We start from the raw sequence: 72089 nt of genomic DNA on the forward strand, positions 1-72089 counted from the left end.
GAAGAATGCCAGAGGATTGGATTATGCTGGGATATGAGGAGAGAATCCAGTCTATTTAAAACCCAGTGCTACATCCATTGACACAAATGCACGGTACAGTATATATATATATATATATATAAGAGAGGGAGAGAGAGAGAGAGAGAGAGAGAGATCTTTTGAATAAAATGGTCTTTTAGTTTAACCCTTTGGCCAAAGTGTCGTAAGCCCTTGAACCCCTCCAAGGCAGACCACGTCTCAAGGGTCCTAACACCAATATAAATTCTTAATAACCTGTACATTACCAGGAAGAATGTTTATAATAAATCTGTCAAAATTAGTTGCATAGTTCTAAGTCTGATTGAAGCTCTTAGGCCTTGCCCCCGCTGCCTACTGCAGCGCTCGCTGTGGTGGACGTTGCACGGACGAGAGCCCTCCCCTCAATGGCGCCGGGCCCGCTGCGAGGGGGGGCCACAGCGCTGGGTCGAGAGTTGCTCCTGCTCTCAATAGAATTGAGAGCAGGACTCGCGACGAGCGATACGGCACGCCCCCCGGCGGTTCAGCCAATGAGGGCGAACCTGCCAGGTGACGTCATGTCCGCACCCCCGACACTCCCCCCGGTCTCTCTTCCTGCAGTGAGCTGCAGACCAGGTAATCGGCTGCACGCGCCGCCAATCTCGCGGGCGCGCGTTGCAGCGGAGTTACCGAGGCCTTAGCCTAATTAACCTGTATAATACCAGGAAAAGCACTCTGTATTAGATTTATCGCAATCAAACTGCATGCAAGTTCCCATGAGTGTGGAAGGTGAAATGGAGTGAGCTTTAACCATTTAAAAGTGGGAGGGGGTGAGCTTCAAACCTGGGAAGGAGGAGCCACCCTCCAAATCAGCTGGGAACAATAGGAACAAATGTGTAAAATGTTAAAATGCCCCTGTAAGGGGAGCGGCTGGGAGGTGGGTAGCAACAAAAAGGAAAAGGATAATCACTGTTTGCTTTTGCAATAGTAGCATATGTATAGTGATATCACTAATTGTGGCTACCAAACAGCATATTAGCTCTGTGGGTTTGAGTCAATAGGTGAGCATACCAAAATAGAGTGAGCACAGGTAAGTGAGTATGTATATGTCTAATGATCAGATGGTATTTGGTAAGTGGAATAGTATGATTAATGATCTACCATTCAATAGCATAGATGGCCACAAACCCCAACTTATATCTCATGATGTGCCCAGATGGATTAGCAACATCAATAGTAGGCAAACAAATATTGCATATACAACCATGCTCCTATGCTCGACCGGGATGTAGTTGATCCCAACAGAGGCTGCCCAGCTCCATGAGGAGACCCGCTCATGGACGTTCACAAGTGACGTCACACCCCAACGCGCGTTTCGTGTGATGCTTCACACTTCATCAGGGGAGAAGGAGCTAATGCAATGGATGTCTACTTCACAGTTATACCTGTGACAAGAGAAAGGCAGGACTAGAGTGCCCAATTGGTATACACGCTGCTGCTGTGAGATAATCCGCCAGCTGGCGTGTAGACCATAGTAATTAAATATTTAAATAAACACATGATAAGGGGTGCATAAGAGATGTGTGCAGCCATGTCCATATGCACGCAAAACGCAACACAAAATTGCAGCGCTTATAGAATGTATACATACACACAGAATGTCATATCCATGGCCTATGGGATTATATACACATATATATATATAGCTAGCAACTGTAAATATTCCTGTATATTCATTTGCATGTCTTAGACAGGTCTGCAACCCTGTCTTTCACCATTATCGCCCAGCACACAGCACTTCCACTGCAGCAAGGGATTCTGGGAAATGACATGCAAATGAGGACACACAGTGCCACCTTTTATCTCAAGCTCACATTACATGAACAACCCTTAGTCAATGCATGCTGTTTTAAACACAGCTTTTAAGCAAGGACATATATATATATATATATATATACACACACACACACATATACACACACACACACAGAGAGGGAAGCAGGTTAGTTTGTATATAGCCAAACGAAGAAGCGGTGCTCTGAGGTAAGTAGAGAACCACACGCAGCTCTAACAACAACAAAAAAAAATTATTGAAAAAAAGGGAACAAACATCATGAAGCTAGGAACCTAGTTTGTATATAGCTCACCATGGGTACAGTATATTATATTTTATATTCCAAAATATTGCAAAATATTGGCTGCAAATGTGATGTCCGCTGATGAAATAGTGTGGTGTAGGTGTAGGACTGTACTATACTGTGTGGCCCGCCCCGAAGGACAAAACGGGTCTCTAAATTTATACTGTATCCCCATAGAGCCCTTGTGATGTAGGAGTGTACTAACCTAGGCGACACGCCCCGCAGGACAAAACGGGTCTCTAAGATTAAACTATATCCCTGGATCCCACGAATCAAACTGAGAACCCACATCACAAAGCAGCCAAACAATAGGATGGAATAACAAACTATGGTGAATTCAAATGAATGAAGTGTAAATAAAACCCTCGTTCTAGCAAGGACTGGTTCAGGTTTGTCCGTGTGGGTTGGGAAATGGGTTGTGATAGGTTAAGTGACTTGAGTTGTATCTGGATTTTGTGGTTTTTAGGGTCGAGCCAATTGAAGTTGAAATCCCCAAGAACTAGCAGCTCACTCTTCTCATTCAGAGAGGAAATGGAGCCAAGAAACTGGGTGATATCAGTCAGGGATTGTAGAGGGGCTTTAGGGGGGCGGTAGATGCCAGCGAGCAAAATGGGCTTAGAAAAGGGGAGGCAAATTGCCAACTAGGATTTCAAAAAAAGGTGAGCATGGGGGGGATTTTAACAGTGCAAATTGTAAGTTGTCTGCAATATAAAATAACACCCCTCCTCGTCCTCTCTTTGACCTATCTCTCCTAGATATGAAGTATCCCTGAATGGCGATATTTGCATTGAGAATTTTAGTGGTTAACCATGTTCCTGTGAGAATGATGGCTTTTGGTTTATGCAGAAGGCACCATGCCCTTAGTTCATCCAGTTTGGGCAGCAGGCTCCGGATGTTTATATGAGCGACAGATAGACCTTTATGGAATTTGAAGGGGTTATGTTTCAATCGGGAAAAACGTAAATAAAGCTTAGCAAGGGTTTATGAAAATCAGATTTCAACAGAGGTGTATTTGGATCAAACACGCGAGTCTCACTTCTGCGCTAGTGACCTCTGTGGGAGGAAACCTTTGGCATTGTAATGTAGAGCGTTTTCAGTTTTGTTTTAACCTTTTATTTTGAAAAACTGTCGTGCTTCTATTACAATTGTATGTTCTTGTAATCCCTTTTCTGTAACCTAAGCACTGTATTTTCATATATATTAAAACGTAAGGCTTTGGGCTCTGTATGAACGGTTGCACGCTCTGGAGAGTATTTACATTTTTGGACACATTTTACTACAACAGATGTGTGTGTTAAGTGTACAGGCAGTCCTCGTTTTACAACGAATGGCTTATCCAACGCTATGCAATGCATACCTATGTTCATTTTTACAACGCCAAAACGGCTTATCCAACGCTCTTTCAACGCTTTGCAAAGTTGTTTATGTGTATATAATATATATATTATATAATATTATACTATATAATATATTATATTTTTATATTATATTACATATTATGTTATATTATATATATATATATATATATATATATATATATATAATACAGTATATACACTATATAATTTATGTGTGTGCTGTATATCTTATTGCCTGCGTAAAATATTTGGTGTATTTTAGTGTTAAAAATGCCCTCAGGAACGGAACCTTTCATTTAAACAGTGTTCCTATGGGAAAGTGTGTTTCGCTTTACAACGTTTCGCTTTGCAACGCCATTTTGAGTAACGCATTGTGTCGGATAACCGAGGACTGCCTGTATAGTTTTTTCTGTCAAACAGGGATCTGAGACCCTGGCAAATATTAATAATCTATCTTTTATTTACACATTATCTCGGGTGGTGGAAGCGTGTAGATATGATTGCAATTGAGTAAGGGGTTAAGAGTAACTCATCGTAGGTACCGTGGGCAGGTTAAAGGTGAGTTGGCTAAAGTAGCCATGTATATAAACCCTGGTTGCATATCTAAGTCACGTGCTCACTTGAGTGCTGTCCGTGACGATGGTATTTGGGGAACGATTTAGGGGACATGTTACTCATTTGATGGACCTTTGCGGAGGTGGAAAGTGGGACCACTTGTGAACTGTGTATTAACCCTTGTCCCGTATGCAGATCACGTGCTCACGGGTGGGCCGTACATGACAGGGGGGGAGAAGAGAGAGGCGGGTAAAGAGAGAGAGAGAGGTGGAGGGGGGGGGGGAGAGGGTGGAAAATAGTGAGAGGGGGAGGAGAAAGAGGGGGAAGAGAGAGAGATGGAGGAGAGAGGGGGAAGAGGGAGAGAGATGGAGGAGAGAGGGAGGGGGAAGAGAGAGAAAGAGGGGGAAGAAAGAGAGAGGGAGAAGAGAGAGATAGAGGGGGAAGAGAGAAGAGAGTGTGTGTGGGGGAGAGAGAGGGGGAGAGAGAAGGCATGAGGAGTGAAAGGGGAGATGTGCGTAGGCAGAAGGGGAGGTAGGGGAAGGGTTAAAGAGAGAGCGAACATTGGAAGAGGGAGCGGAAAGAGAGAACGAAGACAGCGCGAGTGAGAGATGGGAGAGAGAGGGAATATATAATATAGGGGGTGAAGCATGGTTGCCTATAATCCCTGTCAGTGTACACTGCACATAGTGGCTAATGAGAGCAGGAATGTCCGCTTCAGTTTGAGAGCTAGCAGGATAATACAACTGCTAGTACGCAGTGATACTCAGGATTGATGTAATCTGCAGCATGTTAACATTCACACACCATGATGCTCTCTTACCAGCTGTTTCCCCACGGGTCTACATTAGTGCGAGGTTAAATGGGACTTCTAGCCAGTTGGAGGAGGGGGGGGGGGGGGAGAAAGGATAAGCCACGTGATGTATAATTCTACATTATAAAGCCATATCGAGTATACCTAGAATGCTTACCTGTAGATGGGATCTTGCATTACCAGCACCCTGCTCTGGTCCCAGGTCCAATCCTTCTTCTGCAACAAGAGAGTCTACAACTTACTTCCAGAATCTTCCACACTCCCGCCACACTCTCCACATCCCCCCTCCAACCCCCCACACTCCCGCCACACTCTCCACATCCCCCCTCCAACCCCCCACACTCTCCACATACCCCCTGCACCCCCCCACACTCCCGCCACACTCTCCACATCCCCCACACTCCCGCCACACTCTCCACATCCCCCCTCCAACCCCCCACACTCCCACAACACTCTCCACATCCCCCCTCCAACCCCCACACTCCCGCCACACTCTCCACATCCCCCCTCCAACCCCCCACACTCCCGCAACACTCTCCACATCCCCCCTCCAACCCCCCACACTCCCACAACACTCTCCACATCCCCCCTCCAACCCCCACACTCCCGCCACACTCTCCACATCCCCCCCTCCAACCCCCCACACTCCCGCAACACTCTCCACATCCCCCCTCCAACCCCCCACACTCCCACAACACTCTCCACATCCCCCCTCCAACCCCCACACTCCCGCCACACTCTCCACATCCCCCCTCCAACCCCCCACACTCCCGCAACACACTCCACATCCCCCCTCCAACCCCCACACTCCCGCCACACTCTCCACATCCCCCCTGCAACCCCCCACTCTCCACATCCCGCCTCCAACCCCCCACACTCCCGCCACACTCTCCACATTCCCCCTCCAACCCGCCACTCTCCACATCCCCCCTCCAACCCCCCACACTCCTGCCACACTCTCCACATCCCCCCTCCAACCCCCACACTCCCGCCACACTCTCCACATCCCCCCTCCAACCCCCCACACTCTCCACATCCTCCCTCCAACCCCCCACACTCTCCACATCCCCCCTCCAACCCCCCACACTCTCCACATCCCCCCTCCACCCCCCCACACTAGCCACATCTCACCTCCAACCCCCCCCCACACTCTCACCACACTCTCCACATCCCCCCTCCAACCAGCCACACACTCCACATCCCCCCTCCAACCCCCCACACTAGCCACATCTCACCTCCAACCCCCCCCCCACACTCTCACCACACTCTCCACATCCCCCCTCCAACCAGCCACACTCTCCACATCCCCCCTCCAACCCCCCCACACTCCCACCACACTCTCCACATCCCCCCCGCCACTCTCTCCACATCCCCCCCGCCACTCTCCACATCCCCCCCGCCACACTCTCCACATCCCCCCCGCCACACTCTCCACATCCCTCCCGCCACACTCTCCACATTCCCCCCGCCACACTCTCCACACACACCCCCGCCACTCTCCACACCCCCTCCAGCCACCCCCCCCCCCACACTCCCGCCACACTATTTCCATCCCCACCACACTCCCCACATCCCTCCTCCCACACACTCCCTCCACTTCCCCCCTCCCACACACTCTTCCCATCCCCCCCACACACTGCTTCCGCATCCACCCTCCCACACACTCCCACCCTCCACCCCCCCCACATACACTCCCTTCACACCCCACACCCCCTCAAATTCACCACATGCCTCCCCACACTCTTCATGTCCCCCCACCCTCCTCCATCGCTATGCCTGATGGCCGGTCTTAGCCGCCAGCCACCTTGTTGCAGGGACATCTCTTAGCCGCCAAGGTAAACCCCTAACCTTACCCCCTAAAACACGCTAATACGAACGCTACCCCCTACCCTAAAAACCTTAACTCCTTACCCTAAAACCGTAACCCTAACGCCCCCAAAATCTTAACCCTTTACCCTAATCCAGTACCCTAAAAACCTGAACCTCTTACCCCAAGGTGGATAATCGAATGGCTTGAGACCACGAGGGCAGGAGGTAAACATAAGCAGGGGATGGAAGGGGAGCGCCAGCTCCATGGTAACAATTCCCAGAGGAGAGGAGTGGGGAGGCCATTCCCCTCAGGGGTAACCATAACACGCGGAGAAGAACGCCCACCCAGTTGGGAACACGTCATTGGAAAATGGGGATAGAGGACAGGAGCTGCCCCCCGACATAAATGTTAAATATTACCGTGGGGTAACCATTACTTGAGAGGGCAGAGGAACTCCCACACCAACTGGGGTAATAATAGCCCAAGTAGATCAACCTCCCCCCCCTCCAGCCCTACTTTGGGTAACCATAAGATAGAAGAGGCGCTCCCCTTCTGCAAGGTAACCTGAGGAGAGGGGGGAGAGAAGCACCCACCAAGGGTACCCATAACGAAGGATAGGAGTACCCCCCTCTGTTGGGATACTCACCCTGAGAGAGAGTTAAGAGTTCCCCCCCCCCCCCCATGCCCCAACCTGGAGTAAGGGGGTCTCGCCCCCACTCCCTCACACACACTATTTTAAATACTCCGCAAATATTATTTGTAATCTTGTTCTCCAAAACTCTGACCTGGAAACAATGGAATTGTAGCAAAGTATGTCCCAACAAGAACAGGTGCAACTCAGCAGCTACAATGTATTCTTATATTACTACGGTAACATTCTCTATTGTTGCAGTTTGCAGCTCAAACTGCTGGGAACATTGGCAACAAATGATCAAAAAAAGGAAACTGTTGAAAAGATCTTGCACTGCTGGGGAGGTGGCTAAAGCCTGATCTATAAATCAAAGGATGCTCAGTGTGTTAAAACTCATTCAAAATGGCATTAAGTTGAATAAAAACAAACAAACAAAAAAAAAAACAGTATTATCTAACACTACAGGACTGATTTATTCACAGAAAACACGTACAATGTTGCTGGGATTGCTCAGACATGCTGATTGCCCAATAATAATGTAAGTATTGGGTCCTTCAGATGCCCTCTGAAGAATGAAACAGGAGTACAGGGCGCTCAGCGTCCCCGGGACAAAGAGGGTCTGTGCTTTATGCCGGGATCCCTGATCTAAAAGATCTAATCGCGGAGTCAACATCAGTTCACCAACGGCAACACGGATTAGCCGAGCCGTGGGGGTGACCGGAATAACGGCAGAGCCGCGGGGGTGACCGGAATAACGGCAGAGCCGCGGGGTGTGACCGGAATAACGGCAGAGCCGCGGGGGTGACCGGAATAACGGCAGAGCCGCGGGGGTGACCGGAATAACGGCAGAGCCGGGGGGATGACCGGAATAACGGCAGAGCCGGGGGGTGACCGGAACAACGGCAGAGCCACGGGGGTGACCAGAATAACGGCAGAGCCACGGGGGTGACCAGAATAACGGCAGAGCCGGGGGGTGACCGGAATAACGGCAGAGCCGCGGGGATGACCGGAATAACGGCAGAGCCGCGGGGGTGACCGGAATAACAGCAGAGCCACGGGGGTGACCGGAATAACAGCAGAGCCACGGGGGTGACCGGAATAACGGCAGAGCCGGGGGGATGACCGGAATAACGGCAGAGCCGCGGGGGTGACCGGAATAATGGCAGAGCCGTGGGGGTGACCGGAATAACGGCAGAGCCGGGGGGATGACCGGAATAACGGCAGAGCCGCGGGGGTGACCGGAATAATGGCAGAGCCGTGGGGGTGACCGGAATAACGGCAGAGCCGCGGGGATAACCGGAATAACGGCAGAGCCGTGGGGTGACCGGAACAACGGCAGAGCCACGGGGGTGACCGGAATAACGGCAGAGCCGGGGGGATGACCGGAATAACGGCAGAGCCGCGGGGGTGACCGGAATAATGGCAGAGCCGTGGGGGTGACCGGAATAACGGCAGAGCCGCGGGGATGACCGGAATAACGGCAGAGCCGGGGGGTGACCGGAACAACGGCAGAGCCACGGGGGTGACCAGAATAACGGCAGAGCCACGGGGGTGACCAGAATAACGGCAGAGCCGCGGGGGTGACCGGAATAACGGCAGAGCCGCGGGGGTGACCGGAATAACGGCAGAGCCGCGGGGGTGACCGGAATAACGGCAGAGCCGTGGGGGTGACCGGAATAACGGCAGAGCCGCGGGGGTGACCTGAATAACGGCAGAGCCACGGGGGTGACCAGAATAACGGCAGAGCCACGGGGGTGACCAGAATAACGGCAGAGCCGGGGGGTGACCGGAATAACGGCAGAGCCGCGGGGATGACCGGAATAACGGCAGAGCCGCGGGGGTGACCGGAATAACAGCAGAGCCACGGGGGTGACCGGAATAACAGCAGAGCCTCGGGGGTGACCGGAATAACGGCAGAGCCGGGGGGATGACCGGAATAACGGCAGAGCCGCGGGGGTGACCGGAATAATGGCAGAGCCGTGGGGGTGACCGGAATAACGGCAGAGCCGGGGGGATGACCGGAATAACGGCAGAGCCGCGGGGGTGACCGGAATAATGGCAGAGCCGTGGGGGTGACCGGAATAACGGCAGAGCCGCGGGGATAACCGGAATAACGGCAGAGCCGTGGGGTGACCGGAACAACGGCAGAGCCACGGGGGTGACCGGAATAACGGCAGAGCCGGGGGGATGACCGGAATAACGGCAGAGCCGCGGGGGTGACCGGAATAATGGCAGAGCCGTGGGGGTGACCGGAATAACGGCAGAGCCGCGGGGATGACCGGAATAACGGCAGAGCCGGGGGGTGACCGGAACAACGGCAGAGCCACGGGGGTGACCAGAATAACGGCAGAGCCACGGGGGTGACCAGAATAACGGCAGAGCCGCGGGGGTGACCGGAATAACGGCAGAGCCGCGGGGGTGACCGGAATAACGGCAGAGCCGCGGGGGTGACCGGAATAACGGCAGAGCCGTGGGGGTGACCGGAATAACGGCAGAGCCGCGGGGGTGACCTGAATAACGGCAGAGCCACGGGGGTGACCGGAATAACGGCAGAGCCGGGGGGTGACCGGAATAACGGCAGAGCCGCGGGGGTGACCGGAATAACGGCAGAGCCACGGGGGTGACCAGAATAACGGCAGAGCCGCGGGGGTGACCGGAATAACGGCAGAGCCGGGGGGTGACCGGAATAACGGCAGAGCCGCGGGGGTGACCGGAATAACGGCAGAGCCGCGGGGGTGACCGGAATAACGGCAGAGCCGCGGGGGTGACCGGAATAACGGCAGAGCCGCGGGGGTGACCGGAATAACGGCAGAGCCGCGGGGGTGACCGGAATAACGGCAGAGCCGGGGGGATGACCGGAATAACGGCAGAGCCGGGGGGTGACCGGAACAACGGCAGAGCCACGGGGGTGACCAGAATAACGGCAGAGCCACGGGGGTGACCAGAATAACGGCAGAGCCGCGGGGGTGACCGGAATAACGGCAGAGCCGCGGGGGTGACCGGAATAACGGCAGAGCCGCGGGGGTGACCGGAATAACGGCAGAGCCGTGGGGGTGACCGGAATAACGGCAGAGCCGCGGGGGTGACCTGAATAACGGCAGAGCCACGGGGGTGACCGGAATAACGGCAGAGCCGGGGGGTGACCGGAATAACGGCAGAGCCGCGGGGGTGACCGGAATAACGGCAGAGCCGCGGGGGTGACCAGAATAACGGCAGAGCCGCGGGGGTGACCGGAATAACGGCAGAGCCGGGGGGTGACCGGAATAACGGCAGAGCCGCGGGGGTGACCGGAATAACGGCAGAGCCGCGGGGGTGACCGGAATAACGGCAGAGCCGCGGGGGTGACCGGAATAACGGCAGAGCCGCGGGGGTGACCGGAATAACGGCAGAGCCGCGGGGGTGACCGGAATAACGGCAGAGCCGCGGGGGTGACCGGAATAACGGCAGAGCCGTGGGGGAGCCGTGGGGATGACCGGGATAACGGTAGAGCCGCGGGGGTGACCGGAATAACGGCAGAGCCGCGGGGGTGACCGGAATAATGGCAGAGCCGCGGGGATGACCGGAATAACTGCAGAGCCGCGGGGGTGACCGGAATAACGGCAGAGCCGCGGGGGTGACCGGAATAACGGCAGAGCCGTGGGGGAGCCGCGGGGGTGACCGGAATAACGGCAGAGCCGCGGGGATGACCGGAATAACGGCAGAGCCGCGGGGATGACCGGAATAACGGCAGAGCCGCGGGGATGACCGGAATAACGGCAGAGCCGCGGGGGTGACCGGAATAACGGCAGAGCCGCGGGGGTGACCGGAATAACGGCAGAGCCGCGGGGGTGACCGGAATAACGGCAGAGCCGCGGGGGTGACCGGAATAACGGCAGAGCCGTGGGGGTGACCGGGATAACGGCAGAGCCGTGGGGATGACCGGAATAACGGCAGAGCCGTGGGGGTGACCGGGATAACGGCAGAGCCGTGGGGGTGACCGGAAACAAATGTGTTCCATTCCTTTACACGCATTAGAAAACGGACATAAAATCACCATTTGTTCCCCCGGTTCGGCTGGTCGGAGGATGCACTCGGGGAACAGAGAATTCGGGTTTCCGGGTCACAATATCCTGGGGTAATTGTATATTTTTTGGGGTCATTATTAAATAGAACTAGGGAAAGGGTCTGTATCCCGCTGACGTGTGACAATTCATGTAATGTATCTCCTGCTGAGTGTGACAGAGCCTGTAATGTATCCCCCGCTGAGTGTGACAGAGCCTGTAATGTATCCCCCCGCTGAGTGTGACAGAGCCTGTAATGTATCCCCCCGCTGAGTGTGACAGACCCTGTAATGTATCCCCCGCTGAATGTGACAGAGCCTGTAATGTATCCCCTGCTGAGTGTGACAGACCCTGTAATGTATCCCCCGCTGAGTGTGACAGAGCCTGTAATGTATCCCCCCGCTGAGTGTGACAGACCCTGTAATGTATCCCCTGCTGAGTGTGACAGACCCTGTAATGTATCCCCCGCTGAGTGTGACAGAGCCTGTAATGTATCCCCCCGCTGAGTGTGACAGACCCTGTAATGTATCCCCCGCTGAATGTGACAGAGCCTGTAATGTATCCCCTGCTGAGTGTGACAGACCCTGTAATGTATCCCCCGCTGAGTGTGACAGAGCCTGTAATGTATCCCCCCGCTGAGTGTGACAGACCCTGTAATGTATCCCCTGCTGAGTGTGACAGACCCTGTAATGTATCCCCCGCTGAGTGTGACAGAGCCTGTAATGTATCCCCCCGCTGAGTGTGACAGACCCTGTAATGTATCCCCCGCTGAATGTGACAGAGCCTGTAATGTATCCCCTGCTGAGTGTGACAGAGCCTGTAATGTATCCCCTGCTGAGTGTGACAGAGCCTGTAATGTATCCCCTGCTGAGTGTGACAGAGCCTGTAATGTATCCCCTGCTGAGTGTGACAGACCCTGTAATGTATCCCCTGCTGAATGTGACAGACCCTGTAATGTATCCCCCCGCTGAGTGTGACAGACCCTGTAATGTATCCCCCGCTGAATGTGACAGAGCCTGTAATGTATCCCTCGCTGAGTGTGACAGAGCCTGTAATGTATCCCCTGCTGAGTGTGACAGAGCCTGTAATGTATCCCCTGCTGAGTGTGACAGAGCCTGTAATGTATCCCCTGCTGAGTGTGACAGAGCCTGTAATGTATCCCCCGCTGAATGTGACAGACCCTGTAATGTATCCCCCGCTGAATGTGACAGAGCCTGTAATGTATCCCCTGCTGAATGTGACAGAGCCTGTAATGTATCCCCTGCTGAATGTGACAGAGCCTGTAATGTATCCCCTGCTGAATGTGACAGAGCCTGTAATGTATCCCCTGCTGAATGTGACAGAGCCTGTAATGTATCCCCCTGCTGAGTGTGAACCCAAGTGATTTGTGTCGGCGCTAAGAACACCCACAATAAAGGTTAAAGTGACAGAAATATATAAACACTGTGAGGTGATATGTGGCCAAAAAAACTTCTCAACCTTCCAAGGAATATGTAAGGATTCCTTACAGAAACAGTCTTGGTCCAGGGTGGGAAGGGAGCGGTAATTTCGGGAACACACCAAAAATAAAAAGATATAAACAGTAATGGTGCAGTATATTAACACAACATGGAAAGCAATGAGTTCTTGGCTCTGTAGAAATTCCTACTTACAGTACAACAAGTGGAATAATAAAGGGCAATGGTCTGACACTGTCAGTATATGTGAAACTGGATCTTCAGCAGAGAAGGAGATTCTGGGTGAGAAGTAACTCCATCGAATTCTCTCCTGAGGAAGCGGTCTACGTACAGCGAAACGCGTAGAGCTTTGTCGTCAGTCTGCTGCAGCTGCCCCCTGAGTGAAGACGTCTGAGCTGTTGCTGATCCGCTGCTGATCCGCTGCTATCTATCTTCCGCGCTCCCAACCGGATGTCGTCACCCGTGTACCGGAAGTGACGTCAGACGCCATCCATCGGCGGCGAGGTGGGAGCCAAAGGAAGACGGTACAGCAAGCTTTTCCACACGGGACCAGCTCTACTGTCTCACGATACCTTTATGTGTACATATTTTATGTACTTATTGTAAGTACATTTTTTACTTTGCTTGATGTGATAAATTGTGTCTATTGCGATCTACACTATGGTCCGTTTCTGTTTTACATGAACATAATACGCTATTTGGATCTGAGTTCCCGCCATCTGTATGATCTCCGTTTGGAGTTACTTCTCACCCAGAATCTCCTTCTCTGCTGAAGATCCAGTTTCACATATACTGACAGTGTCAGACCATTGCCCTTTATTATTCCACTTGTTGTACTGTAAGTAGGAATTTCTACAGAGCCAAGAACTCATTGCTTTCCATGTTGTGTTAATATACTGCACCATTACTGTGTATATCTTTTTATTTTTGGTGTGTTCCCAAAATTACCGCTCCCTTCCCCTGCTGAGTGTGACAGAGCCTGTAATGTATCCCCCGCTGAGCGTGACAGAGCCTGTAATGTATCCCCTGCTGAATGTGACAGAGCCTGTAATGTATCCCCCCGCTGTGTGTGACAGAGCCTGTAATGTATCCCCCCGCTGAGTGTGACAGAGCCTGTAATGTATCCCCCCGCTGTGTGTGACAGAGCCTGTAATGTATCCCCCCGCTGTGTGTGACAGAGCCTGTAATGTATCCCCCTGCTGTGTGTGACAGAGCCTGTAATGTATCCCCCGCTGAGTGTGACAGACCCTGTAATGTACCCCCCCGCTGAGTGTGACAGAGCCTGTAATGTACCCCCCGCTGAGTGTGACAGAGCCTGTAATGTATCCCCTGCTGAGTGTGACAGAGCCTGTAATGTATCCCCCTGCTGAGTGTGACAGACCATGTAACGTATCCCCCGCTGAGTGTGACAGAGCCTGTAATGTATCCCCCCGCTGAGTGTGACAGACCCTGTAATGTACCCCCCCGCTGAGTGTGACAGAGCCTGTAATGTACCCCCCGCTGAGTGTGACAGAGCCTGTAATGTATCCCCTGCTGTGTGTGACAGAGCCTGTAATGTATCCCCCGCTGTGTGTGACAGAGCCTGTAATTTATCCCCCGCTGAGTGTGACAGAGCCTGTAATGTATCCCCTGCTGTGTGTGACAGAGCCTGTAATGTATCCCCCGCTGAGTGTGACAGAGCCTGTAATGTATCCCCCGCTGAGTGTGACAGAGCCTGTAATGTATCTCCTGCTGAGTGTGACAGAGCCTGTAATGTATCCCCCGCTGAGTGTGACAGAGCCTGTAATGTATCCCCCCGCTGAGTGTGACAGACCCTGTAATGTATCCCCCGCTGAATGTGACAGAGCCTGTAATGTATCCCCTGCTGAGTGTGACAGACCCTGTAATGTATCCCCCGCTGAGTGTGACAGAGCCTGTAATGTATCCCCCCGCTGAGTGTGACAGACCCTGTAATGTATCCCCTGCTGAGTGTGACAGACCCTGTAATGTATCCCCCGCTGAGTGTGACAGAGCCTGTAATGTATCCCCCCGCTGAGTGTGACAGACCCTGTAATGTATCCCCCGCTGAATGTGACAGAGCCTGTAATGTATCCCCTGCTGAGTGTGACAGACCATGTAATGTATCCCCCGCTGAGTGTGACAGAGCCTGTAATGTATCCCCCCGCTGAGTGTGACAGACCCTGTAATGTATCCCCCGCTGAATGTGACAGAGCCTGTAATGTATCCCCTGCTGAGTGTGACAGAGCCTGTAATGTATCCCCTGCTGAGTGTGACAGAGCCTGTAATGTATCCCCTGCTGAGTGTGACAGAGCCTGTAATGTATCCCCTGCTGAGTGTGACAGAGCCTGTAATGTATCCCCTGCTGAGTGTGACAGACCCTGTAATGTATCCCCTGCTGAATGTGACAGACCCTGTAATGTATCCCCCCGCTGAGTGTGACAGACCCTGTAATGTATCCCCCGCTGAATGTGACAGAGCCTGTAAAGAATCCCCTGCTGAGTGTGACAGAGCCTGTAATGTATCCCCTGCTGAGTGTGACAGAGCCTGTAATGTATCCCCCGCTGAATGTGACAGACCCTGTAATGTATCCCCTGCTGAATGTGACAGAGCCTGTAATGTATCCCCTGCTGAATGTGACAGAGCCTGTAATGTATCCCCTGCTGAATGTGACAGAGCCTGTAATGTATCCCCCTGCTGAGTGTGAACCCAAGTGATTTGTGTCGGCGCTAAGAACACCCACAATAAAGGTTAAAGTGACAGAAATATATAAACACTGTGAGGTGATATGTGGCCAAAAAAACTTCTCAACCTTCCAAGGAATATGTAAGGATTCCTTACAGAAACAGTCTTGGTCCAGGGTGGGAAGGGAGCGGTAATTTCGGGAACACACCAAAAATAAAAAGATATAAACAGTAATGGTGCAGTATATTAACACAACATGGAAAGCAATGAGTTCTTGGCTCTGTAGAAATTCCTACTTACAGTACAACAAGTGGAATAATAAAGGGCAATGGTCTGACACTGTCAGTATATGTGAAACTGGATCTTCAGCAGAGAAGGAGATTCTGGGTGAGAAGTAACTCCATCGAATTCTCTCCTGAGGAAGCGGTCTACGTACAGCGAAACGCGTAGAGCTTTGTCGTCAGTCTGCTGCAGCTGCCCCCTGAGTGAAGACGTCTGAGCTGTTGCTGATCCGCTGCTGATCCGCTGCTATCTATCTTCCGCGCTCCCAACCGGATGTCGTCACCCGTGTACCGGAAGTGACGTCAGACGCCATCCATCGGCGGCGAGGTGGGAGCCAAAGGAAGACGGTACAGCAAGCTTTTCCACACGGGACCAGCTCTACTGTCTCACGATACCTTTATGTGTACATATTTTATGTACTTATTGTAAGTACATTTTTTACTTTGCTTGATGTGATAAATTGTGTCTATTGCGATCTACACTATGGTCCGTTTCTGTTTTACATGAACATAATACGCTATTTGGATCTGAGTTCCCGCCATCTGTATGATCTCCGTTTGGAGTTACTTCTCACCCAGAATCTCCTTCTCTGCTGAAGATCCAGTTTCACATATACTGACAGTGTCAGACCATTGCCCTTTATTATTCCACTTGTTGTACTGTAAGTAGGAATTTCTACAGAGCCAAGAACTCATTGCTTTCCATGTTGTGTTAATATACTGCACCATTACTGTGTATATCTTTTTATTTTTGGTGTGTTCCCAAAATTACCGCTCCCTTCCCCTGCTGAGTGTGACAGAGCCTGTAATGTATCCCCCGCTGAGCGTGACAGAGCCTGTAATGTATCCCCTGCTGAATGTGACAGAGCCTGTAATGTATCCCCCCGCTGTGTGTGACAGAGCCTGTAATGTATCCCCCCGCTGAGTGTGACAGAGCCTGTAATGTATCCCCCCGCTGTGTGTGACAGAGCCTGTAATGTATCCCCCTGCTGTGTGTGACAGAGCCTGTAATGTATCCCCCGCTGAGTGTGACAGACCCTGTAATGTACCCCCCCGCTGAGTGTGACAGAGCCTGTAATGTATCCCCCGCTGAGTGTGACAGAGCCTGTAATGTATCCCCCGCTGTGTGTGACAGACCCTGTAATGTACCCCCCGCTGAGTGTGACAGAGCCTGTAATGTATCCCCTGCTGAGTGTGACAGAGCCTGTAATGTATCCCCCTGCTGAGTGTGACAGACCATGTAACGTATCCCCCGCTGAGTGTGACAGAGCCTGTAATGTATCCCCCCGCTGAGTGTGACAGACCCTGTAATGTACCCCCCGCTGAGTGTGACAGAGCCTGTAATGTATCCCCTGCTGTGTGTGACAGAGCCTGTAATGTATCCCCTGCTGAATGTGACAGAGCCTGTAATGTATCCCCCGCTGAGTGTGACAGACCCTGTAATGTATCCCCCGCTGAGTGTGACAGAGCCTGTAATGTATCCCCTGCTGTGTGTGACAGAGCCTGTAATGTATCCCCCGCTGTGTGTGACAGAGCCTGTAATTTATCCCCCGCTGAGTGTGACAGAGCCTGTAATGTATCCCCTGCTGTGTGTGACAGAGCCTGTAATGTATCCCCCGCTGAGTGTGACAGAGCCTGTAATGTATCCCCTGCTGTGTGTGACAGAGCCTGTAATGTATCCCCTGCTGAATGTGACAGAGCCTGTAATGTATCCCCCGCTGAGTGTGACAGACCCTGTAATGTATCCCCCGCTGAGTGTGACAGAGCCTGTAATGTATCCCCTGCTGTGTGTGACAGAGCCTGTAATGTATCCCCCGCTGTGTGTGACAGAGCCTGTAATTTATCCCCCGCTGAGTGTGACAGAGCCTGTAATGTATCCCCTGCTGTGTGTGACAGAGCCTGTAATGTATCCCCCGCTGAGTGTGACAGAGTGTAGAGGGAGAGGGGGGTTGGCCCGGTATGAAAGGGGTTGCACCCCATATGGCCACCCCCTGACCTCATCAGGGAGGCAAGGGGTTAACTGGACAGCGGTCCAGGAATGTGGTTTACACCTTGTCATGTCATGAAAATGTATGTTCCCCTGTTCTCATGTTTCATTATAATCCTGTATTTTAAAGATGTTTTAAAGTGCATTTCTGTATCTCCAGTTCTGGAGGTCGCAGAGAGTTGATATTTGGCCAATATGTGGAGTCACTGTAGGCATTAAAAACAGGCAAATTTCGACCCACTGAGCCCACCAGAATGGAACTTATTAATATGTGTAGATATTAAAGTGTATATGTATGGTATTTTGGATCTGCCCTGAAAATGCAGACTCCATCTGCTATGCTAATAGGTCATGAAGGGCAGCTGGCTGATTGAGCCTAAGCACTGTGATCAAAAGTTAACTGCCTGATTGTTTACACTAAGTACTAATCAACAGATCAAGTACTAAACAGACTCTGCCACTCTAATTGTTACCTGAGGGTGGAGAATCATCAAACTGGTGTGGTTTGTAAGTGTTATGTCTACACCTACAAACAATGCAGATACTTCATTTGATAAACTGGTCGTCGCCCCTGATTTAATTATGGGGCTACCCATAGAGTCCCAGTACACATGGGCTAATTAGCTGGGGGACATGGGTTAATCTGTGTCTCCACGTTAGGGATTGGATACAGATAATTGTTCACCAATAGTCTGTATTCAATGTTAAGAATAGGGTTACACAGGTATATAAACTGTGTCCACCCTACAGTTTTTAGTTCTTCTTCTGATACCATCTTGAATGTCACCGGATTGCTGGAGAATTGCTAGCTGATACTTCTCCATCCCCCAACCCTAAGTAAGTGTTACCTTCTTGTCTGTTAATTGTACTATATTGCTGTGTTCACCTTTTTTAAGGAATAAATTATATTTTATTATATCCAGGCCTCGTTCAGTTCAACCCAGATATTTGGTGTTCATTATATCTTGTCATAAGTTACCCTGACACAGAGCCTGTGATGTATCCCCCGCTGAGTGTGACAGAGCCTGTAATGTATCCCCCGCTGAGTGTGACAGAGCCTGTGATGTATCCCCCGCTGAGTGTGACAGAGCCTGTAATGTATCCCCTGCTGAGTGTGAAAAACTCCCTTGAGATTGAGGTATTGGGGGATAAGGGAAAGGAGATTAAGGGAAAGGAGATTTAGGGATAATGGAGAGGAAGGGGAGGAGGGAGAGAGGAGGAGGGAGAGGAAGGGGAGGAGGGAGAAGAGGATCGCAAGCTCACCTTTTTCTTTTTCAAAATCACTTTCACTCCATCCACAGACACCAAGATGTTCACTTTCTTCTTTTTTATGTTCTTGGCTTTGAATTCATACTGTAAGAGAGAGGGGGGAGGGGGCGGGAGATTCAGTGACAGAAGAAAGTATCCTGAGTCGGAGATGCACTATACAGCCTCAGGTGTGAAACTCCACTGCCATCATTATTCCTCTCTTCCAATTAATGTAACAGACTTGTATCTCGTGGAATCCCATCCAAACCTAACCAAGCCAAACCACAACTCCCTTCCCACCCAGCCAAGACACCCCACAATTCCAACCAAGCCCCAACTCCCCTCCCACCCAACCAAGACACCCCACCATCCCAAAACTCTCCTCCCACACAGCAAAGACACCCTACCATCCAAACCACAGCTCCCCCCCCCCCATTCCCATGGGAGATAAGATAGAGCCCCGTGGCAATCCACACGACAGTCATGGTGCACAGGAGTACACTCTTGAAGATGCTCTGTGACCTGCCAGTGAGGACATTTTTAAACTAGCTGAAAACGGTGCCACCCAATCCACTTAAATCCTTCAGGTGCTCCATTAAGATACCATGGTACACAGTACCAAATGCAGAGAGGACAAGGAGGACTGAGCTCAAACAGTCACCTCTGTCTCTCGCCACCAGGAGATCATTAAGCACACTAACCAGACATGTTTCAGTACTACTGTATGTCTGTGCCGGGAGGGGTAATACGGCACATACTAATAAAGGTTATGCCCAGCCAATGCCCCTACCCTCCCATCTGCCTGTGGCTCATCTGACCAAATACCTATATGTTCACAGGGCATGCTAGGCTGGTAACACACTTGGTCGGCCTGCACACTCAGGGTTCCGGGTTTAGCCGCTTCCACGAGGCGGTTGAGGACAACGGGGAGCAGGGATGGGACGTTCTCCTTTGAGAGACGTTGATCCGATAAGCAGAGAGAGCTAGTGAGATGCACTGAGCAGCGCTGGGTAGGAGTTCTGTAGGCACTGTTCTCATTGGTCATTTTGAAATTCCCGCTCGCCTTGCCTCAGCCTCCCCGTCCCGCCCCCAACCCAGATTGGCTAACACAGGCGAGCCCTTGCGCTGTGATTGGTCCCACACACCGCATCTGCGCTGTGATTGCTCGCGGCCCCATTCTCCAAGCTTTCCTTTGGAGACGGGGAAACTATGAAAGGAAGCCCTGATCTGGGACTTCTTCAGAGCTGGCAAGCAGACAGACTAAGTGGTGTGCTCCGAGGCTGTGCCGGAGACAGAGTGGAAGCTGTGCCGGGTAAGCCATTTCGGTGGCGCCGGGCACCTAGGACTGCTAGGATGCCCCCTGTATCTCCTGGTTTTACCAGTATAGTTGAGTAATTCATGTTGCGTGTGGTGGCCCCGGCCAGAATACTCTTTATTTAATCTCTGTGTCTTGTCTGATGCTCGATCCCTGTGAATCGTCTTGGTCTCCCATGACAATGCCGTCTTCTGAATCCTGACTGGAATGGGTCAGAAACATAATGGGTTGAAGGCGAGACTCCAGTTGGGTTGATACCACTTTCTCAATAACCTTTAATCGCCGAAAAACAGCAGTTACTGGAGGACAGATTCAGATTATTTCATGCATAACAAATGGTATGCAATGCTTCAGGGTAACATCCCTTCTCCCACCGCGGCACGTGAAGCGCAAGAGGCTTCCCTTTGGTACATGTTCCGATCCTTGACCCGTTTTGGAAACGAGAGTTTAGCCAGGATTATAAAAAGTATGTTTCTTGGTTTTCAGCGTTCTCAAGCGTTGATTATCTGGAAAAAGAATTTCACCAATACCTGGCAGAACCAATACCAGAAAACCACACACTTGTTGGAAGGACACATGAAACGGCCTAATTGTTAGGATTCGGCGTCCCCTGCGTCCCCCACACAGAACATCCTCTACCTTCAGGGAGACCCTGGACGCACGGCGCAACCCTGCCTTACCGGCCTCCGCGTCCCTGCCGCACACGCGGGATCACCCCCCTCGGCGATTCCGCCGCTATTCCCTCTCCTCGGCGCCGGGCGCGTTCCCTTCTCCCCGCACGCACGCTTGCAGTTTCCTCCGGCGCGGGTCGCACACACACGCGCCTTACGGAGCGCGCGCACAGTGCACACTCTTCTTCCTGCCCCCCCAGACCTCAGGCTCCGCCCCCGCATGCCACACGGCCGTACTCACTGCAGTACTAAGATTCACCTGGCTTGTAATGGCTGCACCAATCAGGAGAGTCTCCCTGCAGTTCCTCCTGACCTGCCCCCGTTCCTGATTGGACCTCCCTGCTTTATCTAGCTTCTCTGTCCTCTCTGTCCTCGCTCGACATAGTCTCTGCATGGATGATACTCTGTCTACTCTTGGTGATTTCACAGGTTCTGACACGGCTCGTACGACTACCCTCTTTGGCTCTCGACCTCGGCACTCCTCGGATTACGCACTCTCTGGCTCCTCTCGAACACGGCTTGGACTTCGACCTTCCTCCACTCTCCGCTCCCTGACCTTGGCGTGACAATCACAATTCTGCTTCTACACCCGGTACCAGCAAGTATTGTCTACCCTACTACATCTGGCCTGGCAACGCTTCGTACCACACTCCGGACACGCTCCCTTTGCTGCGGGTGCGTGTATTACCACTTCCCCCTTCAGCTCAGGGGACGGGTCTGGTCTGCGGGCAGCACCGGCGTAACACTAATATGGCCAAATGTGCATTGAATATTCTTGGTCTTCCAGCGTCCAGTGCTAATGTGGAACGTGCCTACTCAGAAATAAAAGTATTTACAGCAACTAAAGAGAGCTAAAATGTCTAAGGAATCACTCAAAATGACTGCCTGGTGTACTACAACAAAGGTGTTCATTAGATTCAGCTGTTATTTAAATCTTGTGCGTGACACGGGGCATCCCTTAAGGTTGGAGGAAAGGAGATTTCACCAGTAACAAAGGACAGGGATCTTTACAGTAAGGGCAGTTACAGTGTGGGGTTCATTACCCATGGAGACTGTGATGGCAGATACAATAGATCTGTTAAAAAACAAACAATAAAAAAACAAGGTTGGACGTCTTTTTAGAACGGAAAGGTATACAGGGATATACCAAATAAGTATACATGGAACAATGTTGATCCAGGGATTAATCTGATTGCCAATATTTGGGGTCAGGAAGGAATTTATTTTTCCCCTTATGAGATATCATTGAATGATGCGACACTGGGGTTTGTGTTTGCCTTCCTCTGGATCAATATACTGTAAGTACGGATATAGTAGAAGTATTTGTTGCCTATATTTAGCATAAGTTGAACTTGATAGACGTATGTCTTTTTTCAACCTCATCTACTAAGTAACTAACTGTGTAACTTAGGCCAGGTCCATAGTGCTGCAGACCGCGCTGAGGTGTCCGCGCAGGGCGCGATCACATTGCCTAAAGGCATTGATTGCGCCCAAAGACAGCGCGGACGCAGGCAGGAGGGGGCGCGCATTGCGCAAGAAATCAGTTCAAACTGATTTCTTAGCGTGACAGGCAGGTCACGTGAGCAGTTCGCCAATGAGGGGGACCCAGCTCCGTGACGCCCCTAGGCACGCCCCCCGCCCCCATGGTGCATTGATGCAAAACACGCCCGCTTCAAGCAGGTGACGTCACAGCCTCCGCGCGGGCGAAGGCTGTATGGCCTTGGCCTAACTGTGCAGCATATGATGACAGATCTATGAAAAATGAGTTACTCATTTAGAATGAGCACAGTTATATGTGGATAGTGAAGGATACACGGCTCATTTAGCAGAGCAGAGCTTGTAATTGCACTAAAGCTTAAATGCACGCGGCTTTCTCTCTGAATACGGGGAAATTAGCGTCTCATTTAGAATTTCTGCAACTGCCTCTAAGGCCTCGTCCAGGTAGGGAACGGGCGCTCCGACGCTGGGTGCTCTCAGACAGTCTCTGCCACGGGTCCTCCGATCCGCCCTGCCACGGGTCCCCCCATCCGCCCTGCCACGGATCCCCCCATCCGCCCTGCCACGGGTCCCCCCATCCGCCCTGCCACGGGTCCCCCCATCCGCCCTGCCACGGGTCCCCCCATCCGCCCTGCCACGGGTCCCCCCATCCGCCCTGCCACGGGTCCTCCCATCCGCCCTGCCACGGGTCCTCCCATCCGCCCTGCCACGGGTCCTCCCATCCGCCCTGCCACGGGTCCTCCCATCCGCCCTGCCACGGGTCCCCCCATCCGCCCTGCCACGGGTCCCCCCATCCGCCCTGCCACGGGTCCTCCCATCCGCCCTGCCACGGGTCCTCCCATCCGCACTGCCACGGGTCCTCCCATCCGCCCTGCCACGGGTCCTCCCATCCGCCCTGCCACGGGTCCCCCCCATCCGCCCTGCCACGGGTCCTCCCATCCTCCCTGCCACAGAGAACTAGTACATGAAGCAAAGCAAGCATCCCCCCACGGCCCCGGAGAGAAGCTTTATCGCTGTGTGGTCACTGTTCCGCGCACGTTTGCAGCACAAATGGCCTTTCCTGGTGCTGAGTAAGCCGGGGATAAAGGTTTAGCTGCTGTGAGAGCTCTCACATTAATACTTCTACATGCGGCGTATGATGATAATTTGGCCTAAATTGAACGACGTAGTGAGCGCTCTCTCTCACTGCAGTTATATGAAAGTATACGCTGCGCATTTAACAGAGCAGCCGTTCTTTACACTTAGAGGCAATCCAAGCGGGTGCTTTTTTTGGCCGAAATGTTGTATTTTTTTAACATAGTGTTGAAGTAGAACCCCATTAATTTCAGCTCAGGGCCCCCCGCTTCAACCCAAAATATTGGAATAGTCACCCACATCTGTGTGTGTGTGTTTGTGTGGTGTGTGTAAATATGTACACACATCTCTGTGCATGTGTGTTACTGTGTGTAACAGATACACACAGCCACCAACGGGAGGATGTCGTTACAGCCACCCCCACCTTTTCCCCTTCAAATTTTGGCTCCCAAAAATTCTGAGTGTACACACACACACACACACACACACATCCCATGTATGTATATTGTACACACATCCCATGTATGTATACTGTATACACACATCCCATGTATGTATACTGTACACACACACACGTATGTATACACACATCCCATGTATGTATACTGTACACACACACACACACACACACACACACACACACACACACACACACACACACACGGTATAAAAACCTCCCTGCAGTGAGGAGAATAAACTCGCTCTGCTGATAAATCTGCACTTACAGACCAGGGTCACATTATTTCTCTTTGTACAGAAGGACAGTGACGGATCGATCACGCTTAGCTCCAGGTTACAGTGCCCTATATCAGGAGGGCGCAAACTTTATTCCCTGCGACCCCCTGCCGGCGGTTCCCTCACTCCCGCGCCTCCCCTAACCCCCACTCCGGCGTCATGAAGTCACGTTGCCATAGCAACGTGACATCACATGACCGCGCGGCATCATTTTGATGCCGCGTTGCCATGCCGACGCAGGAAGGAAGCCGCCGGAGCCTAGGTAAGTAAATGTTTACAGAGGCCCTGCAGCTCCCCCGGCACTTAATTTAAGTGCCTTCGGAAAGCGCGCGGGGCCTCTGTAAACCCCGCACCCCCCCCCCCTCCGCCGGCAGTCTCGCGCCCCCCAGTTTGTGCACCGCTGCCCTATATCACAATGCAATCGCCCTACAGCTGCAGCGGCCATTATTCAAACAAATCACGGCGCCGATTTCGTGTGCGCTGCTGTACTCCACGCAGCATGAACGCGGCCAATCGCCCCAGACACACGCGCTTATCGCGATTGCTTTGTTGAATTTCATGGATTCTGTTTCTTTGTGTGCAATGAAATGAATGAATTGCAATGTGTACAGCACTGTGCTACTGTGTCTATGTCAGGTGTTTAAAAGCCAGAACACTAAAATGCCATTTTCTGCACTCGCCGCACTCGCGTCTTAAGGCGGTACGGTTGGAAGACACCCTGCGTCATGACATGGGTATTCCTCTGTACACAACGCGTGAAGTGTTCGAATAACGGCCGCTGCATCTGTATATCACACTGCAATCGCCCTATATGAAACTATAAGATGTGCATCATGTCACTGTTATTTCTGCATCGCACAACCTGACAGAACTTTCTATCGCAGGATGTCCCCGCTACTGGTTTCAAAATATATCCCAGGAGAAGGTCATGTCTGGGGGATACCGCACTGCCTCCCACCCACGGTGGTTTCCGACTGCGGTGCGCGTTCTGCGGGAGGCGATTTCAGGTCCTCAGTCACACTTGGTATTGGTGGCCATTTTTCATGTTGTTTGCAGCAGAGCCGGGTACGTTTGGCGCAACGCAAACTCCAAAATGAATGGGCTTTCTCGCGGCACACAGTGCGCCTGAGCCAGGCAACTGTGACGTAATCGATGGGAGTCGGGGGCACTTTTAAATGAAAAACTGACAAACGATCTCTCTCTTTAGTATAATAACGGAGCCCCAGACAGAGCCGGAGGTGAGAGGCAGACCAGCAAAAAAAATGCCAAGACTGCACTCCACCTCAATATCCCGGAAGGTGGAACATGCACAGCGGATTTATAACGCACTCGAAGAAGTGGAACCCCCTATGTCCACAATAATGTGTGGAAGAAATGTCTACTAGAGAAGTGGTGCCCAACTGCCGGTCATCAAGGACTCCTAAAGTCCTAAGGATATCCACCCATTAGCAGCCGGTGGCTCAATCACTTTGGCCGAACCACCTGTGCTCAAGCAGGGTCATCCATAAAACCTGGACTGTTAGGGGTCCTTGAGGGTTAGAGGTGGGAACCACTGATCTAGAACACGTGTATGGAGGGCAATGAAGGGATGAATGCTGTATGCAGAACTTCATCAACAAAGATTTATACACTTCCAGCAGAATACCATCATATACACAAAGACAAATCATCACATAGCCATAACTTGGGTATGCACCGTATGGACGGAAAATTAGGGTGGGTGTTGAATAACTAGTAGACACATTTTGGGCACAGTGTTCTTGCCCTTTGTCAAGTCTTATTACGAGACTCTGCCGCTCCAAGCGGCTCCTGAAGTAGAGTGGAGGTGGGGGTGTGGGCATGGATTGGTGCATCTCTAGAGCCACAGTGTGTGTGTGTGTGTGTGACATATCTACCACCACTTCAAAACATGCAGTGCACAATGCCAGACAGTTGTGCTTCTAAATTACGGAGGGCATACAAGGACAGCACGGCGGTGGTGACAGACCTAATTATTGCCCCAGACAGAGGTCTTCTGGATTAGACGACTGAACACATCGTGCCATATGGAAGAACCAAAGACCTAGGTCCGGGTTATTTCCTGTCAGGGTATATATGCCTCCATTGGGGGGCGGTGATATAATACTTTCATAGGAACTCCCTTTGGTCGGTGACCTCGACGGTAACGTAGGCCAGAGCAGGCCTTTCTGACTTGGTCGATATACTAGTTTTTTGTGTCCTTAGATCAAGGGGGGCTAACTCCAGGCCTCAAGGGCCGCCAACAGGTTAAGCTTTTAGGATATACCTGCTTCAGCAAAGGTGGTTCAATCAGTGGCTCAGTCTTTGAGCCAGCCTGTTGGTGGCCCTTGAGGACTGGAGTTGGATTATTGAAAACAATATATATATATATACACAGGGTAACCAGGGACATCCAGGTAACAAAGAGACAGCACACCGCAATATAATGAAGTAAATAAAGAGTATTAACAACACAGGGCAGCCAACGTTTCGGTCCTCAGGAAGTGCCCTGCCCTGAGGAAGGTCCCACTCTGAGGACCGAAACGTTGGCTGCCCTGTGTTGTTAATAAACTTTATTACTTCATTATATTGCGGTGTGCTGTCTCTTTGTTACCTGGATTTCCCTGGTTACCCTGTACATGTTTCTATATGGGACGAGCATCTGCCTTCATTTGAGAAACCGTGAGTGCAAACTATTTTTTCATTGACATACATACATATATATATATATACATACACACACACACACACACATTATATATATATATATATATATATATATATATATATATATATATATATATATATATATAACACAAAAAGAAAAAAGAAGGGTCAAAATAAAGGAGCACTCAAAGAAGCCTTTCTGGCGAAACGGCCGTCGGAGCGAAGCAGAGACAACCCTCTTACTACCCCTAGACTCCCAGACCCGTGTGGAACGAGTGGACTACACTGATGCTATTTTCTTTATGCTGGGACTCCCGCAGCTGGTCTATACTGTGCTGCTTTGTCTGTCTTACGCTTGCAGCGCTTACTGATGCTGGGCTGCTAGCCCATGGGGACTTGCTGCTTTACGTGCCTTACTTGTCCTACGTTTTAGTGCTCACTGCTACTGGGCTGTCAGCTTTAGGGGACTTCGTCACTGCCTGATCTGCCCTATGCTTAAGGCTGCGTCCATAGAAGGACAAGCAGCGCTGAGGCGTGCGGATGCTCCGCGCTGAGCCCCTGCATCCTCAATGAGGATGCCTTGAGAGGGGGCTCACGCGAGCGTCCGCAGGCTTTGGAGTTTTCAGCCGAGCGCCAAGCTGTTGTTCAGCGCGCTGTCGGCTGAAAAAATCCAATCAGCCTTAAGCAGCGTCAACGTGACGTTGGCGCCGTGACATTGACGTCAGTGCGTCGCGGGCAATTGGCCCAGCGACGTCACTGCCCCGCCTCCAACCACCTCCCCCCGGCTCCCTTCGCGCACGCTGGCTCGCCTGCAAGTCCGTGGAATCGCGCTGGCTTAAGCAGGCGAGCCTCAGCGTTAGCGCGCATCCGCTCTCCTCCCCCCTCTATGGCCCGGGCCTTAGTGTCCACTGTTGCTGGGCTGTCAGCTCACATCTCACCACTGTCTGCTACTTACCATCAGCATCGTGTTGTTCCAGCATCTTTCACAGGGTCCTTTGTAAACTTACCCTTGTGGCTTTACCCTCATTATTTATTATTATTTTTTAAGCCATTTGGGTATTTTCTGCTGCATGTTACACATATCTCCCCCAGCAATTATTATTCTGTGACTTATGTTATTGTGTTATTCTATGCTAAATTTGTAATGTCCTTGATATCTGATTCACAGTTTTTTGATTAATTTTTCTGCGCTCTGGTTTGTCCATTTATATTATCTTTTGAGTTCTCACTTTGATCGGCCGATCTTTGTTACATTACTAGGGGAATTTTCTTTCCCCTGGTTCTGTTATGTTCCGTTGGAAATCTTACTATTTGGTCTTTCCAGGTTAGGGGTTGATTTGTGTTAAGTTATTATTAATTATATTTTGCAGCAGTTTTTCATGTGGTATGTGTTTGAGGTTGTCTCTTGTGTTTTTATGATGCATTGCTAATAAAGTCCATTTTTCAATTTTTCTATTACATACTATTTGAGTGTTCCCTTATTTTGACCCTTCTTTTTTCTTTTTGTGTTTATTAATTTATTTGGGTCGGTAGCACCGCCAGAAGGTTAGGCCCGGGCCATAGAGGTGTGGGGAGAGCGGAGGCGCGCTTAGGCCTTGGTCCCGCTGCGCTCGTTGGCGCGGGTGGCCACACGCGAGTTCCCCACCAGCAGGGGAATCCTGCTGAGCCGGTCCCGGTCCCCCCTGGCGGCACAGCGCACTACACGCTGTGGTGCGTCAGCCGCTATGGGACACAAGAAAATGGTGATCCCTAGCATTGACGCGTCACGTGGTGTGGCTGTGAGCCAATGGGGAGGGGAGGCTTCAGGAGGAGGAGAGGCTTCGGGGAGCGGGGAGGAGTGTGGAGTGAAAGCAGCGTGAGTGCCTGTCTGTCTGTGTGTCTGAGTGCGTGCGTGCCTGTCTGTGTGTGTCGTTGTCTGAGTGCGTGCGTGCCTGTCTGTGTGTGTGTGTGTGTGTGTGTGTGTGTGAGAGTGCGTGAGTGCCTGCCTCTGTGTGTGCGTGTGCGTGTGTGTGTATATGAGTGTGTGTGTGTTTTACTTACCATCAGCAGCTCCAGCCCGAGCCCGTGGAGGGAGGGGGGGGAGAGTAGCGGGTCCCTCCGCTCAAGCCACGCGCCCCTCCCTGTCAATCCTCCCACTCCCGCCCACCTCCCGCTCCGGTTCCCTACAGACCGCATATCGCGGTCTGTGTATGTCAGCGCCCCGCCTGTCTGCAGTGCGGGCGCGCTGACTCTGGGAGCGGGGCCTTAGCCTAACGCTGAGGCTCGCCTGCTTCAGTCAGCGCGATTGCACGGACTTGCAGGCGAGCCAGCGTGCGCGAAGGGAGCCGGGAGGAGGTGGTTGAAGGCGGGGCAGTGACGTCGCTGGGCCAATCGCCCGCGACGCACTGACGTCAATGTCACGGCGCCGACGTCATGGCGCCTTAACGTTGACGCTGCTGTGCTGTGATTGGAGGTTTTCAGCCGACAGCGCGCTGAAAAACAGCTTGGCGCTCGGCTGAAACCTCCATCTCGTCAGCCCGCCTGAGTACGCTCGCGTGAGCCCCCTCTCAAGGCATCCTCATTGAGGATGCAGGGGCTCAGCGCGGAGCGTCCGCACACCTCAGCACGGCCTGTCCGTCTATGGACTCGGCCTTACTTTTACCTTGATATCTGGTTTTGTGTACTATTAGGTCTCTCAGAATTGATTTGACTGCGGCACCATTTCTGTGTGTATGTGTATATATGTATATATATATATATATATATATATATATATATATATATATATATATATATATATATATATATATATATATACATACATATATATATATACACACACACACACGTCTATATATCTATATATATCTATACTGTATATAGATATATCTATATCTATATATAGAGATGTATGTATGTATGTCTTTGTTTGTATAGCGCCATAAAATGTACATAGCGCTTCACAGTAGTAATACATGTCATATAAATAACAAATATAAATAACACATCATGGGAATAAGTGCTTCAGACATACTGTAAAAGTAACATTAAGGAAGGAGTCCCTGCTCCGAGGAGCTTACAATCTAATTGGTAGGTAGGGAGAACGTACAGAGACAGTAGGAGGGAATACTAGTAAGTGCGTCTGCAGGAGGCCAAGCTTTGTGTCATGTGTCCATGATTATCCAGTGCTACTCATATGCTTCTTTAAGCAGATGTGTCTTAAGGTGGGTCTTAAAGGTGGATAGCGAGGGGGCTAGTCGGGTATTGAGGGGAAGAGCATTCCAGAGGTGTGGGGCAGAAAGTGAGAAAGGTTTAAGGCGGGAGAGAGCTTTAGATACAAAGGGGGTAGAAAGAAGACATCCTTGAGAAGAACGCAAGAGTCGTGATGGTGCATAGCGAGAAATTAGGGCTGAGATGTAATGAGGGGCAGAAGAATGTAAAGCTTTAAAAGTGAGCAGTAGAATTGAGTGTGAGATACGCGATTTAATCGGAAGCCAGGAGAGGGATTTCAGCAGGGGAGACGCTGAGACAGATTTAGGAAAGAGTAGAGTGATTCTGGCAGCAGTGTTTAGGATAGATTGTAGGGGAGACAGGTGAGAGGTAGGAAGGCCGGACAGCAGGAGGTTGCAGTAATCGAGACGTGAGAGAATGAGGGCCTGAGTCAGAGTTTTGGCAGTTGAGTAACAGAGGAAAAGGCGTATCTTTGTGATATTGCAGAGGAAAAAGCGACAAGTTTTAGAAACGTTTTGAATATGAGAGGAGAATGAGAGAGAGGAATCAAGTGTGACCCCTAGGCAGCGTGCTTGGGCTACTGGGTGAATGATCGTATTTCCAATAGCAATGTGGAAGGATGTAGTAGGGCCAGGTTTGGGAGGTAGTATAAGGAGCTCTGTTTTTGCCATGTTAAGTTTCAGTCGGCGGATGGCCATCCAGGATGATATTCCAGAGAGGCATTCAGAAACTTTGGTCTGTATAGCAGGTGTAAGGTCAGGGGTTGAAAGGTAAATTTGTGTGTCGTCAGCATAGAGGTGATATTTAAACCCAAAAGATGTGATTAGGTCACCTAGAGAGAGTGTGTAGAGAGAAAAGAGAAGGGGTCCCAGGACAGAGCCCTGGGGTACCCCCACAGAGAGATCAATAGAGGAGGAGGAGGTGTTAGCAAAAGAGACACTGAAGGTACGATGGGAGAGGTAAGAGGAGATCCAGGATAAAGCTTTGTTCCGAATACCAAGAGTATGGAGAATGTGAAGGAGAAGAGGGTGGTCCACGGTGTCGAATGCTGCAGAGAGGTCGAGTAATAATATGAGCAGAGTGTAATGACCTCTGTCTTTGGCAGCGTGGAGGTCGTCAGTTATTTTAGTGAGGGCTGTTTCAGTAGAGTGAGCAGTGCGGAAGCCAGATTGTAGAGGGTCTAGTACAGAATAGGTGTTGAGAAAGTGTAGCAATCGAGAGAATACAAGACGTTCAAGGAGTTTGGAGGCAAAAGGCAGGAGGGAGACAGGTCGATAGTTAGAAGGACAGGTAGGGTCAAGCTTGCTGTTTTTGAGTAATGGTATAACGGTTGCATGCTTGAAGGATGAAGGAAAGGTACCAGAGTAGAGGGAAGAGTTAAAGATCTGTGTGAGCATAGGGATTATAGAAGGAGCAAGAGGTTTTAGGAGATGGGAGGGAATGGGATCAAGAGGGCAAGTGGTAGAGGGAGAAGAGGAGATCAGCAGTGATACATCCTCCTCCGAGATAGCAGAAAAAGAGTCAAGAAAGACAGGAGGAGAGTTGGGAAGCATTGTGGGATGGGAGGAGGCAACAGATGGGATGTTCTGCCGTATGGACTCCACCTTATTCTTAAAAAAGTCAGCAAAGTCCTGAGGTGAGATGGAGGAAGAAGAGGAGGCAGCTGAGGGTGGTCTGAGTAGAGAGTCAAAGACAGAAAAGAGACGGCGTGGGTTAGACTTGTGTGTGTTGATTAGTGATGAAAAGTAGGTTTGTTTAGCCTGAAAGAGGGCAGAGTTGAAACAGGATAGCATAAATTTGTAGTGAATGAAGTCTGCGAGCGTATGAGATTTCCTCCAGAGGCGTTCAGAGGAACGAGTGGAGGAACGCAGCATGCGTGTGTGGGAGTTTAGCCAGGGTCTGGGGTTAGAAGGGCGAGGACGGCAGAGAGAAAGTGGGGCATGAAGATCAAGAGAGGAAGATAAGGCAGAGTTGTAGTTCCTGACCAGGTTGTCAGGGTCTGAAGCGGAACTGAGAGAAGAGAGGGAGGAGCGTAAAGTGGAATCAAGAGCTGGTAGGTTAATAGAGTAGATATCTGTATCTATATATATATATACACACACACACACACACGCACGCACACTATTTAAGTTATGGTGGGTGAAAAGGTGACTAAAAGGTGGCACTGTGTGCTCATTTGCATGTCATTTCCCAGAATCCCTTGCTGCAGTGGGAGCACTGTATGCGCGGTGATAATGGGCGAAAGGCAGGGATGCAGACCTGTCTAAGACATGTGAATGTGCTCACAAGTAATATTTTTATATGCTATATACATATACTGTATACATATATATACACACACACACACACACACACACACACACACACACACACACACACACACACACACACACACACACACACACACACACACACACACACACACACACCTTGTTCTACCCGCTTATTCACTCCCAGCCTGCACCTACTTAGCACCCTGCACAGGTGAGAGACGGAGCCCAGCCTGCACCTACTTAGCACCCAGCACAGGTGTGAGACGGAGCACAGCCTGCACCTACTTAGCACCCAGCACAGGTGTGAGACGGAGCCCGGCCTGCACCTACTTAGCACCCAGCACGTGTGAGACGGAGCACAGCCTGCACCTACTTAGCACCCAGCACAGGTGTGAGACGGAGCCCAGCCTGCACCTACTTAGCACCCAGCACAGGTGTGAGAGATTGAGCACAGCTTGCACCTACTTAGCACCCAGCACAGGTGTGAGAGATTGAGCACAGCCTGCACCTACTTAGCACCCAGCACAGGTGTGAGAGATTGAGCACAGCTATGTATATAGTTACCCTGATGTGACATCCTTTGGAGCCGGATTAGGGAAAAACACGAGGGGGGACGCGGGTGCGAAACACATGGGGGGTTTGGGGTTAGCAGTGATGAAGGGGGGTATAGCAGGATGAAGGGGGGTATAGCAGGATGAAGGGGGGTATAGCAGGATGAAGGGGGGTATAGCAGGATGAAGGGGGGTATAGCAGGATGAAGGGGGGTATAGCAGGATGAAGGGGGGTATAGCAGGATGAAGGGGGGTATAGCAGGATGAAGGGGGGGTATTGTGGGATGTAGAGGGGTTTTGTAGAGGGGAGGCAGAGGGTAGCTTGGTGTAGAGGGGTATTGGAGGGGGGATAGGGGGTGTAGATGGTATTGAGTGGGGGGAGGGGGTAGAGGGGTATTGGAGGGGGGATGGGGGTGTAGATGGGTATATGTATAGTGGAGGGAGGGGGGTAGAGGGGTATTGTGGAGGGGGGGTAGAGGGTAGCATGGTGTAAAGGGGTTTTGTGGGGGGTAGAGGGGAATTGTGGCTTATGCTGCACATTATATTCACAGGTAATACAACCTGATAACCCATTCAGTACAGAGCAATGCGTCACACGTCCCTTTTCTCTGTCAATGTCACCCTGAGGTGGGTGACGTGTGTCCTCTTTACTCTATTACTAAGCATATTATATCAACCCCAGGGATAGACCTATCTCCAGGGGTGCCTTATTGCCAGAAAGCTTTATACATCAAGCCATCTCCAGGTTATATGTCGTCCTTAGGCAAGAACAATTAAGGCCACCCAAAAAAACAACGTCCTTTTCCCGTCTCCGGAGATTTTAGTGACCTTTCTTATTCCCCATTATCTGTTAACACAGGGTGTACAAGCCTTTGGAGCTGCGACCCCTGCCTGCTCCCCCTAGTGCTCCCCCCCCTCACCTTTTTGCTGGCGCAGGGTCATGTGATGTCCCATGATGCCGCGTTGCCATGGCGACGCGTCACACCAAGCCTCTGAATCTCGGTAAGTTGAGGTTGCAGGGGCTTCACACGCCCCCCGGCATTTCATTTAAATGTCTTGGGGAAGAGCGTGGGGGCCTCTGCAACACCGTGCCACTCCACAAAAATCTCGCGCCCCCAGTTTGCGCACCCGTGTTAGCATATAATGCTTGCACTGCAACCAAGGATTCTGGGTAATGACATGCAAATGAGCAAACAGTGTCACCTTGGTATTACATACCAATATTTTGGAATCGCAAACAGGAACTCTGACAAGAACCCCCAAGCAAGCGCCACCTTCCCAAACACAACACATTGTCTATATCGCTTTTCAACAACACGTGGATTTACAGACAATGCTCAACACACAGCGACCCAACGCACAGCGCCCCAACGTGCAGTGACCCAATGCGCAGCGCACAGCGCCCCAACGCGCAGCGCACAGCGACCCAACGCGCAGCGCACAGCGACCCAACCAGGCAGCGACCCAACACACAGCGACCCATTCGTGAACCTTGCTGAGTGGAGCAGCTACCCGGCACCCCCTAAAGAGCTCTGTATCTCCGGAAGCAGGGGGTCCCCGGAACTGGAATTAATGGGTTCAGCCCCAGAGGACCCCCAGCTATGTTACAGGGGATTGCTGGGATTGCTCCTTTAGCTAGATCGTTTCCTGTACACACATTGGGGTAACAACACATTGTGCAAGTGCAGTGGGCCGTGAAAGGGTTAAGTAACGCAAAGCAAACCGCAGGAAGAAGAAATCACGGCTCTTAATGTGGACAAGGAGTGTGGGACTCGGGAACCACGTGAGGTCACAAGCGCAGGTTACCATGGAAACTAGGGCCGGTCTGCTGAGTCCCCAATCCTATGTATGTTACCAGATCTGTACATAGCATCCCAGCATCCCCTTACCTGCATATACAGCACCCGGCAAACGAGATAGAGAGAGAGAGAGAAAGGGGGGGGGGGGGGGGGGGGGGGGAGGGGGGGGAGAGAGGGAGTGGGGGGAGGGGGAGGAGAGAGAGAGAAAGTGGGGAGAGAGAGAGAGAGAGAGAAGAGAGGGAGAAGTGGGAGAGAGAGAGAGAAAGTGGGGGAGAGAGAGAGAGAAAGTGGGGGAGAGAAAGTGGGGGAGAGAGAGAAAGTGGGGGAGAGAGAGAAAGTGGGGGAGAGAAAGGGGGGGGAGAGAGAGAGAAAGGGGGAGAAGAGAGAAAGGGGGGGGAAGAGAGAACAGAGAGAGAGAGAGAGAGAGAGAGAGAGAGAGAGAGAGAGAGAGAGAGAGAGAGAAAGAAAGGGGGGGAGAGAGAGAGGAGAGAAAGGGGGGGAGAGAGAAAAGGGGGGAGAGAGGAGAGAGGGGGGGGGTAAACTTTGTCCTCCTCACAGATTCAGTGCAGCAGTGAGAGCTTGCACAACATTTCGGAGATTAACCCTTCGTCAGATGAATAATGTGGCGCCTTTCCCACGCTCCGTGACATCACTATCCTCATTAGTATGCATTACCTCCTGAAAAGTGCCACTTATTACATGACGTTTCGATCCCTATTAGTGCGCATTCTCCGCCAGCTTTTACAACCTGCGGGGGGGGGCATCAGGGGAGGGGAGGGGGATCAGGGGCGGAGGGAAAAGGGGGATCAGAGGCGGGGGGGGGGGGAGATCAGAGGCGGGGAGGGGAGGGGATCAGGGGCGGGGGGAGGGGATCAGGGGCGGGGGGAGGGGGATCAGGGGCGGGGGGAGGGGGATCAGGGGCAGGGGGGGATCAGGGGCAGGGGGGGATCAGGGGCGGGGGGGGATCAGGGGCGGGGGATCAGGGGCGGGGGGAGGGGGATCAGGGGTGGGGGTATGTATAGGGTATGTGGGTGGGAAGGGGGAGGGTTTGTGGGTGGGAAGAGGGGTGTGGGTGGGAAGAGGGGGGAGGGTGTGTGGGTGGGAAGGGGGGGGGGGTGGGTGGGAAGGGGGGGGGGTGTGGGTGGGAAGGGGGGGAGGGTGTGTGGGTGGGAAGGGGGGGGAGGGTGTGTGGGTGGGAAGGGGGGGGAGGTATGTGGGTGAGAAGGGGGGAGGGTATGTGAGCGGGAAGGGGGGGGAGGGTATGTGGGTGGGAAGGGGGGAGGGTATGTGGGTGGGAAGGGTATGTGGGTGGGAAGGGTATGTGGGTGGGAAGGGTATGTGGGTGGGAAGGGGGGGAGGGTATGTGGGTGGGAAGGGTATGTGGGTGGGAAGGGGGGGGGTATGTGGGTGGGAAGGGGGGGGAGGGTATGTGGGTGGGAAGGGGGGGGGAGGGTGTGTGGGTGGTAAGGGGGGGGAGGGTGTGTGTGCGCTCGCTCTTACCTACTCCGCAGCGGGCCGCCTCCTGCAGCGACGCCTTCCTATGACGCTGCCGGAGCAGGGCTGCTGGTCTAGGTAACCACACATTGTATAAAAGTTATGGTGGGTAAAACAAGTGACAAAACTCCTCCACCGTATGGCATACAGTAAATAAAAATTCCACGTGTGAGCACATTCACACGTCTCAGACAGGTCTGCCACCCTGCTCTTCCCCATTATCTCTTCGCATACAGTGCTTCCACTGCAGCAAGGGATTCTGGGTAATGTGTTTTATCATCTGGTAATGAGAGTGATCTTTACAGGCCGTCAAGGAGACAAGTTTATTCCCATGGATTCCCGGTAATTTGTTCAATCAGTTCCTCCCTTCCTGGCAAACAGTCCCTCCCCCCCAGCCCATAATACCCCAACGCCAACAAGGAATGAGTCAGATCCAGCCCTAAACCAACTCTGACACTTCATCTCCCCTCTGACCCGCTCACCCTAAGCCTCCCCCAGTGAATGTCTCCTCTCACCCCCACACACATACATACTTCACATTCCTCTGCAATAAGGCAGCTGGAGCCTGGTACCGATCTCCGACCTCTCCCCCCTGTCTGTAACCTCTCATTTACACACACACATCTGTCTCTCTCAGCTCTCCCCCCCCCCCTAACCTCTCATTTACACACACACATCTGTCTCTCTCATCTCTCCCCCCCCTGTAACCTCTCATTTACATACACATCTGTCTCTCTCAGCTCTCCCCCCCCTCTGTAACCTCTCATTTACACACACATCTGTCTCTCTCCGCTCCCCCGTAACCTCTCATTTACACACACATCTGTCTCTCTCAGCTCCCCCCCCCTCTGTAACCTCTCATACACACACACACACACACACACACACACACACACACACACACACACACACACACACACACACACACACACACACACACACACACACACACACACACACAACCTGTCTCTCTCAGCTCTCCCCCCCCTCTGTAACCTCTCATTTACACACACACACACACACACATCTGTCTCTCTCAGCTCTCCCCCCTCCTCTGTAACCTCTCATTTACACACACACACACACACACACATCTGTCTCTCTCAGCTCCCCCCCCCCCCTTATCTCTCCCCCTCTCCTCTCTGAATTAAATAGAAATAGCCGTGTTACTCTAGTTCCTCAAAATGATAATACTCTTGGGACACTTCATTTGTGAGAAGCAGGGGGTCTCCAGAGCAGAACCCCGTTAATTTCAGCCCCGGGGACCCCCTGCTGCCCCAAGATACGTACCTCCGCAGGTGATGCCGGTATCTCTTAAATGTCCCAGGTCGCGTGGGCCAATAGGAAGCCAGAAAGGATGGCGTCACGGCTTCCTATTGGCCTGTGGGATATTTAACACCGCCATTTCGATAGCCCTGTCTGGGCTGCTACCGGCACCCCCTCCCGAGGTAAATATCTCCAGAAGCAGGGGGCCCGCGGAGCGGAAATTAATGGGGTTCAGCCCCAGAGACCCCCAACTTCAAACCTGTTTAAAAAAAAAAATCGCCTGTTTAATGCCAATATGGGGTTCCTAACACACCATCATTTTTGATACATACACACTCTAGATTTCTGTTTCTCCCTGCCCACCACCCCGTCACCCTGCTCAACATCCCTCCCCATCACATATTGACCCCCCACCCCGCTCCACATCACGTATTGCCCCCTCCCCCCCCTCACCCCGCTCCACATCACGTACTGCCCCCTCCCAACCCTCACCCCCTCCTCCACGTCATGTATTGCCCCACCCTCCCCTCCACGTCATGTATTGCCCGCCTGTGTGTTTAATATCCGCTCTGCCAGACCTTCTCTGGAACATCTGCCTCCGATTGTGATCTCGTGTTCTACATCTGGGGCACAATCCTACAGGAAATAATAAAAGGGGTGTGCCTGGGACACGCGTTGGGAGTGAAACTTCCCTGTGTTTTGTCATTGTGATGGTTTTCACAGAATCAAACACTGTGGGGAGTGTTGTGGGTTCTGGGGTAGTACTGGGTATCACAGTAGTATTGGTGTATTAATTGATTGATAATGTTTGATGTGTGCATATAAAAGTACTGCTGGTGTGGCAGGGTCACTTATAAAAATAGTGCCACTGTGGCACCGTTATTTATCAAAGTACTGTTATTGTGTCAGGTTTGCTTTTCAACTACTGATAGTGAGGGAGTATAATGTATTGCATACAATAAGGATGGAATTGTAGTTGTCAACTTGTAAGGCCCCGCTCACAGAGCGCGCTACACGACGTGCGCGCTCGTCACAGATGCCTGGCGGCCAATGGTACTGCTCAGTCTTGAAACTACCACTGGCTGCAAAGTGCGGCGTCGACACTGCTGCAGTCGCGGGAGTCTTTTCAATCTGTGATCTCCGGCTGCAGCAGCGAGACGCCAATTCCAGCAGCCAATCAATGTCCAGACATTTACATTGATAGACCCAACCCACGTCTGGGTAAATATTTCATTTTTCTACTTCTTAGTTAATAATTTTGAACGAAACTTGTGCATATGTGATTAGGCAACATTACCACATTACCAGGGCACTAACAATTTTGAATACAAGGCACATACAAAGTTGATTCAAGTCGACGTTGGACGTACAAATGGGTTTTTCTTTTAGAATGTTATCGGCTGGATTGGATCGGGAGGTCGCTTGGTGTCGGATCATTCCGTCTGCTGGGGATGATCACACACCGCCCAGCAGACGGAGGCGCGCACACGCGGACGCAGCGTCGCGAAGCCCCGTGTGTGTGCACGGCCTAAGCGTTTGAATTTCAGCCCTAGGATAATTGAGGAGCACAAAGTGAAGAGAGATCGTGTCGGAGCAGGAAGTGCCGGCACAGCTCTGTGGCACCATGGAATGTGCTAGAATGCAAACTGTGCTAATGAGCCGCAATCTTGTCCTGTTTGTCCTGAGTGTTCAGTGCGCCATGAGGGAGTGCTGTAGTCACGTGAAGAGGGTGAAAGGTGGCGTGGGTACGTCCGATACGGGAGCCTGTGTGGTTTTGTGCACGAACGAGCGTTATTTAAGGTATCTGCGCATGGGTTATTGTGATGTTGGCCGTCTCTGCGCATGTGGCATTGGGCAACTCTGCGCATGCATTGGCTGTGACAGGCGCCTCTGCGCATGCGCTGGCTGTGCTGGCCACCTCTGCGCATGCGCTGGCTGTGCTGGCCACCTCTGCGCATGCGCTGGCTGTGCTGGCCACCTCTGCGCATGCGGTGGTGTGGACTGATGCTTCTGCACGTGCGCTCTGTTCCGGCCGTCTCTGCGTGTGCGCTCTGTGCCGGCCGTCTCTGCGTGTGCGCTCTGTGCTGGCCGTCTCTGCGCATGGACTGCCGATGGCCGCTTCTACTTATGTGCTATCCGCGCAATGCGCTCGTGCAGACATTGATGAGCACTGCTTTACTTCCGGTACAATTTTCGTCCCCATGACTTTTTTCCCTATGAGATTTTGGTGGGTGCCAGCTAAGAAGTTTCACTTCAAAACCCCCACGTGTGCGCACATTCACACGTCTCAGACAGGCCTGCCACCCTGCCCTTCCCCATTATCTCTTAGCATGCATTGCTTCCACTGCACCCAGGGATTCTGGGTAATGACAACGTGGTATTTTTACTTACTGTGCGGTGGAGGGTTTTTGTCACTTTCTTTTAACCACGATAACTTATTTAATTAATGTCTGACAGCTACATACAAATATATTTGGGGACAGTACAAGGAGCTTTCAAAAGGAGCTTGGAGGAAAGGAAATTTCACCAGCAACAAAGGAAAGGGTTATTTAAAGCAAGGGCAGTTACAGTGTGGGATTCATTACCCAGGGAGACTGTGATGGCAGATACAATAGATTTGTTAAAAAAAAATGGTTGGGCATCTTTTTAGATGGGAAAGGTATACAGGGATATACCAAATAAGTAAACATGGGAAGGATGTTGATCCAGGGAGTAATCTGATTATTATTACTGGGGTCAGGAAGGAATGAATGTTTTCCCTTATGAGCGATCATTGGATTATGTATGTATGTATGTGTGTATGTATGTGTGTATGTGTGTATGTATGTATGGTATGTATTGTATGTATGTATGTATGTACGTATGTATGTATGTATGTATGTCCACCCAGGTACATAGCACTTCACAATACATGTGACATAATAATATAACACAAATGGGAATAAGCGCTCCAGGCATAAAACAATAGGAAACTGAGTCCCTGCCCTGAAGAGCTTACACTCTAAGTGTCACTGGGGTTTGTGTTTGCTTCCTCTGGATTAATATACTGTAAGTACGGATATAGGATAAAGTGTTTGCTGTTTAAATTTAGCACAGGGTGAACTCAATGGACGTCTTTTTTTCAACCTCATCTACTATGTAACGTTATCAGTAACCACGCAAGCATGTAACCACGCAAGCATGTAACCACGCAAGCATGTAACCACGCAAGCATGCAACCACGCAAGCATGTAACCACGCAAGCATGTAACCACGCAAGCATGCAACCACGCAAGCATGTAACCACGCAAGCATGCAAGCATGCAACCACGCAACCACGCAAGCACGTAACCACGCAAGCATGTAACCACGCAAGCATGTAACCACGCAAGCATGCAACCACGCAACCACGCAAGCATGTAACCACGCAAGCACGTAACCACGCAAGCATGCAACCACGCAACCACGCAAGCACGTAACCACGCAAGCATGTAACCACGCAAGCATGTAACCACGCAAGCATGCAACCACGCAAGCATGTAACCACGCAAGCATGTAAGCATGTAACCTTCCCAAAACCTGAACAAAGGAGCTAACCATTGAATAACCACAATCTGGGCTCCCCCGTCTCGTAGCCCCCACAAGAAAGGACGCACAGTAACACACATTATTACCGCTTTCAGGGTCCGCCTGCCGTTGCCATTAGGAACCATCACATAAAAGAAGAGCTTTTAAAGGCTTGCGTATTAAATCGGTTTACACGCCCCATTTGCAAATAAAAAGCCTGATATTAAAAGCACATTATTGTAATCCCCCAAACCGCAGGACAGCTGCCAGGTCCCAGGAAACAGCCCGCGTACCAGCCTCCGCGCGGGGGCAAAAAATCACAGGCACTCGTGGGGTTAACCATTAACAAAACCGACCAAGAAGCAAACCCCGAGACCCTCAAAATCTGTCTACTTTTATTCATACAGCAAATAAGAATCCCATGTGTGCCCACATTCACACGTCTCAGCCAGGTCTGCCACCCTGCCCTTCCCCTTTATCTCTTAGCACACACTGCTTCCACTGCAGCCAGGGATTCTGGGTAATGACATGCTGATGAGCACTCAGTGTGTCACTTTTTGCTTCTTGTCACATGGGAATTTCCCTTAGACCGATTTTTTTACTGGTTTTACCCCCGCACTATCACTGATAAGAAGGAAATATGTAGCTGGGGCGATATCTCCCGTCTCCCGTGGCCCCTTTGCCCTGCCCCCCGTGGCCCCGGCCCCTCCTGCATTGCACGTGACCGTGTGGCCGCTCTGTACGAAGCCTTTTATCCCCGTTTCATTCTCTCCCCTGATGTATAACACTGTGCTCTTTCATTAACCCTCTCCGTGCTGCCCTGGGCCAGGCCGCGGGGTGTGAAGATACCAAGCCCTGCCATGGGAGAAGGCCAGCTGCTCCAAGAGAAGAAACCCCTGCCCTTCCCCATTATCTCTTAGCATGCAGTGCTGCCACTGTAGCCAGGAATTCTGGGTAATGACATGCAGATGAGCACTCACAGTGTCACCTTTTGTTTCTAATCCACTGTAACCTGGGACCCTATGAGCTTCTGCCCGCCGCATTACACAGCTTTTCAGCACAGCCTGGGTTACAGAAGTGCAGAGCCAGTAACCTACTCACAGACAGCAGTTTCTACAATGTGGGTCTCCTCAGTGTAAGTATGGTTATACTGGCTTTGCAATGTAAAGCTGATAGGGGGTATAATTGTAACAAAATGTGGGTAACCGGTGCATCAGAATATATGAGTCCCAATACTGAATAATAATTCTTCCGTTGGGAACACTCCAATATGACGGTGAGCAATAATAACATACCCTAATAGGCAAGGGACGAGTACCTAGTGCTAGCCAGCACAATGACCAGTACAGAGATTGTCCCAACCATAATAACATACCCTAATAGGCAAGGGACGAGTACCTAGTGCTAGCCAGCACAATGACCAGTACAGAGATTGTCCCAACCATAATAACATACCCTAATAGGCAAGGGACGAGTACCTAGTGCTAGCCAGCACAATGACCAGTACAGAGATTGTCCCAACCATAATAACATACCCTAATAGGCAAGGGACGAGTACCTAGTGCTAGCCAGCACAATGAGCAGTACAGAGATTGTCCCATAGTAACATAGTTATAGTATGTAAGAGAACACTCACTTTTGGTTCCAATTCCGTCAGAGGAGCAGTCCCATCAGGTATCCTGAGCAGCGTGCCATCCACCAAGCAGGGGAAGTACATGGGTGAACAAAGGCAGTGCACTGCCTGCAAGTGGTGGAGGAGGCTATTGGTAGCAAAAAAAATCCTTTTATTGAATGAAGGGATCAAACATCCCCCCTGGATCACCCAGAAAACGCTCACCTACGCGTTTCGGGCCGTGCGCCCTTTATCAAGGTGTAAGGAAATGCATGGGCCGGCACCGCCATAGGATTCAATGGGACCTCCGCTACCATTAGAGTCAATGGCACGACCCTCGTGGCGAGCGCGACCCTTTACGGGGGTCTGTAATTCTCGGACTCGGTGGTGGTCGAGTGTGGGAGTTCCTAGGGTCTAGGGGCAAAAAGAATTTTATTCCTGGGTGCCCTAGAACCTAAGTTTCCCACGCCAATGGTGTTTGAACCTGAACTAGTGTGATCAAAAGCTCTTTTTTAGATATTGTATCCGCTTCTGCGGTCTGCGGTTTGGATGGCTGCCAACCCGTTCCTGGAAGTCGGCGTCGAGGAATCCCCATTGAAATGAATGGCCCCATTGACTTACAATGGGGAACCGCCGCTCCTCCTCTCGGGCGCCACCTACAGGTCTTCTCTGAGAATGGGCCCAAATCGCCGGAATCCCAATAGGATTGTATGGAGCTGCCATGGCAGCCTATGGGGGAACTGCAAAATGGAGCCTCCAAAGGCAGGAAAACGGAACAAAGGGCTATAATCACTTCCTAACTATTAACCCTTCTCCTCCCGAACGGATCCCAGGGTGAGTGTTGGTGCAGACACTGGAATGGGAAAAATACATATTCACAGGGGGATACACAGTTGGTGCTGAAGCAGGGGCATAACTACAGTACTGGACATCATTCCAGTTAACCCCTCGCCTCCCAGGTGAGAGCAGGGGGTGGCCAAATAGGGTGCAACCCCTTTAATACCGGGCCAAACCCCCTCTCCCATGACACCCCCTTATGGGAAGAAATTAGAATTTGGCTACAGAGGATTTTGGACCTCGAAATGCAGATGACCCCTGGCTGTTCTTGCTAAACAAACCAGCACAGGAGCTATCCAGAAAAAAATTAATTGCTCATTTTTCAACCGCTATGAGGTGCGAGAACGCAGCATTGTGGAACCAAAACATAATTCCACCCACTGAAAAGATTCGGAACAGAATTTGGTTTGTCTGCCAGATGGAGACGTTGACGAGTTTAGTTAACGACTCTGGCCCAAATTTCCAAAGTGTATGGCTGCCTTGGTTGGCCCGGACGGACATCCATGAGGTGAGCAATGCCTCCGTCTGGCTCTGATAGGAATAAGGGAGTTCACCTTGGATCGGATGCCATAAGTAAGGGACTGGGATGGTAGGTCCGGTCTAAACCTCATAAAGAAGCTGAGAGGGACTCACCCGGATGGCAAAGGACAAAACGCAGAGTGCTGCCAGGAACCAGGACCAAAAGAAGCTGGCAAGATTTCGCCTCCGACTCCCTCTCCCCCCCCCCCCTCCCTTTTCCACCCATGGTGAGTTTTACATTGTATGTGTTTGTGTGACATAAGGCATAGACATGGCATTTATGTAAGCGAATTCCTGTGACAACATGCATGACAATGTTATGCCTTGTGGACAAAAAATCAATACATTTGAAGTTGAAAAAAAAAATAAGTGACAAAAACCCTCCCTCGTACAGCAAATAAAAACACCACTTGTGGGTATGTAAGAGAAGCGTTCAAGTGCTTACAGCTTGGTGCTGGCCTTTGAAGTGGGAAATCATGTCTTCCGGGCCCAAATCCGCTCCTTGTGACACTGGGTCCAGACCATGTTTGAGCACCCAAAATGAGACTGAGTGCTTTGCATCAGGAAACTCATTCATGTAGAGTAACTGCTATAATAATACTAACGATACTCAAGAGTAATACATCAAAGACAAGAGGATTAAAAAGCGTTGTGCGGGCCTGGCTGTATGAGAATCCCAAGTGTTCGTTATTTGTCATCCCTTTATGGTTTATTATTAGGCACTAATCGTTATGTACGCCAATTACCCATATATCAGTGACCTTACCAAGGAATTAGAGATAAAATACATCGGGCGTGATCAAATGTTGCACACGCGGTGATCACTTCGACCTTTCCCTGTGAGTGACCAATTCGCCACGCCCGTCATGGATCTGTTCACACCCTGGGGGCGACACACTGACCCCAATTTAACTTGGCCCATGAACAACTGAATAAAATCAACCCTTGTCAGGGCGGTACCCATCTCCCCCCTCCCAGCTGTCCCGGATGCTACTTGTAGTTTGTTTTAGGTCCACCCATTGGCTCTGTACAGGTTGGCCGTAGCGTTGGGAGTTGGCAGTCAGACAAGAACGTAAAAATGTGAGAATTAGAACAAGTTAGGCGTGAAGCCCCCTTCCCTGCCGGCCCCAAAACCACTCACCTCAATAAACCCTTCCCCGGCTGTCACGGTAGCTAGTGACAGGGTATAATATACACCAAAATATCTGGGTTGAATGGAACACGACTTAGATATAATAAATATAGTTTATTCCTTAAAGAAGGAGAACACACAAGATGATACAAATAACAGACAAGCAATGGACACTTACTTAAGGGTTGGACAATGAAGCAATCAGGTACAGGATTGGCAATTCATTCAGCAATACAGGTTCAAATGAAGACATCACGAAAGACACTGAGTATAGAGCTTACACTCGTTTATATGGAGTGTCACTCCTATACCCTGGCATTTAGTGCAAGTCATTGGAGGACAATTATCTGCACCCAATCCCTCCTTGTCACCTCACTTGAGAGGCAAAGTAATACCTGCCCACTGGGTGGACATTATTCTAATCAGGGGCTTATTTCCCTAGCCCCCCTCCCACAAGCCCGGCGTCTGAAAGTCTGCTTGGGACAGGAAAACCCTTTGTTCCAAGGTGTGAAACACAACACTTATCCCAAGTACCCACGTCCTACTCTTTTTTGTTGTAGCATACACAAGCAGGGTAGGGGATCCTTTGATCAGGGGGTTTATTGTAGACCACTTGTCTCCCCCCTGAGCATTAACATACCATATGGGCTCTGGGCTTTCATACCAGACCCAAAATACAATACATTCTTTTATATCTACACATATTAAAATAATCCGTTCTGTGGGTCTGAGCGGGCTGAAATTTGCCAGGTCCTCATGCCAGAGGACCCTTGCCATAGTGGCCAAATATCAGCCTTCCACGACCCCCAGAACCGGAGATACAAAAATACATTTTAAAAGCCCATTACAAAAGTAGCTTTTTTCTGCCATGCAAGTCAATGGCAGAAACCTAAACTTTACCATTACCCTGACTCCGTTATGTTACCCCGAGAGGGTCGCTATTTGCCATGCAATCCTGCCGGAACTAGGACTACATGGTGACAGAATCTCATCCGTCTAGGTTGAACAGAACCAGAGTTATGGGTTCCAGGTTTCTGCTCATTCTGACTTAGCCGTTTTTTCCACGCGGCTTCCCTCCATTAAAATCAATAGGGCTGGCGCCTCCATAGGAAATGCATGGGCCGGCGCCGCCATAGGATTCAATGGGACCTCCGCTACCATTGAAGTACATGGGACAAACACACTTTTTAACAGGTAACTCTACTTCGTTCGGTTGAGGGGAGAGGGCTGGAAATTGCCATGCAGTCATGCCGGAGCAGTGACTACATCCTTGCCAACTCCCAACTCTCGGGTCCCCACGGAACCAGAGTTATGGGTTTTCAGTTTACCCTGTTTCACACTTAGTCTTTGATAGCCACGCGGCTTTCTCCGCCATTACGGTCAATGGTAGGACCCTCCTGGCCGGCGCGATCCTTTCTCGTCGCCATTAATTGTCGGACCCTGTTGGGGTCAAGTGAGGGGGTTCCTAACATCTAGGGGCAAAAGGAATTTTATTTCTGGGTGCCCTAGAACAAAAGTTCCCACGCCAATTGGCCGTGAACTTGACCGAGGCCCTAGTTCCCACGTCAATTGCGCGATCAAAGCTCTTTTTTGACAATGTTGCCGCTCTTGCGGTCTGGCAGGCTGCCAGCTCGTCTCCGGAGGTCGGCTTCCAGGAATCCCCATTGAAATGCATTACTCCATTTACTTTCAATGGGGAACCGCCGCTCCTCCTCTCGAGCGCCACCTGCAGGTCTTCTACGGAAACGGGCCCAAATCGCCGGAATCTCCATAGGATTGTATTGAGCCCCAATGGCGACCTATGGAGAAACTGCAAAATGGAGCCTGCAAAGGCGGAAAAAGGGACAAAGGGCCATAAACACAGAATTAACATTAACCCTTTCCCTCCCGCATAGATCCCAGTGTATCTGTTGGTGCAGACACTGGAATGGGAAAAATACATTGTTACAGGGAATACACATTTGGGTGCTGAAGCAGGGTAAAAACACATTACTGGACCGCAGTACAGTTAACCCCTTCCCTCCCAAGTGAGGTCAGGGGGTGGCCATATGTGGTGCAACCCCTTAAATACCGGGCCAAGCCCCCTCTCCCATGACACCGGCCCCCTTCCCGTCAGCTTTGCGCCCGAGCCTCCCCATAGCTCTGCAGACCCTTCCCTTGGCTGGCATTCTTCTCCCAGCTCTGCGCCCACCTTGCCCCTCTGCAGACCACCTCCTTTTCCACCTGCCCTCAACTTTTTCAAAGGAGTCACACCTCCTACGGAGGGACCGGCTCAGAGGGGATCTGAGCCCTAACCTACGGCCCGCACAGCCTAAGATGCGATGGGGAAGAGTGACCCAGACATTGGAGTGTTGGTAGAAGATTCCGAGTTCAATTCCTGTCTGGGACAATTACACTCTGTGTGGGGTCTCTGTGCCTCCTGAGGACTAGGTATAAAATATTACGTGTTATAGACATGTTGTATAAGTTGAACCCGTTCAATGCTTCACATAGAATACGCACACACTACACACGGTACAGGCACACGCTGTCCTGCGCACAATGCATGCGCTCTGCTCCCTCAGGACTTATTGGGTGACAAGTCTTTAATCAGCCCACATCACGCCTGGAAGGCAAGGAACGGACACAAGCAAGGCTTTATCTGCAGGAATCACACATACCCGTATCCTTCTCATGGCTGCAACAATCTCTACTCTGCTGTTAGGACGTGGGACATCCAGGCTGCCGATATACTGCAAGACAGAGACAGACGGCTTATTAGGTTCTCATAACATAACGGACGGGTTACTACACCGATAACGTGCAACAAGAAGAGAGGTTACTAACTCTAATATACCACAATCTCATCAACACCACAAGTCCGCTGCCTAGGGGTCATCTGTGACTCTGCCTTCCTTAATTCCTCACATTCACTCCATCACAAAGTCCTGCCCTCGCCACCTCCAAAATAGCGATAGGCTGTGCCCATTTCTCACTTATAACCCAACTAAAATCTTAATTCACTCACTTATCCTGTCCCACCTCGACTACTGCAACCTTCCCCTGTCTGACATTCCCCGTGCCCGCCTCTCTCATCTCCAATCCATCCTAAATGCTGCCGTCAGACTCCTCTACCTCCCTCACCGCTGCGCCACCATGCAACTCCTCACACTGGCTTCCCAGACTCCTCTACCTCCCTCACCGCTGCACTCCGGCAGCGCCACCGTGCAACTCCCCACACTGGCTTCCCAGACTCCTCTACCTCCCTCACCGCTGCACTCCGGCAGCACCACCGTGCAACTCCCCACACTGGCTTCCCAGATTCCTCTACCTCACTCACCGCTCCACTCCCCACACTGGCTTCCCAGACTCCTCTACCTCACTCACCGCTCCACTCCCCACACTGGCTTCCCAGACTCCTCTACCTCACTCACCGCTCCACTCCCCACACTGGCTCCCCAGACTCCTCTACCTCACTCACCGCTCCACTCCCCACACTGGCTTCCCAGACTCCTCTACCTCACTCACCGCTCCACTCCCCACACTGGCTTCCCAGACTCCTCTACCTCACTCACCGCTCCACTCCCCACACTGGCTTCCCAGACTCCTCTACCTCACTCACCGCTCCACTCCCCACACTGGCTTCCCAGACTCCTCTACCTCACTCACCGCTCCACTCCCCACACTGGCTTCCCAGACTCCTCTACCTCACTCACCGCTGCACTCCTGCTGCGCCACCGTGCCTCTCCCCACACTGGCTTCCCAGACTCCTCTACCTCACTCACCGCTGCACTCCTGCTGCGCCACCGTGCCTCTCCCCACACTGGCTTCCCAGACTCCTGTAGCAATGTAAAACCCTAGCTGTGACTCACAGAGCTCTCAGCAATGCTGCCCCACTTACATCTCAGCCCTCACCCCCAAATATATCCCTAAACACCCCCTCCGTTCTGCCAACGACATCCACCTCCCCTCCTGCCTTATTACCCTCACTCCCGCTTACAAGACGTCTCCATACCGATATATACTCGGTCCCACAATGAGCAGCCACTTTACCTTTTGTTCATACATTGCCCCTTACCCCCTCTAGATTGCAAGCTCTCTGGATCAGGACCCTAATTACCTCCTGTATCTGCTTGTCCCTATCTGTATGTCATTCTGTTTCTGTAATATACATCACCCTTGCACCCCTATTGTACCACGCTGAGGAGTATGTTGGCACTTTATAAATAAAATGATAATAATAACATATGTAGCATGGGTTATTCCCCTCTTAAACACGCATACAGGACAGATCCGTGTACTAAGTGCTCACGTGCACACACTCACGGGACTCAGTGCTTCTATTGTTCCACTGAGGCCGTGAAATAGTTACACTGTACGTGGCTCACAGCTGAAAAACAAGAAATACCGGCCCGGGCGACACAAGGAGACAGCGAAACACGCACTGCCACACTGCACAGGGACAGAGAAACACGCACTGCCACACTGCACAGGGACAGAGAAACACGCACTGCCACACTGCACAGGGACAAAGTGACCAGCACTGCCACACTGTACAGGGACAGAGAAACACGCACTGCCACACTGCACAGGGACAGAGAAACACGCACTGCCACACTGCACAGGGACAAAGTGACCAGCACTGCCACACTGTACAGGGACAGAGAAACACGCACTGCCACACTGCACAGGGACAGAGAAATACGCACTGCCACACTGTACAGGGACAGAGAAACACGCACTGCCACACTGCACAGGGACAGAGAAACACGCACTGCCACACTGTACAGGGACAAAGTGACCAGCACTGCCACACTGTACAGGGACAGAGAAACACGCACTGCCACACTGCACAGGGACAGAGAAACACGCACTGCCACACTGCACAGGGACAAAGTGACCAGCACTGCCACACTGTACAGGGACAGAGAAACACGCACTGCCACACTGCACAGGGACAGAGAAACACGCACTGCCACACTGTACAGGGACAAAGTGACCAGCACTGCCACACTGTACAGGGACAGAGAAACACGCACTGCCACACTGCACAGGGACAGAGAAACACGCACTGCCACACTGCACAGGGACAAAGTGACCAGCACTGCCACACTGTACAGGGACAGAGAAACACGCACTGCCACACTGCACAGGGACAGAGAAACACGCACTGCCACACTGCACAGGGACAGAGAAACACGCACTGCCACACTGCACAGGGACAGAGAGACACGCACTGCCACACTGCACAGGGACAGAGAGACACGCACTGCCACACTGCACAGGGACAGAGAAACACGCACTGCCACACTGCACAGGGACAGAGAAACACGCACTGCCGCACTGCACAGGGACAGAGAAACAAGCACTGCCACACTGCACAGGGACAGAGAAACACGCACTGCCACACTGCACAGGGACAAAGAGACCAGCACTGCCACACTGTACAGGGACAAAGAGACAAGCACTGCCACACAGCACAGTGACAGAGAGACACGCACTGCCACACTGCACAGGGACAGAGAAACACGCACAGCCGCACTGCACAGGGACAGAGAAACAAGCACTGCCACACTGCACAGGGACAGAGAAACACGCACTGCCGCACTGCACAGGGACAGAGAAACAATCACTGCCACACTGCACAGGGACAGAGAAACGAGCACTACCGCACTGCACAGGGACAGAGAAACTAGCACTGCCACACTGCACAGGGACTGAGAAACAAGCACTGCCACACTGCACAGGGACTGAGAAACAAGCACTGCCACACTGCACAGGGACAGAGAGACAAGCACTGCTGCACTGCACAGGGACAGAGAAACACGCACTGCCGCACTGCCCAGGGACAGAGAAACACGCACTGCCGCACTGCACAGGGACAGAGAAACAAGCACTGCCGCACTGCCCAGTGACAGAGAAACAAGCACTGCCCAGGGACAGAGAAACACGTACTGCCACACTGCACAGGGACTGAGAGACCAGCACTGCCGCACTGCCCAGGGACAGAGAAACAAGCACTGCCCAGGGACAGAGAGACACGCACCGGCACACTGCCCAAGGACAGAGAAACAAGCACTGCCGCACTGCCCAGGGACAGAGAAACAAGCACTGCCACACTGCACAGGGACAGAGAAACAAGCACCGCCGCACTGCACAGGGACAGAGAAACAAGCACTGCCGCACTGCACAAGGACAGAGAAACAAGCACTGCCGCACTGCACAGGGACAGAGAAACGAGCACTGCCACACTGCACAAGGACAGAGAAACAAGCACTGCCGCACTGCACAGGGACAGAGAAACACGCACTGCCGCACTGCACAGGGACAGAGAAACAAGCACTGCCGCACTGCACAGGGACAGAGAAACAAGCACTGCCGCACTGCACAGGGACAGAGAAACAAGCACTGCCGCACTGCACAGGGACAGAGAAACAAGCACTGCCACACTGCACAGGGACAGAGAAACAAGCACTGCCACACTGCACAGGGACAGAGAGAAAACCACCGGCACACTGCACAGGGACAGAGAAACACGCACTGCCACACTGCACAGGGACAGAGAGACACGCACTGCCACACTGCACAGGGACAGAGAGACACGCACTGCCACACTGCACAGGGACAGAGAAACACGCACTGCCACACTGCACAGGGACAGAGAGACAAGCACCGGCACACTGCACAGGGACAGAGAAACACGCACTGCCGCACTGCACAGGGACAGAGAAACAAGCACCGCCGCACTGCCCAGGGACAGAGAAACAAGCACTGCCGCACTGCCCAAGGACAGAGAAACACGCACTGCCGCACTGCACAGGGACAGAGAAACAAGCACTGCCGCACTGCACAGGGACAGAGACACGCACTGCCCAGGGACAGAGAAACACGCACTGCCGCACTGCACAGGGACAGAGAGACAAGCACTGCACAGGGACAGAGAAACACGCACTGCCGCACTGCACAGGGACAGAGAAACAAGCACTGCCCAGGGACAGAGAAACATGCACTGCCACACTGCCCAGGGACAGAGAAACAAGCACCGCCGCACTGCCCAGGGACAGAGAAACAAGCACTGCCGCACTGCCCAGGGACAGAGAGACAAGCACTGCCCAGGGACAGAGAAACACGCACTGCCGCACTGCCTAGGGACAGAGAAACAAGCACCGCCGCACTGCCCAGGGACAGAGAAACAAGCACTGCCGCACTGCCCAGGGACAGAGAGACAAGCACTGCCGCACTGCCCAGGGACAGAGAGACAAGCACTGCCGCACTGCACAGGGACAGAGAAACAAGCACTGCCGCACTGCACAGGGACAGAGAAACAAGCACTTCCGCACTGCCCAGGGACAGAGAGACAAGCACTGCCGCACTGCCCAGGGACAGAGAGACAAGCACTGCCACACTGCACAGGGACAGAGAAACAAGCACTGCCACACTGCCCAGGGACAGAGAGACAAGCACTGCCACACTGCCCAGGGACAGAGAAACACGCACTGCCGCACTGCACAGGGACAGAGAGACAAGCACTGCCACACTGCACAGGGACAAAGAGACAAGCACTGCCGTACTGCCCAGGGACAGAGAAACAAGCACTGCCGCACTGCCCAGGGACAGAGAAACAAGCACCGCCGCACTGCCCAGGGACAGAGAAACACGCACTGCCGCACTGCACAGGGACAGAGAAATAAGCACTGCCGCACTGCACAGGGACAGAGAGACAAGCACTGCCCAGGGACAGAGAAACACGCACTGCCACACTGCCCAGGGACAGAGAGACAAGCACTGCCGCACTGCACAGGGACAGAGAAACAAGCACTGCCGCACTGCACAAGAACAGAGAAACAAGCACTGCCGCACTGCCCAGGGACAGAGAGACAAGCACTGCCGCACTGCCCAGGGACAGAGAGACAAGCACTGCCGTACTGCCCAGGGACAGAGAAACAAGCACGGCCGCACTGCCCAGGGACAGAGAAACACGCACTGCCCAGGGACAGAGAGACAAGCACTGCCACACTGCACAGGGACAGAGAGACAAGCACTTCCGTACTGCCCAGGGACAGAGAAACAAGCACTGCCGCACTGCCCAGGGACAGAGAAACACGCACTGCCGCACTGCCCAGGGATAGAGAACCAAGCACTGCCGCACTGCACAGGGACAGAGAAACAAGCACTGCCGCACTGCCCAGGGACAGAGAGACAAGCACTGCCGCACTGCCCAGGGACAGAGAGACACGCACTGCCACACTGCACAGGGACAAAGAGACCAGCACTGCCACACTGTACACGGACAAAGAGACAAGCACTGCCACACTGCACAGGGACAGAGGGACACGCACTGCCACACTGCACAGGGACAGAGCAACATGCACTGCCACACTGCACAGGGACAGAGCAACACGCACTGCCCAGGGACAGAGAAACAAGCACTGCCGCACTACCCAAGGACAGAGAAACAAGCACTGCTGCACTGCACAGGGACAGGGAGACAAGCACTGCTGTACTGCCCAGGGACAGAGAAACAAGCACTGCCGCACTGCACAGGGACAGAGAAACACGCACTGCCGCACTGCACAGGGACAGAGAAACAAGCACTGCCGCACTGCACAGGGACAGAGAAACAAGCACTGCCCAGGGACAGAAAAACACGTACTGATGCACTGCACAGGGACAGAGAGACCAGCACTGCCGCACTGCCCAGGGACAGAGAAACAAGCACTGCCACACTGCCCAGGGACAGAGAGACACGCACCGGCACACTGCCCAAGGACAGAGAAACAAGCACTGCCGCACTGCCCAGGGACAGAGAAACAAGCACCGCCGCACTGCACAGGGACAGAGAAACAAGCACTGCCGCACTGCACAAGGACAGAGAAACAAGCACTGCCGCACTGCACAGGGACAGAGAAACGAGCACTGCTACACTGCACAAGGACAGAGAAACAAGCACTTCCGCACTGCACAGGGACAGAGAAACACGCACTGCCGCACTGCACAGGGACAGAGAAACAAGCACTGCCGCACTGCACAGGGACAGAGAAACAAGCACTGCCGCACTGCACAGGGACAGAGAAACAAGCACTGCCGCACTGCACATGGACAGAGAGACAAGCACTGCCGCACTGCACAGGGACAGAGAAACACGCACTGCCGCACTGCACAGGGACAGAGAAACAAGCACTGCCACACTGCACAGGGACAGTGAAACAAGCACTGCCACACTGCACAGGGACAGAGAAACAAGCACTGCCGCACTGCACAGGGACAGAGAAACAAGCACTGCCGCACTGCACAGGGAGAGAGAGACAAGCACTGCCGCACTGCACAGGGACAGAGAGACAAGCACTGCCGCACTGCACAGGGACAGAGAGACAAGCACTGCCGCACTGCACAGGGACAGAGAAACAAGCTCTGCCGCACTGCACAGGGACAGAGAAACACGCACTGCCGCACTGCACAGGGACAGAGAAACAAGCACTGCCGCACTGCACAGGGACAGAGAGACAAGCACTGCCACACTGCACAGGGACAGAGAAACACGCACTGCCACACTGCACAGGGACAGAGAAACAAGCACTGCCGCACTGCACAGGGACAGAGAAACAAGCACTGCCGCACTGCACAGGGACAGAGAGACAAGCACTGCCGCACTGCACAGGGACAGAGAAACAAGCACTGCCACACTGCACAGGGACAGAGAAACAAGCACTGCCGCACTGCACAGGGACAGAGAAACAAGCACTGCCGCACTGCACAGGGACAGAGAGACAAGCACTGCCGCACTGCACAGGGACAGAGAAACAAGCACTGCCGCACTGCACAGGGACAGAGAGACAAGCACTGCCGCACTGCACAGGGACAGAGAAACAAGCACTGCCGCACTGCACAGGGACAGAGAGACAAGCACTGCCGCACTGCACAGGGACAGAGAAACAAGCACTGCCGCACTGCCCAGGGACAGAGAAACAAGCACTGCCACACTGCACAGGGACAGAGAGACAAGCACTGCCACACTGCACAGGGACAGAGAGACAAGCACTGCCGCACTGCCCAGGGACAGAGAAACAAGCACTGCCGCACTGCACAGGGACAGAGAAACAAGCACTGCCGCACTGCACAGGGACAGAGAAACAAGCACTGCCGCACTGCACAGGGACAGAGAAACAAGCACTGCCGCACTGCACAGGGACAGAGAGACAAGCACTGCCGCACTGCACAGGGACAGAGAAACAAGCACTGCCGCACTGCACAGGGACAGAGAAACAAGCACTGCCGCACTGCACGGGGACAGAGAGACAAGCACTGCCGCACTGCACAGGGACAGAGAGACAAGCACTGCCGCACTGCACAGGGACAGAGAGACAAGCACTGCCGCACTGCACAGGGACAGAGAAACAAGCACTGCCGCACTGCACAGGGACAGAGAGACAAGCACTGCCGCACTGCACAGGGACAGAGAGACAAGCACTGCCGCACTGCAAAGGGACAGAGAAACAAGCACTGCCGCACTGCACAGGGACAGAGAGACAAGCTCTGCCACACTGCACAGGGACAGAGAAACACGCACTGCCGCACTGCACAGGGACAGAGAAACAAGCTCTGCCGCACTGCACAGGGACAGAGAGACAAGCTCTGCCGCACTGCACAGGGACAGAGAGACACACACTGCACAGGGACAGAGAAACAAGCACTGCCACACTGCACAGGGACAGAGAAACAAGCACTGCCGCACTGCACAGGGACAGAGAGACAAACACTGTGTAGCGACACTGACATGACAAAATACTACAATGACACACAAGGTCACAGCCACTTGCAACACCTCAAAGTGCCACAATATTCTCCAGCTTGCGATGCCCGAGCCCCCCCCCCCCCCCCCCTCTCTCTGCCTCCTCAAAAGTGGTCTACAATTTGTTAATGTCCGTTTCCAGAGGTCAAAGAACCACAAACAATAGGAATGCCGGACGACCTTTTTAGCAATAGGGCTTTTTACATGATTTATGGTACGCATGTGGTGTAAATGCAGTGACCAAAATGGCCTTTAAAAATATACCCCCTCGACTAGAAACAGAGCACATTATAAGCGTTTGCAAATAAAAAGAAAGCGGCGATCCTCTGACCCCCCAAACACACTCCACCCCCCACATACCAGGGACGCTATTACTAGGAAGCGTCGCTCAATGCGAGAGGAGCTACCTTAAAAATGACCAAGTTCATCTCATATAGGGCCAGTGCAAAGTTGATTACATCTGGCATCTGTTGCAGAGCCAGCAGTCAGTCTGCCTCCCCGTGCCCACGGGAATATCCGGTGCTGCCAACTAAGAAAATACGAGAGGGAATTTCCCGGCCTCAGGCCGCTCTGCATGTTAATATCTTTGTGTTTATAGAGATACAGAGAATCCGCTTTTATAAACACGGTCACTGCCAGCAATATCCCAAGAATGTACCCGGGTCAGAAATTCTACAACTGCCGCGTGCAACGGTGTCACACCACAAGCGTTCAGTGCAAAGCCCACGCACAAACCAGAGTGACGCCGGAGCAAGCCGCGCACAAACCAGAGTGACACCGGAGTAAGTGGCGCGCACACACACACGTGACACAGGAGCAAGACAAGCACAAACCAGAGTGACGCTGGAGCAAGGGGTGCACACACAAACCAGAGTGATGCTGGGGCAAGCCGCGCACAAACCAGAGTGACACCGGAGTAAGTGGCGCGCACACACACACACACGTGACACAGGAGCAAGACAAGCACAAACCAGAGTGACGCTGGAGCAAGGGGTGCACACACAAACCAGAGTGATGCTGGGGCAAGCCAAGCACAAACCAGAGTGATGCCGGAGCAAGGGGCGCACACAGAAACCAGAGTGACGCCAGAGCAAGCCAGGCACAAACCAGAGTGACGCCAGAGCAAGCCAGGCACAAACCAGAGTAACAGCGGAGCAAGTCCCACACAAACCAGTGACGGTATATTTAATGGAGACCGATTAGGGTGAGATTAAATTCCGGCTTTATTGCGCCTGTTCCTTTAACAAGGCAAAAGATTCAAAATAAACAAAATAAAGGCCTACTCCACTTTGAAGAATATCTAAACCTTTACTCCAGTCCTCTCTAACTGGGTGGGTAGCTAAGCTGGTTACCACCCCAAACAGCAAGATGCGCACACGCACAAACCAGAGTTACGCTGCAGCAAGAGGCGCACACACACAAACCAGAGTGACGCCGGAGCAAGAGGCACAAACACACAAACCAGAATTACGCCGGAGCAAGAGGCACACACACACAAACCAGAGTGATGCCGGAGCAAGAGGCATACAGACACAAACCAGAGTGACGCCGAAGCAAGAGGCGCACACACACACAAATCAGAATGACGCCGGAGCAAGAGGCGCACCCACACAAACCAGAGTGACGCCGGAGCAAGAGGCATACAGACACAAACCAGAGTGATGCCGAAGCAAGCCCTGCACAAACCAGTGACTGTGGCGCAAGGGGCACACACACAAACCGGAGTGACCCCGGAGCAAGGGGCGCACAAACCAAAGTGACACCGGAGCAAGCAAAGCACAAACCAGAGTGACACCGGAGAGCAAGAGGCGCAAACACAAACCAGAGTGACACTGGAGCAAGGCACGCACACACACACACAAACCAGAGTGACGCCGGAGCAAGACGCGCATGCACAAACCAGAGTGACACCAGAGCAAGCCGCACACACACACACACACACAAACCAGAGCAAGCCGCACACATAAACCAGAGTAATGCTGGAGCAAGGCGTGCACACACACACACACACACACACACACACACACACACAAGCCAGAGTGACACCGGACCAAGCCACACAAAAAAAAAGGAGTGACCCATCCAATAAACTGGAGCAAGTCCCAAACACTAGTGCAAGTCTCACAAATCGGCTTGAAACTGGAGTGAGCCTCACAGAAAAACCTGCATTTAAGAGACTTTTGCCAGCAAGCCAAGGAATAAAGGTTTGTGTAAAAAACAATGTTCTGGTACAGACATGTATGTATGTATGTATGTATGTATTGTATGTATGTATGTATGTATGTATTTTATGTATTGTATGCATGTAAGTATTTTATGTATTGTATGCATGTATGTATTGTATGCATGTATGTATTGCATGTATGTATTGTATGTATTGTATGTATTGTATGTATGTATGTATTGTATGTATGTATTGTATGTATGTATTGTATGTATGTATTGTATGTATTGTATGTAAGTATGTATGTATTGTATGTAAGTAAGTATTGTATGTATGTATGGTATGTATGGTATGTATTGTATGTATGTATGCCGTGTCATTACCATTAGAACCGATGGCCAAAGCAGGGTCAACAATTCCCCTTTAGTTTTAAAGGGCTAAAAAACAGGGGATATGTACCAAAGTGGGGCAATTTGCCCCCAACCGGAGAATCTGCCCCAAACGAGAGAATCTCCATACATTTGGGGGCCGTGACGTATGAATCGGTCTTATCGCGCGTCTTACATTTGGCACAGATCTCCCGGGAGATTTAGTTGGTGCAGAGAGGGGAATCTGCACCAGTTACTGGCGTAACTTCCGATCCATCTCATTATAATATTACTGACTCCTCCCCTAACTCCACCTGTAGCCCCTCCCCTAACTCCACCTGTAGCCCCTCCCCTAACTCCACCTGTAGCCCTTCCCCTAACTCCACCTGTAGCCCCTCCCCTAACTCCACCTGTAGCCCTTCCCCTAACTCCACCTGTAGCCCCTCCCCTAACTCCACCTGTAGCCCTTCCCCTAACTCCTCCTGTAGCCCCTCCACAATACATCGCATTACAATATTACCCGACTCTCCACCTATAACGCCTCCTGTGACTGCTCCCCCAAAACATCTCATTACAATATTACTCTGACGCCTCCCCTAACACCTCATTATAATATTACTCTGACTCCTCCCCTAACACCTCATTATAATATTACTCTGACGCCTCCCCTAACACCTCATTATAATATTACTCTGACTCCTCCCCTAACACCTCATTATAATATTACTCTGACTCCTCCCCTAACACCTCATTATAATATTACTCTGACTCCTCCCGAAGTGGGGTAAATTGGGGTAAATTGGGGTAAGAAATTACACAGCGCTCCTGGTTACATTGAAGCAGAATTAAAAACAACAATGCTTTTTGTGCAAACTTGGGGTACCGTTTCGGACTGTGACCCCAATACAGACCCACACTCATTAAAAGGTGATAAAAACACGCCACGGCTTTTGATTACCGTGGAAACATGTGGATTTTCACCTATTAAACCTATTAAACATGACACTGTGACATACTCACGTTCACCCTATAACCCCCCCCCCCCCCAGGCAACTGCAGTCCTCAAGGGCCACCAACAGGTCAGGTTTTAAGGATATCCCTGCTTCAGCACAGGTGGCTCCTTCAATGGCTGAATCTGAGACTGCGCCACTGATTGAGCCACCTGTGTTGAAGCAGGGACCGATTGAGCCACCTGTGCTGAAGCAGGAACTGACTGAGCCACCTGTGCTGAATCAGAGACATACAGAAAACCTGACCCTGTAGCACACAGCCGAGCCTGAGCTCATACAAATTCCCCTATTTATATATGACACAGGGGCTGGATAGCCCTCACCGTGCTGCAATACAAAGCAGTGCTGCGTATCACACTGCACCAAACACTTAGTCGGGGGAACGAGAGATAGCTGTGCGGGTCACAGAGGGTTACAGATAGAAGCGGAGTGAGAGATAGCTGTGCGGGTCACAGAGGGTTACAGATAGAAGCGGAGTGAGAGATAGCTGTGCGGGTCACAGAGGGTTACAGATAGAAGGGAGTGAGAGATAGCTGTGCGGGTCACAGAGGGTTACAGATAGAAGCGGAGTGAGAGATAGCTGTGCGGGTCACAGAGGGTTACAGATAGAAGCGGAGTGAGAGATAGCTGTGCGGGTCACAGAGGGTTACAGATAGAAGCGGAGTGAGAGATAGCTGTGCGGGTCACAGAGGGTTACAGATAGAAGCGGAGTGAGAGATAGCTGTGCGGGTCACAGAGGGTTACAGATAGAAGCGGAGTGAGAGATAGCTGTGCGGGTCACAGAGGGTTACAGATAGAAGCGGAGTGAGAGATAGCTGTGCGGGTCACAGAGGGTCACAGATAGAAGCGGAGTGAGAGATAGCTGTGCGGGTCACAGAGGGTTACAGATAGAAGCGGAGTGAGAGATAGCTGTGCACGTCACAGAGGGTTACAGATAGAAGCGGAGTGAGAGATAGCTGTGCGGGTCACAGAGGGTTACAGATAGAAGCGGAGTGAGAGATAGCTGTGCGGGTCACAGAGGGTTACAGATAGAAGCGGAGTGAGAGATAGCTGTGCGGGTCACAGAGGGTTACAGATAGAAGCGGAGTGAGAGATAGCTGTGCGGGTCACAGAGGGTCACAGATAGAAGCGGAGTGAGAGATAGCTGTGCGGGTCACAGAGGGTTACAGATAGAAGCGGAGTGAGAGATAGCTGTGCGGGTCACAGAGGGTCACAGATAGAAGCGGAGTGAGAGATAGCTGTGCGGGTCACAGAGGGTTACAGATAGAAGCGGAGTGAGAGATAGCTGTGCGGGTCACAGAGGGTTACAGATAGAAGCGGAGTGAGAGATAGCTGTGCGGGTCACAGAGGGTTACAGATAGAAGCGGAGTGAGAGATAGCTGTGCGGGTCACAGAGGGTCACAGATAGAAGCGGAGTGAGAGATAGCTGTGCGCGTCACAGAGGGTTACAGATAGAAGCGGAGTGAGAGATAGCTGTGCGCGTCACAGAGGGTTACAGATAGAAGCGGAGTGAGAGATAGCTGTGCGGGTCACAGAGGGTTACAGATAGAAGCGGAGTGAGAGATAGCTGTGCGGGTCACAGAGGGTTACAGATAGAAGCGGAGTGAGAGATAGCTGTGCGGGTCACAGAGGGTTACAGATAGAAGCGGAGTGAGAGATAGCTGTGCGGGTCACAGAGGGTTACAGATAGAAGCGGAGTGAGAGATAGCTGTGCGGGTCACAGAGGGTTACAGATAGAAGCGGAGTGAGAGATAGCTGTGCGGGTCACAGAGGGTTACAGATAGAAGCGGAGTGAGAGATAGCTGTGCGGGTCACAGAGGGTTACAGATAGAAGCGGAGTGAGAGATAGCTGTGCGGGTCACAGAGGGTTACAGATAGAAGGGGAGTGAGAGATAGCTGTGCGGGTCACAGAGGGTTACAGATAGAAGCGGAGTGAGAGATAGCTGTGCGGGTCACAGAGGGTTACAGATAGAAGCGGAGTGAGAGATAGCTGTGCGGGTCACAGAGGGTCACAGATAGAAGCGGAGTGAGAGATAGCTGTGCGGGTCACAGAGGGTTACAGATAGAAGCGGAGTGAGAGATAGCTGTGCGGGTCACAGAGGGTTACAGATAGAAGCGGAGTGAGAGATAGCTGTGCGGGTCACAGAGGGTTACAGATAGAAGCGGAGTGAGAGATAGCTGTGCGGGTCACAGAGGGTCACAGATAGAAGCGGAGTGAGAGATAGCTGTGCGGGTCACAGAGGGTTACAGATAGAAGCGGAGTGAGAGATAGCTGTGCGGGTCACAGAGGGTTACAGATAGAAGCGGAGTGAGAGATAGCTGTGCGGGTCACAGAGGGTTACAGATAGAAGCGGAGTGAGAGATAGCTGTGCGGGTCACAGAGGGTTACAGATAGAAGCGGAGTGAGAGATAGCTGTGCGGGTCACAGAGGGTTACAGATAGAAGCGGAGTGAGAGATAGCTGTGCGGGTCACAGAGGGTTACAGATAGAAGCGGAGTGAGAGATAGCTGTGCGGGTCACAGAGGGTTACAGATAGAAGCGGAGTGAGAGATAGCTGTGCGGGTCACAGAGGGTCACAGATAGAAGCGGAGTGAGAGATAGCTGTGCGGGTCACAGAGGGTCACAGATAGAAGCGGAGTGAGAGATAGCTGTGCACGTCACAGAGGGTTACAGATAGAAGCGGAGTGAGAGATAGCTGTGCGGGTCACAGAGGGTCACAGATAGAAGCGGAGTGAGAGATAGCTGTGCGGGTCACAGAGGGTCACAGATAGAAGCGGAGTGAGAGATAGCTGTGCACGTCACAGAGGGTTACAGAAAGAAGCGGAGTGAGAGATAGCTGTGCGGGTCACAGAGGGTCACAGATAGAAGCGGAGTGAGAGATAGCTGTGCACGTCACAGAGGGTTACAGATAGAAGCGGAGTGAGAGATAGCTGTGCGGGTCACAGAGGGTCACAGATAGAAGCGGAGTGAGAGATAGCTGTGCACGTCACAGAGGGTTACAGATAGAAGCGGAGTGAGAGATAGCTGTGCGGGTCACAGAGGGTTACAGATAGAAGGGAGTGAGAGATAGCTGTGCGGGTCACAGAGGGTTACAGATAGAAGGGAGTGAGAGATAGCTGTGCGGGTCACAGAGGGTCACAGATAGAAGCGGAGTGAGAGATAGCTGTGCGCGTCACAGAGGGTTACAGATAGAAGCGGAGTGAGAGATAGCTGTGCGCGTCACAGAGGGTTACAGATAGAAGCGGAGTGAGAGATAGCTGTGCGGGTCACAGAGGGTTACAGATAGAAGCGGAGTGAGAGATAGCTGTGCACGTCACAGAGGGTTACAGATAGAAGCGGAGTGAGAGATAGCTGTGCGGGTCACAGAGGGTCACAGATAGAAGCGGAGTGAGAGATAGCTGTGCGGGTCACAGAGGGTTACAGATAGAAGCGGAGTGAGAGATAGCTGTGCGGGTCACAGAGGGTTACAGATAGAAGCGGAGTGAGAGATAGCTGTGCGGGTCACAGAGGGTCACAGATAGAAGCGGAGTGAGAGATAGCTGTGCGGGTCACAGAGGGTCACAGATAGAAGCGGAGTGAGAGATAGCTGTGCGGGTCACAGAGGGTTACAGATAGAAGCGGAGTGAGAGATAGCTGTGCGGGTCACAGAGGGTTACAGATAGAAGCGGAGTGAGAGATAGCTGTGCGGGTCACAGAGGGTCACAGATAGAAGCGGAGTGAGAGATAGCTGTGCGCGTCACAGAGGGTCACAGATAGAAGCGGAGTGAGAGATAGCTGTGCGGGTCACAGAGGGTTACAGATAGAAGCGGAGTGAGAGATAGCTGTGCACGTCACAGAGGGTTACAGATAGAAGCGGAGTGAGAGATAGCTGTGCGGGTCACAGAGGGTTACAGATAGAAGCGGAGTGAGAGATAGCTGTGCGGGTCACAGAGGGTTACAGATAGAAGCGGAGTGAGAGATAGCTGTGCGGGTCACAGAGGGTTACAGATAGAAGCGGAGTGAGAGATAGCTGTGCGGGTCACAGAGGGTTACAGATAGAAGCGGAGTGAGAGATAGCTGTGCGGGTCACAGAGGGTTACAGATAGAAGCGGAGTGAGAGATAGCTGTGCGGGTCACAGAGGGTCACAGATAGAAGCGGAGTGAGAGATAGCTGTGCGGGTCACAGAGGGTTACAGATAGAAGCGGAGTGAGAGATAGCTGTGCGCGTCACAGAGGGTTACAGATAGAAGCGGAGTGAGAGATAGCTGTGCGGGTCACAGAGGGTTACAGATAGAAGCGGAGTGAGAGATAGCTGTGCGGGTCACAGAGGGTCACAGATAGAAGCGGAGTGAGAGATAGCTGTGCGGGTCACAGAGGGTTACAGATAGAAGCGGAGTGAGAGATAGCTGTGCGGGTCACAGAGGGTCACAGATAGAAGCGGAGTGAGAGATAGCTGTGCGGGTCACAGAGGGTTACAGATAGAAGCGGAGTGAGAGATAGCTGTGCGGGTCACAGATAGAAGCGGAGTGAGAGATAGCTGTGCACGTCACAGAGGGTTACAGATAGAAGCGGAGTGAGAGATAGCTGTGCGGGTCACAGAGGGTCACAGATAGAAGCGGAGTGAGAGATAGCTGTGCGGGTCACAGAGGGTTACAGATAGAAGCGGAGTGAGAGATAGCTGTGCGGGTCACAGAGGGTCACAGATAGAAGCGGAGTGAGAGATAGCTGTGCACGTCACAGAGGGTTACAGATAGAAGCGGAGTGAGAGATAGCTGTGCGGGTCACAGAGGGTTACAGAAAGAAGCGGAGTGAGAGATAGCTGTGCGGGTCACAGAGGGTTACAGATAGAAGCGGAGTGAGAGATAGCTGTGCGGGTCACAGAGGGTTACAGATAGAAGCGGAGTGAGAGATAGCTGTGCGGGTCACAGAGGGTCACAGATAGAAGCGGAGTGAGAGATAGCTGTGCGGGTCACAGAGGGTTACAGATAGAAGCGGAGTGAGAGATAGCTGTGCGGGTCACAGAGGGTTACAGATAGAAGCGGAGTGAGAGATAGCTGTGCACGTCACAGAGGGTTACAGATAGAAGCGGAGTGAGAGATAGCTGTGCGCGTCACAGAGGGTTACAGATAGAAGCGGAGTGAGAGATAGCTGTGCGGGTCACAGAGGGTCACAGATAGAAGCGGAGTGAGAGATAGCTGTGCGGGTCACAGAGGGTTACAGATAGAAGCGGAGTGAGAGATAGCTGTGCGGGTCACAGAGGGTTACAGATAGAAGCGGAGTGAGAGATAGCTGTGCGGGTCACAGAGGGTTACAGATAGAAGCGGAGTGAGAGATAGCTGTGCGGGTCACAGAGGGTCACAGATAGAAGCGGAGTGAGAGATAGCTGTGCGGGTCACAGAGGGTCACAGATAGAAGCGGAGTGAGAGATAGCTGTGCGGGTCACAGAGGGTCACAGATAGAAGCGGAGTGAGAGATAGCTGTGCGGGTCACAGATAGAAGCGGAGTGACAGATAGCTGTGCGGGTCACAGAGGGTCACAGATAGAAGGGAGTGAGAGATAGCTGTGCGGGTCACAGAGGGTCACAGATAGAAGCGGAGTGAGAGATAGCTGTGCGGGTCACAGAGGGTCACAGATAGAAGCGGAGTGAGAGATAGCTGTGCGGGTCACAGAGGGTTACAGATAGAAGGGGAGTGAGAGATAGCTGTGCGGGTCACAGAGGGTTACAGATAGAAGCGGAGTGAGAGATAGCTGTGCGGGTCACAGAGGGTTACAGATAGAAGCGGAGTGAGAGATAGCTGTGCGGGTCACAGAGGGTTACAGATAGAAGCGGAGTGAGAGATAGCTGTGCGGGTCACAGAGGGTTACAGATAGAAGCGGAGTGAGAGATAGCTGTGCGGGTCACAGAGGGTTACAGATAGAAGCGGAGTGAGAGATAGCTGTGCGGGTCACAGAGGGTTACAGATAGAAGCGGAGTGAGAGATAGCTGTGCGGGTCACAGAGGGTTACAGATAGAAGCGGAGTGAGAGATAGCTGTGCGGGTCACAGAGGGTCACAGATAGAAGCGGAGTGAGAGATAGCTGTGCGGGTCACAGAGGGTTACAGAAAGAAGCGGAGTGAGAGATAGCTGTGCGGGTCACAGAGGGTTACAGATAGAAGCGGAGTGAGAGATAGCTGTGCGGGTCACAGAGGGTTACAGATAGAAGCGGAGTGAGAGATAGCTGTGCGGGTCACAGAGGGTCACAGATAGAAGCGGAGTGAGAGATAGCTGTGCGGGTCACAGAGGGTCACAGATAGAAGCGGAGTGAGAGATAGCTGTGCGGGTCACAGAGGGTCACAGATAGAAGCGGAGTGAGAGATAGCTGTGCGGGTCACAGAGGGTTACAGATAGAAGCGGAGTGAGAGATAGCTGTGCGGGTCACAGAGGGTTACAGATAGAAGCGGAGTGAGAGATAGCTGTGCGGGTCACAGAGGGTCACAGATAGAAGCGGAGTGAGAGATAGCTGTGCGGGTCACAGAGGGTTACAGATAGAAGCGGAGTGAGAGATAGCTGTGCGGGTCACAGAGGGTTACAGATAGAAGCGGAGTGAGAGATAGCTGTGCGGGTCACAGAGGGTCACAGATAGAAGCGGAGTGAGAGATAGCTGTGCGGGTCACAGAGGGTTACAGATAGAAGCGGAGTGAGAGATAGCTGTGCGGGTCACAGAGGGTTACAGATAGAAGCGGAGTGAGAGATAGCTGTGCGGGTCACAGAGGGTTACAGATAGAAGCGGAGTGAGAGATAGCTGTGCGGGTCACAGAGGGTTACAGATAGAAGCGGAGTGAGAGATAGCTGTGCGGGTCACAGAGGGTTACAGATAGAAGCGGAGTGAGAGATAGCTGTGCGGGTCACAGAGGGTCACAGATAGAAGGGAGTGAGAGATAGCTGTGCGCGTCACAGAGGGTCACAGATAGAAGCGGAGTGAGAGATAGCTGTGCGGGTCACAGATAGAAGCGGAGTGAGAGATAGCTGTGCGGGTCACAGAGGGTTACAGATAGAAGCGGAGTGAGAGATAGCTGTGCACGTCACAGAGGGTTACAGATAGAAGCGGAGTGAGAGATAGCTGTGCGGGTCACAGAGGGTTACAGATAGAAGGGAGTGAGAGATAGCTGTGCGGGTCACAGAGGGTCACAGATAGAAGCGGAGTGAGAGATAGCTGTGCGGGTCACAGAGGGTTACAGATAGAAGCGGAGTGAGAGATAGCTGTGCGGGTCACAGAGGGTTACAGATAGAAGGGAGTGAGAGATAGCTGTGCGCGTCACAGAGGGTTACAGATAGAAGCGGAGTGAGAGATAGCTGTGCGGGTCACAGAGGGTTACAGATAGAAGCGGAGTGAGAGATAGCTGTGCGGGTCACAGAGGGTTACAGATAGAAGCGGAGTGAGAGATAGCTGTGCGGGTCACAGAGGGTTACAGATAGAAGCGGAGTGAGAGATAGCTGTGCGGGTCACAGAGGGTCACAGATAGAAGCGGAGTGAGAGATAGCTGTGCGGGTCACAGAGGGTCACAGATAGAAGCGGAGTGAGAGATAGCTGTGCGGGTCACAGAGGGTTACAGATAGAAGCGGAGTGAGAGATAGCTGTGTGGGTCACAGAGGGTTACAGATAGAAGCGGAGTGAGAGATAGCTGTGCGGGTCACAGAGGGTTACAGATAGAAGCGGAGTGAGAGATAGCTGTGCGGGTCACAGAGGGTCACAGATAGAAGCGGAGTGAGAGATAGCTGTGCGGGTCACAGAGGGTTACAGATAGAAGCGGAGTGAGAGATAGCTGTGCGGGTCACAGAGGGTCACAGATAGAAGCGGAGTGAGAGATAGCTGTGCGGGTCACAGAGGGTTACAGATAGAAGCGGAGTGAGAGATAGCTGTGCGGGTCACAGAGGGTCACAGATAGAAGCGGAGTGAGAGATAGCTGTGCGGGTCACAGAGGGTTACAGATAGAAGCGGAGTGAGAGATAGCTGTGCGGGTCACAGAGGGTTACAGATAGAAGCGGAGTGAGAGATAGCTGTGCGGGTCACAGAGGGTTACAGATAGAAGCGGAGTGAGAGATAGCTGTGCGGGTCACAGAGGGTTACAGATAGAAGCGGAGTGAGAGATAGCTGTGCGGGTCACAGAGGGTCACAGATAGAAGCGGAGTGAGAGATAGCTGTGCGGGTCACAGAGGGTCACAGATAGAAGCGGAGTGAGAGATAGCTGTGCGGGTCACAGAGGGTTACAGATAGAAGCGGAGTGAGAGATAGCTGTGCGGGTCACAGAGGGTTACAGATAGAAGCGGAGTGAGAGATAGCTGTGCGGGTCACAGAGGGTCACAGATAGAAGCGGAGTGAGAGATAGCTGTGCGGGTCACAGAGGGTTACAGATAGAAGCGGAGTGAGAGATAGCTGTGCGGGTCACAGAGGGTTACAGATAGAAGCGGAGTGAGAGATAGCTGTGCGGGTCACAGAGGGTTACAGATAGAAGCGGAGTGAGAGATAGCTGTGCGGGTCACAGAGGGTTACAGATAGAAGCGGAGTGAGAGATAGCTGTGCGGGTCACAGAGGGTTACAGATAGAAGCGGAGTGAGAGATAGCTGTGCGGGTCACAGAGGGTTACAGATAGAAGCGGAGTGAGAGATAGCTGTGCGGGTCACAGAGGGTTACAGATAGAAGCGGAGTGAGAGATAGCTGTGCGGGTCACAGAGGGTTACAGATAGAAGCGGAGTGAGAGATAGCTGTGCGGGTCACAGAGGGTCACAGATAGAAGCGGAGTGAGAGATAGCTGTGCGGGTCACAGAGGGTCACAGATAGAAGCGGAGTGAGAGATAGCTGTGCGGGTCACAGAGGGTCACAGATAGAAGCGGAGTGAGAGATAGCTGTGCGGGTCACAGAGGGTTACAGATAGAAGCGGAGTGAGAGATAGCTGTGCGGGTCACAGAGGGTTACAGATAGAAGCGGAGTGAGAGATAGCTGTGCGGGTCACAGAGGGTTACAGATAGAAGCGGAGTGAGAGATAGCTGTGCGGGTCACAGAGGGTTCACAGATAGAAGCGGAGTGAGAGATAGCTGTGCGGGTCACAGAGGGTTACAGATAGAAGCGGAGTGAGAGATAGCTGTGCGGGTCACAGAGGGTTACAGATAGAAGCGGAGTGAGAGATAGCTGTGCGGGTCACAGAGGGTTACAGATAGAAGCGGAGTGAGAGATAGCTGTGCGGGTCACAGAGGGTTACAGATAGAAGCGGAGTGAGAGATAGCTGTGCGGGTCACAGAGGGTTACAGATAGAAGCGGAGTGAGAGATAGCTGTGCGGGTCACAGAGGGTTACAGATAGAAGCGGAGTGAGAGATAGCTGTGCGGGTCACAGAGGGTCACAGATAGAAGCGGAGTGAGAGATAGCTGTGCGGGTCACAGAGGGTTACAGATAGAAGCGGAGTGAGAGATAGCTGTGCGGGTCACAGAGGGTTACAGATAGAAGCGGAGTGAGAGATAGCTGTGCGGGTCACAGAGGGTTACAGATAGAAGCGGAGTGAGAGATAGCTGTGCGGGTCACAGAGGGTTACAGATAGAAGCGGAGTGAGAGATAGCTGTGCGGGTCACAGAGGGTTACAGATAGAAGCGGAGTGAGAGATAGCTGTGCGGGTCACAGAGGGTTACAGATAGAAGCGGAGTGAGAGATAGCTGTGCGGGTCACAGAGGGTTACAGATAGAAGCGGAGTGAGAGATAGCTGTGCGGGTCACAGAGGGTTACAGATAGAAGCGGAGTGAGAGATAGCTGTGCGGGTCACAGAGGGTTACAGATAGAAGCGGAGTGAGAGATAGCTGTGCGGGTCACAGAGGGTTACAGATAGAAGCGGAGTGAGAGATAGCTGTGCGGGTCACAGAGGGTTACAGATAGAAGCGGAGTGAGAGATAGCTGTGCGGGTCACAGAGGTTACAGATAGAAGCGGAGTGAGAGATAGCTGTGCGGGTCACAGAGGGTCACAGATAGAAGCGGAGTGAGAGATAGCTGTGCGGGTCACAGAGGGTTACAGATAGAAGCGGAGTGAGAGATAGCTGTGCGGGTCACAGAGGGTTACAGATAGAAGCGGAGTGAGAGATAGCTGTGCGGGTCACAGAGGGTTACAGATAGAAGCGGAGTGAGAGATAGCTGTGCGGGTCACAGAGGGTTACAGATAGAAGCGGAGTGAGAGATAGCTGTGCGGTCACAGAGGGTTACAGATAGAAGCGGAGTGAGAGATAGCTGTGCGGGTCACAGAGGGTACAGATAGAAGCGGAGTGAGAGATAGCTGTGCGGGTCACAGAGGGTTACAGATAGAAGCGGAGTGAGAGATAGCTGTGCGGGTCACAGAGGGTTACAGATAGAAGCGGAGTGAGAGATAGCTGTGCGGGTCACAGAGGGTCACAGATAGAAGCGGAGTGAGAGATAGCTGTGCGGGTCACAGAGGGTCACAGATAGAAGCGGAGTGAGAGATAGCTGTGCGGGTCACAGAGGGTTACAGATAGAAGCGGAGTGAGAGATAGCTGTGCGGGTCACAGGGTACAGATAGAAGCGGAGTGAGAGATAGCTGTGCGGGTCACAGAGGGTTACAGATAGAAGCGGAGTGAGAGATAGCTGTGCGGGTCACAGAGGGTTACAGATAGAAGCGGAGTGAGAGATAGCTGTGCGGGTCACAGAGGGTTACAGATAGAAGCGGAGTGAGAGATAGCTGTGCGGGTCACAGAGGGTCACAGATAGAAGCGGAGTGAGAGATAGCTGTGCGGGTCACAGAGGGTTACAGATAGAAGCGGAGTGAGAGATAGCTGTGCGGGTCACAGAGGGTTACAGATAGAAGCGGAGTGAGAGATAGCTGTGCGGGTCACAGAGGGTTACAGATAGAAGCGGAGTGAGAGATAGCTGTGCGGGTCACAGAGGGTTACAGATAGAAGCGGAGTGAGAGATAGCTGTGCGGGTCACAGAGGGTTACAGATAGAAGCGGAGTGAGAGATAGCTGTGCACGTCACAGAGGGTTACAGATAGAAGCGGAGTGAGAGATAGCTGTGCGGGTCACAGAGGGTCACAGATAGAAGCGGAGTGAGAGATAGCTGTGCGGGTCACAGAGGGTTACAGATAGAAGCGGAGTGAGAGATAGCTGTGCGGGTCACAGAGGGTCACAGATAGAAGCGGAGTGAGAGATAGCTGTGCGGGTCACAGAGGGTTACAGATAGAAGCGGAGTGAGAGATAGCTGTGCGGGTCACAGAGGGTTACAGATAGAAGCGGAGTGAGAGATAGCTGTGCGGGTCACAGAGGGTACAGATAGAAGCGGAGTGAGAGATAGCTGTGCGGGTCACAGAGGGTTACAGATAGAAGCGGAGTGAGAGATAGCTGTGCGGGTCACAGAGGGTTACAGATAGAAGCGGAGTGAGAGATAGCTGTGCGCGTCACAGAGGGTTACAGATAGAAGCGGAGTGAGAGATAGCTGTGCGGGTCACAGAGGGTTACAGATAGAAGCGGAGTGAGAGATAGCTGTGCGGGTCACAGAGGGTTACAGATAGAAGCGGAGTGAGAGATAGCTGTGCGGGTCACAGAGGGTCACAGATAGAAGCGGAGTGAGAGATAGCTGTGCGGGTCACAGAGGGTTACAGATAGAAGCGGAGTGAGAGATAGCTGTGCGGGTCACAGAGGGTACAGATAGAAGCGGAGTGAGAGATAGCTGTGCGGGTCACAGAGGTTACAGATAGAAGCGGAGTGAGAGATAGCTGTGCGGGTCACAGAGGTTACAGATAGAAGCGGAGTGAGAGATAGCTGTGCGGGTCACAGAGGGTTACAGATAGAAGCGGAGTGAGAGATAGCTGTGCGGGTCACAGAGGGTTACAGTGAGAGATAGCTGTGCGGGTCACAGAGGGTTACAGATAGAAGCGGAGTGAGAGATAGCTGTGCGGGTCACAGAGGGTTACAGATAGAAGCGGAGTGAGAGATAGCTGTGCGGGTCACAGAGGGTTACAGATAGAAGCGGAGTGAGAGATAGCTGTGCGGGTCACAGAGGGTTACAGATAGAAGCGGAGTGAGAGATAGCTGTGCGGGTCACAGAGGGTCACAGATAGAAGCGGAGTGAGAGATAGCTGTGCGGGTCACAGAGGGTCACAGATAGAAGCGGAGTGAGAGATAGCTGTGCGGGTCACAGAGGGTCACAGATAGAAGCGGAGTGAGAGATAGCTGTGCGGGTCACAGAGGGTCACAGATAGAAGCGGAGTGAGAGATAGCTGTGCGGGTCACAGAGGGTTACAGATAGAAGCGGAGTGAGAGATAGCTGTGCGCGTCACAGAGGGTTACAGATAGAAGCGGAGTGAGAGATAGCTGTGCGCGTCACAGAGGGTTACAGATAGAAGCGGAGTGAGAGATAGCTGTGCGGGTCACAGAGGGTTACAGATAGAAGCGGAGTGAGAGATAGCTGTGCGGGTCACAGAGGGTCACAGATAGAAGCGGAGTGAGAGATAGCTGTGCGGGTCACAGAGGGTCACAGATAGAAGCGGAGTGAGAGATAGCTGTGCGGGTCACAGAGGGTCACAGATAGAAGCGGAGTGAGAGATAGCTGTGCGGGTCACAGAGGGTCACAGATAGAGCGGAGT

General features: G+C 52.1%; 1 long non-coding RNA gene across 1 annotated transcript; it reads right to left on the minus strand.

Annotated features, from left to right (window-relative positions):
- Positions 1-4939: 4939 nt before the first annotated feature.
- LOC142476720 (uncharacterized) lies at positions 4940-48331 on the minus strand. Its single transcript, XR_012791937.1, has 3 exons — positions 47848-48331; positions 19008-19097; positions 4940-5072 (listed from the first exon to the last, which is right to left on the minus strand). It is a non-coding gene; the product is annotated as an uncharacterized LOC142476720 (long non-coding RNA).
- Positions 48332-72089: the final 23758 nt, after the last annotated feature.

This window comes from Ascaphus truei, unplaced genomic scaffold, assembly GCF_040206685.1.
Source record: "Ascaphus truei isolate aAscTru1 unplaced genomic scaffold, aAscTru1.hap1 HAP1_SCAFFOLD_1655, whole genome shotgun sequence".
Taxonomy (NCBI): domain Eukaryota; kingdom Metazoa; phylum Chordata; class Amphibia; order Anura; family Ascaphidae; genus Ascaphus; species Ascaphus truei.